We start from the raw sequence: 72,089 nt of genomic DNA, 5'->3' as shown, positions 1-72,089 counted from the left end.
TCTGTGCAGAGACTTTCTTCCCTAACTTTTAAAGTGCACTTTACAGAGTTTCACTCTGGGCCCTTGCTGGTGATCAGCATGGTGCAGTATTATCTCCGCTCTTATCAAACCACTCCCCAGGTGTCATCGGCCCCTCTGGGATTTGTGACGGCGAGCCTTGCGAGAGCAATATTTAGAACACCTGCAGACCGAGCGTGGTGGGATGAGAAGCGCATTGCTCTCTTTTCTCCTACTGTTGTTGTTCAAACATCACAGCTCTGAATGCAATCAATTCAAAGACGGGACAGATGGGCACAATGCGAATATAAATTTGTTATGGATCTGAAAATAACAGACTGGAGGTTACAGTATATGTGAAATGCTTTATTGGAAAAATACTGGCACTACAAAATCATATTCAGGCAAACAGAGGAAACACTTTTGTGGCCCTTTTTTCGAATGTATGATTCAAATGTAGAAGCTATTAAATACAAAAGACAAACTCAACAACAATGTTGTTCATGTACAAACATGCAAGCCATTTTAGAAAGCCATTGTATCATATGAATAGTCTGTGCACTTTAAAGGAGTTTGGTTTGGTTTCAAACTGCTATTTTATCGCAGAACATAAGTACTCCTTTAGGACAAAAAATCCCAATAATCCTATCGCAAAACATTTTCAATTCTCTGGACAATGCAACCCCAATGAACTCACAGTCATGGTCATTGAAGTGATTCATAAAAACATTAGAGGAGGGGATAGACTTAAAAAAATGGCTCAGAGGGAAACCTACTGGATTGATACGCAACAAGCTTTGAAATATCCTGGACTTAATGATGATCTTGATTTTTCTGTGTTTTTGTGATTGTCTTGTTGTCATAGGTCTACTATACTTTATGATACATAGTGTCAAACTGAACTTTACTGGTGTGTTTGTATATATGCATGGTTGACCTCTTAGGAGTAAATGTGAGTGGTTATTGCCTGTTCCTAAATCCTACATGCTACTATTGTATGTTATTGTATGTAACTGTTATATGTTGATAGTCATGTGATCATGTCACATGACTGAGCTCTACCTTTTTAAGTGCACTTGTGTCATTAATTGTAATTAAGCCCTGAAGAAGATAGGAAGCGACCTATTTTATAGTAGCAATGGCTGATCAATGATAAACAATCTGTTTTGCAGAAGTTATCGCAGGACTTAATAGTGTTCACATCTGTTTTAGCCACCAAACAATGGGAGAGGATTGTATAGGATCCACGTACCCCGAGTTCCTCTAAATCAATGCAAAGATCTGGTTTTAGTTTGTGATCTTTAATGATGAACCTAACGTTATTTCAGTATGTGTAGACACTTAACATATTTGGCCTAATAAATGTGCGTTCACTTGTTTTTCCAGTGCCTGTGAAATTCGTTTATGCTACTTCAAGGACTCTTTTTAATCGGGTAAGGTAGCGACTGGCTGGGAAATGTGATTATCACTCTCGTCTCCAGCCTTCCAGACTCTCAAGTCACAACTTTAAGTGTTAAACTGCAGGCAGACTCTCATAGAGAAAGGACACGGGGAAATGAAGGCCGCACAATGACATCACTTGCCACAGTGATGGGTTTGGAACCCAGAGGGCACTTTGAAGCAATCATTTCATTTCTGAGTCGATGGGCAGTGTTTGTTTCAAAATGCAGAGGCATTTACCTGCATTAGTTGCCTGGATGCACAGAGAGAGAGAGAGGGGAAGGGGGGCACACATTAAAAGACATCAGTGCACTACAAGCAATGCATGCAGGGCAGAATTAAGTGAAAGTTAGTATCCTCCTCTAATTAATCAGGTTCTGGAAACACCTACAAATGCTGTGACTTCTTACCTTACTACTACAGCACAAGTACTACTGGTAACTGATTTACAATACGGATTTATGTGACTCACTGGTCCTGTGTCAGTTCTGATTCTGCCCTGCCCTCTTGCTCTGTATGTAACACCTGTCCTGGCAATAAAGCACTTTTGAACCTGAATTCAATTGGAGACAGCGGGAGAGCTACTGTACAATGACGTTTTCAAACTCTTTGTCACTGCATAGCTACACCACTCTGGTGTTATGGACTCCCATGTGTTTTCCTGCACAGGAGTGTGATCACTTTAATAACGTGTGTAGGGACCAAAATAACACAGGAGCACACTATAATGGCAGATTGGGGAATTAAATATTGAGTTAAACATTGAGGGGGTGTTTTTTACCTCGTTAATGGGGGATTGGAAGTCCACTTAATAAAAGCTACAGCTCTCATTCCAGAATATCAATTAGTCTGTGTGAGTCTTGCAGGTCAGATTTGAAGACTAGAGCATGAAAATTGTTTTTGGCCCCTCAGGATTGCTCTGTAAAATATTTCAAAGTTTTCCATAAGTCTTCAACTTAAATGCATATGTATAACCGAACCCAATGAGACATGACATGGCCCAGGTCATCTTTTATGTTGCCGGGGATTTTCTAAAAAGATATCTGCACTCATCTCTTCGGTTTGTGTGATAGAGGAAGGCGCGGGGAGCTCTTATTTAGTATACAGAGCGCCTGGAGGAACAGGTTTTTGCACAGAAGTCTCCTTCATGCTGTTCAATGGGAGTGCTTCTGAGGCTGTATGATATAAATGACTGGCTTAAAACATAACATCTTCTGTGCCAGCTTCAATGATTCTGAGTGGGCAAAGGAGCTTGTCTTGGGGTTTGGACTCCACTCTCACTAGTTTGTTGTTGTTGTTTTTGTCGCTGATTACTCTGATGTTGTTATCCTTCAGGATTATGGTGTACACTGGCATTGGGGAATCACACTCTTTGATTTCAATGTCATGCACAGATAGTAACCAAAAGTTTCAGTTGTCCTGTGACTTTGGTGGCAGTGTTGATCAAATCTCCACTCTCAACGTCTATTTCTGGTTTATAGGGAAAGAAAAAAACTAAACAAGATGACTATAATAATCTTTTGTTAACACTGGTAATCCTGGTATGTTCCTGATCTTACATCTATATTGAATGTGGTTCGCTAAAAGGAGAACCCTGTGTCATTCTAGAACATGTTTATGTTCTCCAATGCTGTGATCAAAACATGTTTTGTTTCTTGGACGATATGGAGGCACCAACAGAATTATTTACACCATCTTAGGGAATTGGTGAGCGCATAGTAGCAGGTCTCCAGCAGTAGGGGGTGGCGCAGGCATCTGAAGGCAGATAGGCCACAGCAGCACACTCATTATGAATTCATTGGCTCCGAATGGGTTACATGGTTAGAGCTAGACTCGCTTTTATGCAAAACATGCACACTGCATGAAAAACATAGGCCTGTTAATATAATATAAAAAAACATAATTAGACGCATGAACTGACACAGACTTTTCTGCAGAAGGGGCTATTTTCAGAGTGCAGACACCCAGGTAGCAGTGAGAGCCAAGGGGAAGAATGCATCATTATGGGATATAAGAGGAAACAAACAAGCCCAGCAGACTAGCTATTGACATTCCCTCATTATGGCACACATCCTAGGATATAAAATAACATGAAAGCGTGTTCTCAGGGCTCAGTGACTCAGGGTGATTAGACTCCAAGATTGTGCTGGAAGTCTCCTGAGATGTTCCCAAATGCCATCACACATTAGTGTGTGTGTGTGTGTGTGTGTGTGTGTGTGAGGGGGTCTTCTGTCAAGACATGTACAAGAATGACAACATTTCTCCAATAAGGCGGTCCTTGGATTGCATGTGCGCCAACTTAACAATATTGCAAAGTGTTTATTGAATTTCATCAGGCATTCTTCACTCCAGCATCTTCAGAAGCCAAACTTAAAGTGACAGATGACAACAACAACAATAACGACAACAACAACACACACACACACACTTCAGCGGTAAACAATAAAGCTTCATCATTAGGGCTTTAGCGTGTTGATGAAGTTGCTTCATTTGTTTGCCTAACAGCCATCAACTCAGGGATTAAAAACCCTCACAAATTGAGTGTGATGCTAGATTTATAATCCATGCAAAAACGCGCTTGGTGCCACACCATCATGCTCTGCATGCCTCAGCTCGGCGGCGGCATATGTGTGGCTCTGACAAGGGCCGGCGCGCCACTCCATCACACACTGCATTAGTGACAGACAGGGGCATGCTAAGCAATAAAGCTAGTCGAGCCCAGCCAAGTTAATTGCTTCATTAATACGTGATGCAAATCCAATAGAGGGGCGTCATTCAAGGCTGTGATTTAGCCCCAATAATCACAAATCAGTTTGACACAGTGGGTGTTCTCAAGTTGCAGGAGAGGAGTTGCATATATATTTATATATGTATTTATTTATTTACATATATCAATAAATCCCCTGTCCATTTTTTGACAACACTCATGTCACTCATACGTTCACGACGTTTGCGTTTGTGGCATGGATGGACATCACCCTAATCGATGTTATGTAAGAGTTAGTGTACTGCACTGAACTGTGTATCACCTCTGTGATGAGGACCCATGATACACCCACACACACACACACACAAACAAACAGTCTAGTGATTGACCTCCACCAGGAGCAGGTTCAGCTCTCTGAGTAAAGGTCAAGTATTCACAACTCTGCTTGCACACTTAAGGGATTCAACTCAAGGCCAACTGAGTTGTTTTTCTTTTGTGTGTCAGTATGTATTTGTGTGTGTGTGTGTGTGTGTGTGAGAGAGAGAGGGCGAGTGAGAGAGACTGAGTGAGAGAGAGAGAGCATGCTCTGTGTGCCTGTTTTTTCCTATCTTCTTATATCTCTCTCTTTTTTCCTCTTTGCTAATATCTCATTTCATCTTTTTTATGCTGTTAATCCTTTCCCATCCTCTTTCTCACATTCTCTTCTCTCACTTTCTACTCAGTGTTCTCTCATTTCTCTCTGTCTTTGACCCCACATCCTTTCTCTCTCCCTCATTTCGCCTCTTCTCTCTCTCTCTCTCTCTCTCCAGTGTTATAAATTAAGTCAGGCCCCCTGTGATGGTTTGTGGTGGGTGACTGGCTCTAAATCTCTTAGTCTGCTGAGATCCATGCATGAGGGCATTTAGTGCTTCTCTCATGAGGGGTGTGGGACAAATGCTTTCCACCTCTCTCTCTCTCTCTCTCTAAATTACAGGGCTGGGGATGGGCTGCTAGATGCAGTGAAAACTAACCAGCTTGCCCTGGATCATGGATCAATTCTTTGCAGTCAGCTGCCCCCAGTCCTGATCCAAGATATTATCTGGGCACTGTAGGCTGACCTCTACCTCACCTTTGGGAAACAGGGATGTAGCCCCAGAGCATGTGATATATGTGGACTGCCTTCCATGGACAAGAAGAAGAAGAAGAAAAAGAGAAAGAAGAAGAAGAAGAAGAAGAAGAAGAAAAAGAGAAGAAGAAGAAGAAGAAGAAGAAGAAGAAGAAGAAGAAGACGAAGAAGAAGAAGGAGGGATTTGGGATTGTGATAGTTTTCAATGCATATACAGTATGTTGTACACATCCTATGAAATATGAATAACATTGTATCATCAAGAGCATCGGTGGTATGAGGTTGATGCATTTTATTTAATAAATGAATAATGCACACCTTTTTTATCCCTTTTAACACTTTTTTCACTGTTTTTGTAACAATCAGCCACAGTGATGAAGCCACACAATAAACAGGAGTATAAACAGTGCAGCACAGTGTAGAGAGTTGTAATATGTTCTTGTGTTATGACCTTGTGTGAAAGTAAATAGTTTATTTGACATAGTAGTCTTGTAAGGGGGCAAACTGAGATATCTTGTGTAAGATAGACATGTCCAGCTATCCTGAATAATTACTGATGTTTGGTGAGTATACAACAACACTTCCCTGTCAACCTATTTAAAAACTACACACAAAATGAATTATGTGAGGGGACTCAAGACAAACTCCCTGAAAAATTAAAATAACTAGTTTACATAATAGATTGCTTCCGGTAAAGTATGACGGGAAAGATGAGGCAAGCAGATGTTCAAGCACTTGTCATAATCTTTCTCCTCTAGGGTGTCTATGGATTTTTCCTGGAAACTCAAAACCTGCATTCTTTTTAATCCATAAAATATCAGCAGATGCAAAAGCTACGCTGTCCTTGAAATTTGAACTTAACCTTCATTCAAGGTATGAATTATAACTGAAAAAATATAGGTTTTAATCTGGCATTTTCTGTTTGCAACTTTTCTTATAAATAATTGTATGTCTTAAAATGCTAATGGATTTGTGTGAGATTTTATAAGGAAACATTGTTTAAAATAATGTAAAAAGCATAACATTGAAAATGTTGCAGGCATGAGTACTGACAGGGGAAATCTTAGAGCAGTCTTTTAAAATAATACAAAATTCATAAAGAATCTCATAAATTCTAAGTTCTCCAAACAGCAAAGAAAGAAAAAAAATCTAAAAAGATCCAAGGGTGATTCACCTGAAAAAGTTAATACAATCCCAGCATGGTGCCACCATAGCAACTATTTCTTCACTTTTCTTTTTCTTTTTTTCACCTCTGCTCTGGCTCTGGATCACATCAGGGTGGGTATCCACGGCAACCTTGATGCATCATGCCTTCGTCATAGCTCCGGCACAGGAAGAGACGTTGTGCGCTGGCATGACTGTGCCTGGGTGGCAGGCTGTGTTTACATGAGCTGCACAGGAGGTGGATGCTTGCTAATGTCCTAATCGTGCCCCAGTTCCACACTGGGTATTCCGTATTAAGGTATCCATAGCAACGTGCGATTACCTAACAGTCCTGGAGAGAGTGAGTATGGAATAACATGTTGTAAAGCATGTCTGAACCCAGCACACACTCTCACACACACATGCACATACACATGCACAACGCACACAAACATACACACACACACACATACACACACACACACACACACACACACACACACACACTATTATATACACACTATTTCCTTCATACATCTGTGTCCTTTCCACCAAAAATATACACCGAAAGCACCTTCATCTCCATCCTCTTTTTAAAATTCATGTTATTGTTTTCCCTCTCCTTATGAAGTGCACGAGCCTGCCTGCACGTGCATGAGTAAATATAGCTCTCACTGTGCCAACTGTTCCAGGCTCTGATTTCCTGAAATTAGACGAGGACCTGATTCACATCTGCCTTTCCTCCTCATGTCACGTCCCGATACGTCATATGCTGTTCCATTATCTGCTCACTCAGGCGGCACCGTCCTAAAATGGCTCGCCGCCAACTACAATAAGCCTCCACATTTAGTTTACTCTTAATGTGCCTTCCTCCTTTGTTGAAGTATGGTACCGACTGTGGCTTCTTAGCCAGAATTAGTTTCCACCAGCTGTACTCATTTGTTTAGTGGAATACAATTACCACAAACCCCAACAACAAACACAACAGAGAGATCTGGAATAAATCACTATCACTCAAACAAACAAAAAAGCACATGTGAGTTGTAGCCAGTGAGTTACATTTGTTTACATGAATGCACAGTGTATGTGAGCTACCATAAATGACCATGAACATTTTGCACTGTATGTCTTACCATACAAATCATTGTGCAGATTAGTATTTACCTCTAGTCTGTAAGGTAGTTTGGTCTCACTCGTGACACAGCATGGCAATACAATTCACTGCGGAAACTACAAATGGAGCATCACAGATTGCATTTTAGCCGTCCCAGGACTTCAAGCTTGACATTTGAGCTGCACGCCAGCTTCACTGGTAGCAGTGGCGGCACATGTGAGTGGGCTCTGTTCTCATTGGTGGTGGAGCATGTGTAATGGGGGTAATGTTTCTCACCACTTCCCTTTCACTGACTTGTAATGGTTATTCCCTTCACCGTGGGAGAAGACAGAATGCACATAGAGGTTTTTTTTCTTCTTTCTTTTCTATCACGCAAGACTAAAGGGTAAGGCATGTTGCTGGGATCTGAAGCTTTTAGCAGATCTCATGAGGTCGGGCAACATCCCCAATTATTACAATCCGTGTATCTGTTGTAAGCATTTAATAAATGATGGACAGGAAGCGCTAAAAGCAGCCCACTCAGTTACAGTAGGAATATTCCATAAAAGAAAATGTTAGATAGAGTGTGACTGCCAATGTCTTGGCTGGCATGCTTAGCTGTAGCCCAGTCTCAACAGTTATGAAGAAATAATTCAAACTTTCCTGCTTTTTGCAAACTTTCTGAGTGAAATTATGTGGGAGCATATGAGTCATCTTTGGGGATAACAGCAATTTGGGACACAACTCCATAAATATGCTGACGTCTAACTTGTGCCTAGCTCAAATTTGGTATTGACTTTTATCACTGCCCTTGCAGTCACCCACAAAAGACATGGAGCAGGCAAGCATGAGTGTGTCTCCGAATCTAACACAGAAACAGTGTCGTGTTTGAGTTTGCGTTTGCCTGTCTTGCATAAGTGAATCAGGAAGCCCAACAGAATTCACCATGTTGTGTACCTATGACAGCCTTAACCATCCTGAATCTCTCTATGTGTGAACATTTGTGTCTTGGTGTATGCTTGAGTGGTAGCATGAGAAAGAGAGACAGAGAGAGAGAGAGAGAGAGAGAGAGAGAGAGAGAGGGAGAGCATGTAGATGTATGTATGCATGCATCTCTAAATATATGCATTTGCATGTCTGCAACCTACACATTACATCCTCCTACAGTATGCCAAGGGGTCTTTGACTGTCAGCTTGCAGGCCCACCATCAACGCTCCATCTGCACGTGTGGGGCATTTGCATAATTCACAGCTATGCTCCATTTCGCCAATGTCCATTCCTTTCTCCCATCAGAAAGTAATTGAAAGGTTTATTGAGATGAAGAGCAATAATGGTTGTAAATGTGATAACCAACGTCCATGTGACATGCGATGCAAATCTACTGGGAGATATAAAGCCAAATTGACACTCATCCCTGTGCATCGTTGATGCAGTAGCTGATGACATTCTGGAAGAGATGATATCAATATTGTGATATTGAGGCCTTGCTAACAGTGCATTAACTTGTAATGCAAGACAAAGCATTAATGTTTTACAAGGAGCAAGTTTATGAAATTATGATGTATGCAAGAGTGCATTTCCGAAACTGCATGTCATGATGAGTGTCTGATTATGCACATAGAAATCATCGGTTGGAGTATAGTGGAAGGTGGAAGTCTAAGGTAGCTCATGGGGGGACTCTGTGGGGCGGATTTCTGCCCAGTTTCATTGGCTTATATTTTGTGTTTCTGACATACAGTATGTGTCCTCTAACCTGACTCTCGCCAGATGAATTTCATTCCGCCTAGCTCCATCCATCTGGGATCGATCCATTGGAGTGGTGCTTCTGAAGGCTGGGCCTTATTAAAAAATCCTTGCATAAGATTGGATAAGCCACTTGTCCGTCATCTATTGACATGCTACTTCAACCACTCACATCGAAGCCAACCCGTGACGCTGATAACAGTCACACAGTCACATCTATGAAACTCCCGCCCTGCTTCCTGATTGGCTCTATCATACAATCTCGTGCTGAAATCACTCTCAACTACGGTGTTCATTTTAGGACATCCTCAGACTCAGGTGTCAGACTCAGAAAAACATCTGTCATCTTCAGACAAAACTGCCTCAGCGTCAGAAAAACCTCTGTCATCTTCAGACAAAACTGCCTCAGCGTCAGAAAAACCAGACTTAGGTGTCAGACTCAGAAAAACATCTGTCATCTTCAGACAAAAAACCTCCGTCATCCTCAGATAAAACTGCTTCAAACCAAACGGCCTCAGAAAAAAATCTCTAAGGAGTCAGGTCTCAGAAAAAGTGGAGTCAGGTCTCAGAAAAAACACTATCAGAAAAAGTGGAGTCAGGTCTCAGAAAAAATGCTGTCAGAAAAAGTGGAGTCAGGTCTCAGAAAAAACGCTGTCAGAAAAAGTGGAGTCAAGTCAGATGTAGAAATTATAAGTAAAGGTAGAAGGTGATCCAATGGTATACACATTGTAGGAAATCGATGTATGTAAATTAGCTAACCTCACTTCGCTAGTAACATTAGCAGCTGCTGTAAGGCACATACCGGAGTATGCTACGTACTACATACAGCAAAATAATTTGTTTTTCGTAGGACTACGGTACGTTCAATGAGCTAGGGAAAAGTGGGTTAAACGTTTTTCCACCACAAAAGTCCAGAACGACACCTGGACCATTATTTCTTACTTTTGCTAACCATTTCCCAGTTGTAGCCTATACTACCTGTAAGAAACTCCACTTTTTCTGACAGCGTTTTTTCTGAGATCTGACTCCACTTTTTCTGATAGCATTTTTTCTGAGACCTGACTCCACTTTTTCTGACAGCGTTTTTTTCTGAGACCTGACTCCTTAGAGATGTTTTTCTGAGGCTGTTTGGTTTGAAGCAGTTTTATCTGAGGATGACAGAGGTTTTTCTTACCCTGAGGCAGTTTTGTCTGAAGATGACAGAGGTTTTTCTGAAGCTAAGGCAGTTTTGTCTGAAGATGACAGATGTTTTTCTGACGCTGAGGCAGTTTTGTCTGAAGATGACAGAGGTTTTTCTGAGTCTGACACCTGAGTCTGAGGATGTACTAAAATGAACACCGTACTCAACGGAACCGATCCCAGATGGATGTGAGTGGAGCTAGGCGGAATGAAATTCATCTGGCGAGAGTCAGGTTATGTGTCCTCTGCCCCCAAAATAAATAAATAAACAACTCTATAAAAAGGTTATGTTGTGCATCCCCAGGGGCCAGTGTCTTGTAAAGGAAGTGACCACTCTATGAGTTAAATGTGCAGTCCTGCGTGGAATAGACTCCAGTTGTGTGCCCGTGCCCTTGCTGGGAAGGTAGATGGATGAATTGCAAGGAACCCTTTGCCCCACACCCCCGCACCCCACATAAGCTCTAATATAATTCTAGGCCTTCTGTGATTCCTTCTGTGACCCTGTGCAAGTAACAATCAGCCCGTCTCAGCGAGAATCGGTGCCAGGACAGGGGCATCCTGGAGGAACAAACACAACAGCCTCAACAGCAGGAAGAAAGAAAGAACGACAGAAAGGGGTGACCTCGACTCATGCTCCAAATTAGAATTTGCCTCTGAAAATGTGATGATTTTTCAAATAAAAACTGCAAGAAAATCAAACCGGGAAGGCAAATTCTGCCTTAATTAAGTTACTTGTCAAAACAATAACTACTGCAAAATATATGCATAAAAAAAAAAATCAAGGTGTTATTTGCAGGATGCAAGTTCTCTTGAGTGCACTAATATGTCAGTGACGGCATGCTTGCTTTGCCCTGCTGATTTCAATGAAGTGACTCACTAGTGTCTCTTGAGGTACAAAGTAGTATTATCAGAGAATACAGGTTGGGGCTAGCTGGTTAGCATGCTGAGTTGATATCTTGATTGAACATTAGCAAAGGTGTTATATTCCGTCAAAATAGTTTTTCTTCACGTTCTATTTTATTCATTGCTATTTGTAAGTTATTTTTCAACTATATATTTTATATATAACACTTTTAATAATGTGCAAAGACAAGATGAATTGTGTGTACATTCTGAAAGACTTGAGTGCCTTTGTAGTTATCAAAATTAGTGAGATATTCAATCAACAGAAACAGAGCAGGCTGGGACACTCTGATGTAGAAGAAGGAGAGGTGAGCATTATCAATTCACTCTTCATGTGACATATTCATTCATGTGTATTTACTACGGAAGGGATAATGTATGAAACGCCGGTCATTATCGGGAAAATAAGTCCCGACAGGGTCAACCGGTCTTGCTTTGCCCTGAAAGTATTTATTTTCCTGATAATGACCGGCGTTATATACATTATCCTGCTTATTATATGACTACAGCCAAAGCGAAAAATAATAAACTCCACATGATATGTCTCTTTCAGAAGTGGAAAGTGGGGCAGCTGTGGCCCACTGGTTAGCACTCTGGACTTGTAACTGGAGGGTTGCCGGTTCGAGCCTCGACCAGTGGGCCGTGGCTGAAGTGCCCTTGAGCAAGGCACCTAACCCCTCATTGCTCCCCGAGCACTGCCGTTGAAGCAGACAGCTCACTGCGCCGGGATTAGTGTGTGCTTCACCTCACTGTGTGTTCACTGTGTGCTGTTAGTGTTTCTCTAATTCACAGATTGGGTTAAATGCAGAGACCAAATTTCCCTCACGGGATCAAAAAAGTATATATACTTATACTTAAGTAACGAATTACATTTACTCACGTTACTGTATTGAGTAGCTTTTTTGTGTATTTTGTATTTTTTAAGTAGTTTCTAAAATCTGTAATTTTATTTTTACTTGATTACGTTTTGAGTGAAGTATTGTACTTCGCTACATCACAAATCCAATCCGTTACTGAGTAAAAAAAAAAAAGTTAAGACAAACGAAAACCTAAAGGAAGGGGAAAAATTGAGCCCGGAACTACAGTGACAATGATCAGCATGTAGCCAGAGACTTTCTAATGAGGAGACACAGCACTCAAAAAAATCCTCCATAGAAATGCATGGGGTTTAGCCTAGAAATCTAGACGCACCCTAGGGGCAGCAAATTACATTTGCTGCCAAGGCTAGTCTAGCAACTCTCCGTTTGCTTGTGAGCTCGAAAAATTAAACTTCTATCAAGCCAATCAAATCGTGTATAGAGTCGTTAGGCGGGGTTAACATAATGATTGATGGCAGAGTTGCAACGGTTTGACTTGAATTCCCTGCTACTTGAAAACAAATAAGATGGATGTTGCTGTTGGCGAACAGTGTGGCACGAGTTAAGCTTTTATTAAGTTGGCAAAAGTTTGAACTAGCCAATTAGCTCTGCTGGTGGGAAACGCATGGGACTCACAGGAATGGGAATTTGAAAGACAACCGATTATCCCGCCCCTCGGACTGAGCGCTGCGAACGGTGAGTGCCCAGTCCCTACATTTAATGTGGGTCTGGCTTGTCAGGCTACATGGGGTTAGTTTGTAACGCCAATATGGCCATTGTCTACTGTAGTAATGCGTCCAAGCGGATGGTGAGACTCCGGCAATGAAATTCAAGTTGATGTAATCTCCTTTTTTTTATTAGTATTAATATTAAGCTACCGGCAGGTTTATGCAACAGACAAAACAGGAAACAAAAAAAACACTGATACAAAAGGAAAACAAACACCGGGACAATGCCCACTAGGGTCTATGCCTACCTCAGAGGCCTTTCAACAGGACCTCTCACTCCTGAGAAGGAATCCTTTTGACTGCGCTCTGCGAACACCATTTAAAACACTGGACTAAACCATGCATAGCAACAAATCAATTAATTCAAATTCACCACCCTTTGGTTAACACATGGCATAGGCAATACACATTACTAACAATGCGTTCATGATATTTCCATACAATGTCATAATAAACCTCACTAAGCACCAAATAATATTACCACTCTAAACCCACCTGCGCCAATAAGCACTCCCGTCTGGTAGCGAAGATGCGCTTAAAAGTGTCCCTTGCCCAATACTCCAGTTTGCGGAAAGCAACTGAAGCACCGAGAACAGGCAAGTTACATACACACAATCATACATACACCCGGACAAAGCACTTCCATCTCCCAGCTAGTAAGCATTGGTGTTATAATCGCTTTTAGAGAGCGCTTACATTACTGATAAATAGATGCACGCTTCAACCTCTATACATGTCGGCTTTGATTCCTGTATGTTTCCTTTAAACCAATTTCTAGTTTAACTTAACCCCGTCCTGACCGCCTCAGGTCTGTGGCATTCACAACATGTTATCAAACAAATCAACATCGCAACATGATTTAATAAGCTGTCTTTGTGCAAATGTTTGTAAAGTCATTGTTCCCGTTCTTGGCGGGAAAGCCGCTTTTGCCAGTGACAGGCGCACTGCGGCTCTGTCACATTACCCCCCCTCAAGAGTCTTCGTCCCGAAGACCCTCGACAGGAAATCCGCAGTCACATTTTCTGTGCCAGCCCTGTACTGCACAACAAACCTGTACGGCTGCAGGGACAGATACCACCTAGTTACCCGCGAATTTGTGTCCTTCATGCGATCCCGAGCCACTGGAGGGGCCGATGGTCTGTCTCAGTGTAAAGTCCTTTCCAACCAAATAGTACCTTAATGAGTCCAGTGCCCACTTAATCGCCAGACACTCCTTTTCAAAAGTTGAGTACCTTTGTTCTCTGGGAAATAACTTCCTGCTGAGGGAAGACCACCGTTTTTGTTCACGGGCTCTCCTGCAACAGGGCTGCCCCCTAGCCCCACCCGATGCATCAGTCTGCACCGTGAAGGGCTGTGAAAAGTCTGGACTCTGCAGTATTGGGCTCTTAGTTAGACAACTCCGCCAGCTCAACAAAGGCCTTAGCACATTGCTCTGACCACTGCACCTGATTGGGGCTAGACTTCCGGGTAAGGTCAATCAGTGCTGCCGCCCTGCTGGAAAAACTGTGGTATGAAACGCCTATACCACCCCACCATGCCCAGAAAGGCCGGACTTGGCGCGGTGGTGGTTGGCACAGGTGTCTCCAGGATAGCACTGATCTTCCCCACTTGTGGCTTGATTGTCCCCCTCCGATGATATAGCCCAAGATAGTGCACCTCTGACTGGGCTAAGGTACACTTTCGGTGATTGACCGTCAGGCCAGCCCTTTTCAGCCGCCCCATCACATCTCGCACATGAACCAGGTGCTGGTCCCAGGACTGGCTGTGGATCACCACATCATCAATGTATGCTGATCGTGAGTCCCTGGCACCCTCCAGCACCTGGTCCATGAGACGTTGAAACGTGTCGCTGCTGCCCCCTGTAGGCCAAAGGGCATGTAAGCGAACTGGTAAAATCCAAAGGTGTCGGAAGGCTGTGAACTGCTTTGAACCCTCCGCCAATGGCACCTGCCAGTACCCCTTGCTCAAATCCAGGGTTGACAGGAACTTCGCATTGCCCAGGCGGTCGATCAAGTCATCCACCCTAGGCATTGGATCTGCGGGTCAAAGGAAGAGATGCGTTCAATTTCCTAAAATCCATACAGAACCTCAGTGTTCCATCCTTCTTGGGGACAAGGACAATAGGACTGGACCATTCGCTAGTGGACGGTTCTATGACACCCATCTCCCCATAGCCTCAATCTCCTGCTTGATCTTAGGCGGTAGTTGAGCTGGCATCTTGATAACATGGGAGTCTCACTGGCCCTGCTGATTTCACATGAATCTGATGCTCCACCAGGCTAGTCTGGCCTGGGCTCTCACTGAACACTCCTGCGGAATACAGGCCCCTCAGCTCCCTCTGCTGGGCCTTGGAGAGTGTGACAGCTCAACCCTTGTCTCCTTGGGCTGCGCCACGGAAAATACTGTTCTTCCCATTCCTCTTCTTCTGCAACTGCCCTAGCAAACAGCTGCTGCCCCACAGGATGCTCCCCTGGCCTGCCATTCCCTGAGCATGTTGATGTGGAAAGTCTGGTTCTTTTCTTTTTGCTGGGGTGGCGATCATGTAAGTGACCTTACCCGGCGGCTGAGGGACCTCATAAGGCCCCTGCCACTTGGCTAACAGGCTGCTCTCGAGGTTGGCAGCAACAGTAACACCTTTGCCCTGGTTTAAAAGCCCTGTCTGTCGCTACCGTGTCGTACCACCTCCTCTGCTTGGCCTGCGCTGCCTGCATATTTTCTTTCACCAACTCTGTCAGTTGTTGCATCGGTCTCGCATTTTTTAAGACATAGGACAAAATGTTCATTCTCTGCTCTGGCTGTTCACCCTCCCAAGCTTCCTTTGAGAACATCTAGCGGCCCCCTCACCTTTCTCCCATACAGCAGTTCAAAAGGTGAGAAGCCTGTGGAAGCCTGAGGAACCTCCCTATATGAAAAAGGAGGTAGGGTAGCCAGTCATCCCAATGGCCAGTCTCTGCGACAAATTTCCTGAGCATACTTTTAAGAGTCTTATTAAAGCGGCTCCACTAAGCCGTCCGTTTGAGGGGTGGTAAGGTGTTGTTTTCAGGCCTTTTATACCCAGGTAGTTATACACCTGCTTCATCAGCTGTGATGTAAAATTTGTCCCCTGGTCTGTAAGAACCTCCTTGGGTATGCCCACCCTCGACACTAACTGAAGGAATGCATTGGCCACTTGTCTAGCCCGCACATTTCTCAGTGGGAGCGCCTCTGGGTATCTTGTTCGTAGTCCATAATCACTAAGATGTACCTGTTGCCCTTATGACTACGGCTCTAATGGCCCAGACGATATCCATAGCCACCCTGCTAAATGGGACATCTATGACTGGCATTGATACTAATGGGGCTCGATCCCTCTTCTTATTGGGTGCGGTCATCTGACATTCTTGGACAGGTTTTGCAGAAGTTCACTATGTCGGTATACATGTTGGGCCAGTGAAACCTATCCACAATCCTCTCCCAGGTCTTGTTCTGCCCTAGGTGCCCACCCCACCCACTTGAGTGACCCAGCTCCATGACCATCTGACGTGACCTTTGGGGAAGTACCAACTGCTCTCCCTCTTCCCCATGCCGATAAAGAATGCCTGCGCTCTAGTTTGTACTTGGGCCTAGTGCATCACCCTTCTGATCCTCAACCAAGTCTTTAAACAAAGACTTGATTGAAGCGTCTTCTCTTGTAACTGTCTGATGTCGGTTGGCATTGCCAGATCGAAATCAGCTCCTATCTTGGGCTGTGGATCCCTCTCATCTAGTCGAGTACCCTGGAACTTCTCTTTCCTCCTAAGGTTCTTAGATTTTGGGCGTGAGCCCACTGGAAAAGGTAAGGACTCCCATGACCTAGCCGTCACCCCTGCCTTACTTTGTGCCCGTGTAATTGCCATGTTACAACTCTTCTCTGGCTCAACTAGGGAGGCTAACCCAGGAATATCCTTTCCCAACACCACCTGATAAGGTAAGTTGTCAGCTACTCCGACTGTGACTAGGTAAGACCTCCCTCGACTTCCAGATAAACATCTGCTGTGGGGTAAGCTACCTCATCCCCATGGATACAACGAATGACCAAATTCTTCTGGAGTGGACCTTCTCCTTTGCTAGCCACTTAGCACTAATCAAACTCTGGCTGCTGCCCGTGTCAATCAGTGCTTCTAGCTGCTTTACCATTCACCTTCACCATGGTCATGGATTCCCACCCCACCGAGTCCCCATCTTCCCTCTGCTGAAGTGCGTAACAAATATGGGTTTGCTTAGGCTTTCTACTGGGGCAGTTAGGCTTAATGTGTCCTATCTGGCCACAAAAGTAACATTTAACATCATCAGCATTTTGTCTTGAACTCTTTGTTCCCGATTTAATCTCCTGCCCACCCTCCTTTCTGACAGAATGTGGAACATTGGATTCTCTTACCCACCCCAGTTGGTATGCTCTCTGTCCCCTTGGCGCTGTAATGAAGTCCTCTGCTAAAAGCACAGCTTCTCTGGCGATCTGGGGTTATGTTCTCTGATCAGAGGGGGCGTGGCTGTTGACCATCCTGAGGAACTGCTCTAGCGAGCATGTCTCAATCTCCTCTTTAGAGTGTGACTGAGGGCACACCCACTTGTTGAACAGCTCCCTCAGCCCTAGTGAACAGCTCCTTAGGCGATTCACCCGGCAGTACTGGGGAGTTCACGAACTGGTGCCTGTGCGTTTCGGGTGTATTTTGAACTTTTCCAAGATGGCTTGTTTGACTTTGTCGTAATCCCATGATTCTGATATATCCATTGCCAGGTATGCTGCTCTTGCTTTTCGAGAGCAGCGGTACCAGATTCAATGCCCATTGACCCCTTGGACACTGACTGATAAGCTGCCATACGTTCAGTAGCCAAAAAGTGCTTTCGATATCCTCGTCCTCTGCAAGGCGTTGCATTTTTGGACCCTTCCACCCGGTGAATTATCGACCCTGCTCCATTGCCGCTGGATCCCCTGGCGCTGCTGATGATTGGACCCTGCCATTGCGGCTGGAGTTGCTGCCGCTGTTGCCCGACCCGCTGCTGGGACCCTTGCGTTGCCGCTAGAGTGGCTGCCGCTGTTGCCGCTGCTTCGCTTGGACCCCTGCCGTTGCCGCTGGAGTGGCTGCGCTGTTGCGCCATTGCTGCTGCTGGGGTAGGTGCTGCCTTCCACCCTGCTGCTGCGGCTGGCGTAGATGTTACCGTCCGATCTGCTGCTGCGGCTGTTGGATTAAGCGCTGCCATCAGATCTACTGGTGCTGCTGTTGCTGGCGTGGGCCCTGCCGTCAGACCTGATGCTGCTGCTGCTGCTGTTGTTCTTGTTGGGACTGCTGCTTGGCCCCTGTCGCTGGCCCTCCATCCCAACTCAGTATACCTCGTGCTGGACTTGGGGCTCTGGGCGCTGGCGCGGCGAGGAGAGTCCTCTCCTCTCTCTTGCCTTTCTCGCTGGACTTCACCTTGCAGAAGGGCAAATTGCTGGAGTCATATTCTTCCATCTTTGTTCTTGTGCGTGCTTGCTCTCGAACATACCTTTCTTCTTGTTGCTTCTGCTTTGATGCATGAATTGCATGAACATTGTTTGTAGATTGTGGAGAGCTTCCCCTCTTCCCCTTGTGTCTGGTCGTCAACACTTTTTAAGCCTCCGTCCCAACTTCTTTTTTCTTGTGAGCCTTTGGAGCCATCTTTACCTTGACATTTCAGCCTGGTCTTAGGACACTTGTAGTTTCCACTGCCACCAAATGTAGTAATCGTCCAAGCGGATGGTGAGACTCGGCAATGAAATTCAAGTTGATGTAATCTCCTTTTTTATTAGTATTAATATTAAGCTACCGGCAGGTTTATGCAACAGACAAAACAGGAAACAAAAAACACTGATACAAAAAGGAAAACAAACACCCGGGACCAATGCCCACTAGGGTCTATGCCTACCTCAGAGGCCTTTCAACAGGACCTCTCACTCCTGAGAAGGAATCCTTTTTTTGACTGCGCTCTGCGAGACACCATTTAAAACACTGGACTAAACCATGCATAGCAACAAATCAATTAATTCAAATTCACCACCCTTTGGTTAACACATGGCATAGGCAATACACATTACTAACAATGGGTTCATGATATTTCCATACAATGTCATAATAAACCTCACTAAGCACCAAATAATATTACCACTCTAAACCCACCTGCGCCAATAAGCACTCCCGTCTGGGCGCGAAGATCATGAAAAGTGTCCCTTGCCCAATACTCCAGTTTGCGGGAAAGCAACTGAAGCACCGAGAACAGGCAAGTACATACACACAATCATACATACACCCGGACAAAGCACTTCCATCTCCCAGCTAGTAAGCATTGGTGTTATAATGCGGCGCTTTTAGAAGCAGCTTATTACTGATAAATAGATGCGCTTCAACCTCTATACCGCGCCATGTTTTGATTCCTGTATGTTTCCCTTAAACCAATTTCTAGTTTAACTTAACCCCGTCCTGACCGCCTCAGGTCTGTGGCATTCACAACATGTTATCAAACAAATCAACATCGCCAACATGATTTAATGGCTGTCTTTGTGCAAATGTTTGTAAAGTCATTGTTCCGTTCTTGTGGAAAGCCGCCTTTGCCAGTGACAGACGCACTGCGCTCTGTCACATCTACACATATCCCACCCCTTCCTCAGCAAAACGTCGACATGTGAATACATTGAGCCAATCATGTGGTGTGATGTGAATACACTGAGCCAATCATATGGTGTGTTGTGAAGACATCGTGCCAATCATGTGTTGTGAACTCGCCGCTGGAGCAAGATTGGTGTCATGAAGCCTTGCGCACGAGCATTTCTGCCGAAATGGATGCCCGACGAGTGCCCAAAAAGTGTTGCCATATGGCCGCCGAGTGGAGGGACTTCCCTAAAAGGACTTTGATGTAGCCTACCATAGGACATGAATCAAGCTGGCGCCAAGTCTTTCTACAAGAGATGGAGATGGAGGCAGATCACGAGATAGGGTAGGCTACCTCAGATGACATGTGTAACCCAGGAAGGTGTATGTTCCGCTCCTTCAATGGGTTGTCTCGGTTCGTTTTTAGCACTAAAGATTGCGAGATATTCAAGCAGTTTAACACCATGGGATTCGTGTTTTAACGTTTGTGCTCACCTTTAGAAAGAAGTTTATTAGCAGTTGTTTTCCCTCATTTTGATCACTTTCTTTTTCCTGTTCTTGCCTTTGTTTTTTGTAACCCAACTTGGTATTCTTGGAGAAAGACATTGCCAGTAGCACAACAATTAGCGGCCCACTAGCGATGCTCAACTACATAAACGAAATGAGATACCTTATGAATCGTGCAGGCGGACTAAACCATTTTGCATTTTGCTTCCTTTAGCAAGGGAGAGTGTGAGTGACCTTAGACCAGGGGTATCAAACACATATTAAGTAGGCCTAGTGGGCCGGATTTGTTGGAATGAGACCTTGTGAGGCGGGGCGTCATTGTCATGATCATTATTATTTTTCTACATGGGTGTCAGAGTGTTTGATGATATCACAAACAAGTACAAATAATGTTCTGCTGTCATATAGCCTACTGCTCTTACTCTCTTGAAATGCCCTACTTCCATGTTAGTTTTTCTGCTTCTTCCTTCCTGAGGATGGTTTGTAGTGCTAGGTTTATTTAATCAATTTATTATATTATAGAGATATTGCTTATTACACATTGTTGAGGACAACTGGATGTGAATATCTTTTTTCTAATTTTCCCTTCCTACCTTAAACATCTGGGGGGCCGTATAAAACCTGCTGGCGGGCCTGATCTGATCCCGGGCCTTACATATGTTTGACAGCCCTGCTTAGACAGTCTTTTTCACTATTTTTTGTATACAGAAGTCAGTCAGTCAGACTTTACATTTCGTCTGACATTCATTTTGACATTTAATTTGTAAATGAAAATATTCAGGTAAAATAAAATATATTCCTTTTAAAGGGCCCTATCCTCCATTGGGGCCCTAGTAATCAGTCCCAATTTCCCCCCAGTCCGACGCCCTTGGATCTGCTGAACTCCTTTCCAACAGTTTCAGTTTCTCTCTGAAACTCAACATGGGCCTGCCTGCCTCAGCTGCCTGTGAGCAGCTTTTCAGTTGTGCTGGATTACTGTTCACTGCAAAGCGAGCTAGGATGAGCGTGATTTTTCACATAGATCTCCATTTCCCGAGGTCACCGACATCTAGTAGGCTGCTGTGGTACAAAAAACCCCCTGACAACAATCGGTTTTACCTAGCTCGAGTAGCTGCAGCCAGCAGTTAAGGCAGCCAGGCAGCTACAGCGCTACACTCTGGGGCCATGAACATGGGGGCTCACGAACATGCCCCTGAGTGTAGGCTGTAGCTGCCTGGCTGCTGGCTCCTGGCTGCAGCAATGAGCTTAAACCGCATTGTTTTGAGAGATTTTAAATATCCCCAAAAAAAAAGTAACTAAGTAACTTATACTTAAAGTACATTTTAAATGAATTACTTTTTACTTTTACTTACTCTTACATTTTCAGATGGGTAATTTAACTTGTACTTGAGTGATATTTCATCAAAGTATTGGTACTTTTACTTAAGTACAATATTTTAGTACTTTTTCCACCTCTGGTCTCTTTACATTTATTTTTCTTACCGTTTCGTTGTGGCCTTTGCTGCAGAAACAAATAGTTCACAGCACACGCTGATTCTTTAGAACACAGCTCATCAACCATCTGCTTTCACATTTGAATGAAGAAGTGACCGGACTACTTGCGAGTGATATGAAAGACGTAAATAAGAAGCACAAAACCCATTTTCCTTGACAGCGGTCTGTTATACATAGCAACGGTTTGTTATACAAAATGATCTGACCTCCGAACGTTGGGAAGGCCCATTCAAGTGAATGGAGCATTCTACTGCATTATGAAGAGCTGTGTAATAAGGTTTACAGTATATATTTACCATTCAAACAAGCATAATATGAAACAGATATTAGTAAGTGCTCTACTCTGCATAACATTTTTTGTCACATCAAGACACATATTTATACGCAACCAATGATGTACATGTTTACAAAACGGTAATAAAGAGTTTATAAGAAAAGTACAAGAAATGTACTCTCACACACAAACTTCTCAGGTTGTGAGACCTTTGAAAACAACCATTTGTGTCATTTGCAAATTAAGCAGTGAAGGATGGTGATGAAAATGTGGTGTGCTATTGAATGCAGCTCCTGGGAAAGAGGATAAAAGCCCTCCTCCTCCTTCTCCTCCTCATCCACCTCTTCCTCCTCCTCCTTCTCCTCAGCTTCCAAATACTGGCAGCCGCTGTATCTTTAAGGCTGTTATTATTTGGGGATGAATCAAGGCTACACTGTGGTCCAGCCGGACAGATAATCACATGGCCAGTGCTACTGTTTCTCCCCCCGCCGAGGACGGATCTGAGGAGATAATCTCAAAACCTTTGAAGTCCTCCCTCCGCACTCTCCCCTCATCCCCTCCTGCCCCCTCCAACCACCCACCCCAGTTCCCAGCCTCTGCAAATTCTATTGCCTCCAATGCAATTCTCTAAAGAGAACATGTAGTACTCAGTGCCAAACAGACAACTGTGATGTACCCAAGGCATTGGCATAGTGACGCCAACCAGCCGCTGAATGGAATGTGCTTACCCCGCCTCCTGACTCAAGGCACGCCCGCTGAGAGGACAAACTCGCGGTGATGATGTCACACCAGTGCGTTGTTATTCTAATTACCCTCTAACCACCTCTGGGGCGGCGAAGGAGCGGGTGGCATAGAACGCGCTCAGTGGGGTGCACAGAGATTACGAGCATCAGAGCATCCCGTCCTATCCCAACCTGCCCTCCTCTCTCTCTCTCTCTTGCTCTTCCTCTCTCTCTCTCTCTCTCTCTCTCTCTCCGTTATTTGCCCCCCTGTAATTGCTTGAACAGAATGTATCCTCCTCCACTCTGGTCAAATATAATTACAGCACTGAGGAGATATTAGCGGCATTGGCTTTGGCTGTCCTTTGAACTGGTCCCCTCCTTGAAGGCGGGAAAATTGACATGCTCACTGATAATTACCCTAATCTGGAAGCTCATCAAAGGGAATGCGTTATGTTAAGGCATTATGTTACTCGGCAAGGGTCTGCCTTTGTGACGGTTGTTCACTTGACCTCATCAAAGTAACAGAAAAACTTGATCAGATGAGACGCATTAGTGCAGAGTCCAGGTTCATTTAGCAATACTACACTGTGATTGCATTTGGAGTCGAGAGTAGAAGCACCACAACCAATCAGAACACACTGAAGGTGTAGCCTAGGAGGCCTGGCACTGTGTTGGAACTTTTCAACTGACAGAGAACTCTGTTCTGGTTCATGCTCCAGGTGTTGCACAGTTTGAAGCATTTTAGCCCAAATTAAATTGTGTAAGTAACAGAAAAGTTGGTTCAAAGTAGGGTTTTTAAAAAAGTAGTTTTTTTCCCCCTGTGAAACAGAGTTGGCGTATCATTCTTATCAACTGTAAACAAAAAAGTTAACTGGCATTACACACTTTTATATACAGTCTATGGCATTACACAGCTAATGTTACGTAATGGCCATTACGCAGCAAATAAAGTCTTGTCTCCACCATTTTGATGGGACTACTGTCATATCATTATTTCCTGTGTGCGCATGCAACACCCTCTGTTGATGAAGCATTCTTTGTTCCACTTAAAACTGTTGGAAATGTTGAGTTGTTCCCTAGATAGCACCAAGGTACAACGAATTCTGAACTGAACCAGTTGGAGAATCTATTCTATTAGTCAAAAAACGCTCTGTGTAAGGGCTCAGCATGGCAGCTCACAGCAGAGATGGATGATTAATTCCCCTCTTATAGATTCTTCAATTCTCTGTCGTAACACAATCATTTGCATCACAATCACCCATGGAATAAGCATTCATCTGACTCCAACCACAAGACGTGTGGTTTGGGATAAGCGCAGATCTTGTCCTATGAAAACAGCATTTGATTGCACAAGTCAATGAGAGGCACAGCGGGTGTGGCAAAGAAAGCATTTCGCTCAATAATATGGATGATTGTGAGGAAATGGTGTGGATCCATACCAGCTTATACACTATAAGGATGTTGGGCTGTCTGTCTGATAAATGACTCGTTTGTCAGTGCCCCTTTTAGAAGTAATAACAACCAAACTTATGAATGGAGAATAAGAAAAGACCTTACATTTTTTATTTTTGAGTTGGCACGCATTACTACACCCAGTAACTCAACATAGCCACTGAAGCTACAGAAGCTAATTGATATTCACAGTCAGTAACCATACATGGACTTGTTAAGCATCATTAATTGCAGTCTTCTCCAGTGTGGAGATTTACTTGATGAGAATTCTGCTCCAAAAACAATTATAATTTATTTCAATTTATCACCCCAATAACCATCAGTTAACCATCTTCATGACATCAGTTTGCAGCAACTAACAACAGGCTACAGGGGTATTCATCAGGTTATTTCATGCCTCCCTGCTGCTTAAATCAATGAAATAGTGTCAAAGAAAAAAAAGCCTGTTTTACAAGAAACAACTTAGCAACATTTCAAAACATCACCTCTGAAGAAATACAAATGAAATCAATCACACAAATAAATAATAAAAAACACAATGATGACCTAACAATCATACAAAATGAAGTAAATAATTAAACAAAGGTGTAATACAATGTAAATAAGTAATTATGTTAATAAATAAGTACAACATAAGTGAATATATAAATAAATAAATAAATATAGACACATATATAAATAACAATTTGAAAATCATTTGCCCTCTTTGTTGAGGCTCCATCATCCAAGCCCAACAGGTCATTTGATCTTTAAAGGTCAGTCTTATTAGGTGTGGAGCATGGCTGCTCTTCCATCTCCTCCTGTGGTATTTCTCTATACCTCTCACCACAGACCACATGGGTCCCCAGAGACTCAGCCCTCTATGGGCTTCTCTTCATCCTGCCGTAGGGCTGCAAGACCATCCAAGGCCTTCCCCCACCATTGCAACCTCCCACCCCACCCTCTAACCTGACCAGCCTCTACATCCACCTCCTCCAGAACCACCTCCGCCGCTTGTCAATATTGATTGCCCAGACGGGGTGTCCATTCCATTCCATTCTCCTCCCTCCCCGTCTCCCCAGATAACCTTTTCATTACCCTCCTGTATGTGTGTGTGGTGTTAAAAGCCCTGGCGTCTCATTTTCAAATAGATTTCCCATGACACCCTTGGCTCCCCTACCATACGCACTCCCACCAGGCACCGGACCCCATAACTGTCTTTAAAGTGATTATGCATTTAATCTGAGCTCGCCATTGATTCATCTCCTCGCTCTGTTTGCACTTCCTTCTAGGCAACTTATTAAATGTATTGGCTCGAGATTCCTGCGGTTGGCTCCATTGACTGTGAGGTGTTCTTCCAAATGTTCTCACAGAGAGATGAATCAATTAGAGTTTGATTGGCCTCGCTTTTAAAACTTGGGCTGATGGAGACATAGCTTGTGGAGACGTGAACTATACAATTGGTAAACTCGAGGCGCTGGCATTTATATCACACTGGGACACTGAGTGCTCTGTAGGCACCTCCTAGGAAGAACATGAGCGATTATGGTTTTATGTCTGAACCGATTATTGTCATTAGTTCGGTTAGAGTTTTTGCAATATACTGTACGCCTATTTTGATCAAAACATACATGCTGTGTAAAATGAAAGTAAACATAGCCCTAAATGTAGCCCTAAACTTAGCCGTGGCCATAAAGGAACTCCATTTTTATCACAATGAAATACAAAAAAAACTGCTGTTATGTAGTATGAGTTTCATAAAACCTCCTGACCCAAATAAAATTCACAGTTCTATTTTCTAAAATTCTGGACGTCCTAGTTTCTGACATGTTGTCGGGTCTGTATGAAATGCTATGGTCGCAAAACAATAAAAAGAACCTGTTCTGACCTATACCTTTATGCATTCAAAGCAGTCAAAGTTATTACATAAACACTGATAACAGTTTCAAACTGTATTCTCCCACAAATGCACATATGCACAATTAAGGGTAACACTTTAATTAAATTAAGGGTAACACTTTACTTGAAGGTATCTACATAAGAGTGATAGATAGATAGATAGATAGATAGATAGATAGATAGATATATATATATAGATACTTTATTGATCCCCAGGGGATACTCCCTTAGAGGAGTAAACACTGTCAATTGTCAATCGCACTGGACATTTTTCATCCACGTTCCTTCATCCTCTTACTCCCCAAATTGACTTGTCTCCCCCTGTCATAACCCTAATACTAACCCTAACCCTAACTTTTCATGACAAAAACTGAATGATATGTCATAAACTGAATATGTATATTCATATATTCAATAATACTGAATATGTCATAAACGTTTGTTTGCGTATGACTTGTTTATAATATTTATGACACGTTCATGACAGTTCATGTCCATGTACTGTAGATACCTTCAAGTAAAGTGTAACCCAATTTACCCCATTTTCATGAAACCATTTGATGTTCTCCATTTACAATAGAGAATATATAATCATGAATTGAATGTAAATGAAAACATGCTTTTTACAAAGTGACAGAGCGTATATCTGATATTTTGTTTACCAGATCTGGCCAGTGTTCTCCCAAACTGGAAATGATTTGATTAGCCAAGGAACAGCTGCCTCACTCACTCTTCACTCTCTCCATTTTCTGGTGTCCCCTCATGTCCCAAGAGGCAGCAGGTTGTCTCCGAGTGCCTAGCTTGGACACAAACACATCTGCTCACACACACACACACACACAAACACACACACTCTCTCTCTCACACACACACACACACACACACACACACACACAAGCACAAAATTGTCTCTGCCCACAAACATCCGGAACCTCCACTGTGATACTCCCTTAGGGGAGTGAACACTGTCAATTGTCAATCGCACTGGACATTTTTCATCCACGTTCCTTCATAATCTTACTCCCCCCCCCCCCCCCCTAATTGACTTGTCTCCTCATGTGTGTCCCTCATCGCTCCCACGTGAGGCACCACTCAGGCCATTAAACTCATTGTAAACGATAAAACGGGGGCTCCCATCGCTGGGTGGGTGGTGACAACAGCAGACAACAAACAAAGCCTCCGCTCCGCCGGCAGCGTGCAGTGCCAGCCACAATCTCTCCAGCCGTTTGCATCTCTCCATCTCTCTTCTCTCTCCAGCAACTGAACAAACAGGGCGCCATAATGGCTCACATGGAAAGTGGAGGAGATGTCATACCTGTGTGTGTGTGTGTGTGTGTGTGTGTATGTGTGTGTGTGTGTGTGTGTGAGGCCTTTTTTCCCAGTAGGGAAAAGTGTCTCCCCTTTGTGTTATCAATGCCCTACCGCTACCGCCATTTCCCACAATGCCTCCCACATAACTTTCCCACTGACAATAGCTGCATGTACCTGCCATGTAGCGGACAGAAAACCTGGGGAAAATTCCCTCTCTCTTGCCTGGCCGTGTGCTACCTCCGCACTCCCTAATTTTCTTTTCAACAACCTGGCAAAGACTCGTTCACTGCAACTTCTCCGGCCAATAGAGATAACTGTTTGGTGGATCAAGGAAAAAAAAAAGATGACATTTCAGTGATGTGAAAATGATTGCACAGATAAAAAAAGAAAAGAAATGTTTCTAATGCCTGAACAATTGAAACGTATCATGCACTTTAGCAAAAAAACTTTGACACAAAATGGAAGAGACATCCCATCATTTTCTTTTTAAATTCTACAGCATTGTCAGGCATACTTGTACTGCATATGCCATGCTGTTGCTGTCCATGAGAAATGTCAGAAGGAAATGCATTTGTCTCAAAATCGATGAGTCATTTGACAAAGGTTTACTTTTTTGGGAGCTGTATGGAAAGTCTCCTGAAATTATGTCGGGAGAATTTCAGGTCAATCTGCCCTCCCGAATATATGCAGTAGCCAGATTGAAGTCAGGGTGACTTTGGAGGACACAGTGATCTAACTAATTGGGGATCAGGTGAATCTAATAATATCTCTGCAACTGTGTAGAGAAAGGACACAGTAAATCATATTTATATACATATCATATATAATAATTAATATAGATGTAGGATATATATATGCTATTCAGTCACATGGTGGTGTTGCATGGTTCTCTGTAGGGGTGTGAATCTCTCATGTAAAAGACGATACGATTTGCATCTAGATACATGGGCACGATTCGATACAAGAAAAGATACATGTTTATAAAAAACGATTCAGTACGATTCGATGCAATGCGATTCGATGCAATTCGATGCAGTTCAAGAATGGAAAGCATTCTGAAAGATTTTTTAGCATTTGCTCATGGTGCACATTAATTTTATATTATCAATTATCATGGTCATGGTTGTCGATTAGGCAAAAAAAAAATGTGAATATGATTATCGAAACTGAGGTTTGTTTCATATATTGTATTGAAATGAAAAAATAATAGTCTACATTTCAGTCAAACACAGCAGCCAAATACAACATAAAAATACATTTTTATAGACTTTACAGATTTTATAGAGTTATATCTGATTGTTTTCATGGAGCTGTAGCCTTGCTGAGGATACAAGGATACAAGGATACAAGGAAGTTTATTGTCACATGCATATAGTTACTGGAAGTAAGAAATGCAGTGAAATTATGTCTGGTGTCAGCCTATTTGTGCATTAATGGGGGGGGGGGGGGGGGGGAAAAAGTGCAGTAGAAGAGGGGTTTAGTAGATTAAGTGGCAAGGGCTGCATAAAAAAGGTGGGGGGAGGATTGGGATTGGGTGGGGGCACCAACAAGGAGCACCCAAGAGCAACAGGGGCAAGGAAAAACTCCCTTACCAAGGAAGAAACCTTGGGCAGATCCACGGCTCAAGGGGCTAACCCAACTGCCAGGGGTCTTGGTGTGTGTGTTGGGGGGATGACAGGGGAGATGGGATAGTGTGCTGTGTATGTGGGGAGAGGGCAGTGTGCAATATGTGTGTTGGAGAAGCTTCCTCATGAGACAATGTGCTGTGTATTGGGGGCAGTGTGCTGTAAGTATGTTGGGGATGTGTGTTGGAGAAGCTTCCTGATGAAATAATGTGCTGTGTATGTAGGGGCAGGGACTTACTATTGCAAGCAGGAGTACTGTATGTAATGTATGTGAGTGATGACAGTGAAGATGTGTGTGTGGTAGGGAGTGGAGCAGTGACTGTGTGTGTGTGTGTGTGTGTGTGTGTGTGGAGGGTGGAGGTGGGTAGGTGGGGGCAGTGTGCTGTAAGTATGTAGAGGATGTGTGTTGGAGAAGATCCTGAAGACAATGTGCTGTGTATGTGGGGGCAGTGTGCAACAAGTATGTAGAGGAGTGCTGTATGTATGTGAAGTGATGACAGTGATGATGTAAGTGTGTGTGTTAGGGGATGGGGGTGGGGTGGGGTGGGGGGGGGCAGAAAGGCTAGGCAATCAAGGACATGGGTAGATGGAGGAGAAATCAAAATAAAAATAAAAAGTGTGCAAAAAAGTTGGAGAAAGTCAGATATGTGTGTGTGTGTGTGTGTGTGTGTGTGTGTGTGTGTGTGTGTGTGTGTGTGTGTGTTTTGTGTGTTTTGGCGTGTGATGAAATAAGAAAAATAAATAAAAGGTCTGTAGCATAGGAGAGGGATGTAAAAGTGCTAAAAGTCTTGTAGGTGTGTGTGGGTGTGTGTGGGGGTCATGGAGTGCTGAGGAGTGAATGAGTGCAAAGTCAGTATAGTGTGAGTTCAGAGTTGGGAAATGTTTGAGAGTGCTGAGGAGTGAATGTGTGCAAAGTCAGTATAGTGTGAGTTCAGAGTTAGGATGGCCTGGGGATAAAAAACTTCTCCTGAGTCTCTCAGTTCTGGCTTTGTGACTACATAAGCGTCTTCTTGATTTCAGCGGTAGGAATAATCCATTGTTAGGATGAGAAGAGTCCTTCAGAATCTTTTGGGCTCTTAGGAGTACTCTTCTGGAATAGATATCTTGTAGAACAGGGAGTTGAGTTCTTATAGTACGTTCAGCTGAGCGCACTACTCTCTGCAGAGTACTACAATCTCTAACTGTGGAGTTACTGTGGAGGTAAGACAATACCGAAATAAAAGTGCTTAAGAAACTCTTGGCCTTTTCTCATATAGCCTACCCTACAAGAATAAAATAGGCCTACAAATCAATGAACTCTCTGGGCTTATTTTGTTCCAACAGTAGACCTAATGCAGAAACCTATAATGCCACAAGTCTGAGTGAATATGAACAAAATCATTGGCTAATAATTTGTGCATCGTTTTAGCAGCAAGGGCCAAATTATTATTTAACATTAAGGAAATCCCTTCATCAAAGGTAAGGCTACTCTACAGACTATCATTGCTGTTTAGGAATACTATAAGTGTTTAATTTCGCGCTGGATTTCGAAAAACAAAAGCCGACCGAGTTGTCACATGCTTAAGTTGCTACATGCTTAAGTTGCAGTAGATGTATGGGTAATGAGGTCATTTGACAACTTTGGGCAGTGAATGTAACCAAAAACGAACTGCAGTACCCACAATTCCGTACCACGTATAGTTTTAAAACCGTAAGTGGGATGAACGCGCTGCTTGGAACGTAATTGACAGTCTGAGCAAGCAGAAAAGGTTGTTAACCGATTCATAACAAGTAAATCGATATAACGACCGGTTCATTTCGGTTTTTTTCCGATACGGGGCATCACGTATCGATGTAGCCGTATCTTACACGTTAAAAACGGATACCGATACGTATCGGTTAATCTTTACACCCCTAGTTCTCTGCATTACTGAGGAATTAACTGAAAATTAAAATGAATAGGGAAAAAACATGCACACATGCCTACACAGATGCATACACACCCATGTAACCTGACTCTCTCTCTCTCTCTCTCTCTTACACACACACCCACACACAGAGAGAGAGACAGGCATAAAAATACAGACACACTGAAATATATACACACATACACATGCACACACACACACACACACTGTAAAACACACATGCCAGCCTCCCTCTCCAGATTAAAGAGGCATTATATTGTCACTGCTGGCATTAATAAAATATATGAAATTGGAAATGACATTTCATGTAATAACACGCCACTGAATGCCACTCTTGCATACGTTCATGCATTAGGCATGATGTCACTGGCAGGGCAGGGCTGCAAAGAGCTGAGGAAGTTTAGCCAAGAGCAGACAAGACACTGGTTCTTTCAACTTCACACTCGCTACTTTAGATTCCGCCCGCTGTGAGACGGCTGCATTAAAATGGCTGAATTGGTGCCAAGGGAGCTTGTTTAATCCAGGTGGCATGACTTGACTGTAGCTACAGTATTGTTAGAAGCTCTTGCTCTCTCTCTCTCTCTTCCTCCCCCTCTCTCTCTCACTTTCTCTCTTGCTCTTCCTTCCTCCCATCCTTGTTCTCATTCCATCTTCTCATGGCAAGAGTAATCTAGGGGTGCTTTTAGCACTTCTCAAGGTGCCACTAACTATGGGGTGTACACATTCTAATTGCACTTGCCCTTCAGTATGCATTTCCTTGACACGGGATATTCTTAAAATAGGTGACAAGAGAGCTTCCACGGAAGACCGCTATAAATAAAAGCCCATGAGTGACTTGAGAGGTACACCATTAGCAATTTGTGTGAAATCTGCAGTGTTAAACCGTGCTATTATGCAGCACTTCAAATGCTGCAGAAAGTTCCAGTAACATTAACAGGCCTTCCCTACTGTAGGTTGATTCTGTATAATGACCGCTGCAAAAGAATGAATGACCGCTGTCAATGGCAAGTAACAGCATAATAAGTGGGATCCTGTTGGCCCTGTTGGGACTTATTTTCCGATAATGACCAATGGACAATACATCATCCCTTATGTATTCCAATGGACAATACATCATCCCTTATGTATTCACAGTATACTACTGACCAGCGGACAATACATCATCCCTTATGTATTCACAGTATACTACTGACCAGCGGACAATACATCATCCCTTATGTATTCACAGTATACCACTGAATAGGTCATATACAGTACATTACTGTAAATCACAACTTTGTGGGTAATTTGTTTGAACACATTGAACAGTACCTTAGCCTACTATAAAACCGTTCCCTGCATATTACTCTGATTCACAACTGCACTATGCATAAACACAACTACCTTCAAAGCATCACAGCATGGTGACCTAATGCAGAGGGACTTGTCACATTTATAGAGCATGATTTTAATCATGTAAATGTGGTAAAAATGTCTTTTCAGAACGTCCATAAAATCAATCTTTTTTTGGTACGGTGATACGGTGATGAATTGTTTATTATTACAAAAGAGCACTGCAATTGAAAATAATGAAACTTTTTTACACGTAATTTATGTACAATTTATACATATCAGTCATATAAGAGTCTTTAGACTGACTGAGTGGTTAGCTCATTGGCTATGAAGGTATTACACCATGAAGGTTCACCATGGGTTCAAATCCAGCTTTACTCTCAAGCCTAAGAAGTCAACTCCATGTTGAAAAAGTCTCTTCAATGGTAACTGGCTAACTTGATGATTCTATGTATGATTCTACATGAGCTAATTGTACAGTAAATATCCCATGAGATCAACGTAGGTCTTATGGTAATGTGGCACAGAATCCCCCTTAGTTACTCAACATTTGTATAGTTAAATGTTCTCACAGTACTCTGACGGCTGCTGGATTTGGTTTTCTAGTAAGGCACTGGCCAACAGCTGTCACTGCACATTTCATAGCAACTACATATACAGCAGTATGTTCTTTAAAGGATGAAAGCTAAATGTTTGGAAGTACACTGCTGTGCTGTATGTAATATGTCTTTTTTTTTATTATACTATTGTTTTACAGAAAGATCTCTGGTTACTGTGACCACAGAATCCAGTAAAATTGCTGTGAATGCATTACTACTGACTAATCGCTGCCAGTTGGGTGCTAAAGATTTCACAGGAAGGCTTTAGCAGTATAAGATTAAATCAGTTGATATTATTTTGAGAAATCCACCGAGGTTTCAGGTTGTGCAGGAATTAACTGCTTGAGTGAAGGCATTATTAATTAAAAGTGAGTGTGTGGTGTAAAAGTTTGATAATGCTTTTGGCATTTTCAATGACTGTAAAACTCCTTAAATTTGCTGATGTGATGTTTATGAAGCATAATTAGTGAGCGCATTGGTTTGTGTGGACAAAAGTTTCCTAGAACAGCTGGTTTCTTTAGAAGCATTTCTGCATTTTCCTCATCTTTGGATCATCTCCATACATAGCTATACTCCCCTGCCACCATACACACACACACACACACACACACACACACACACATATTTTCTGTGGCCCCATTTAAGAAACATCTCCCCACTTCATCAGGCGAAAAATCAACAGCTTGCGAGACCAATCGCCATCGCAAGCGCCGCACCATCATAAACCTGGCACCTATGGAGCACAACCCGTGACAGACGACAGGCCTTCTCCGCGCTTGACTGGAGGAAGATGAGTTTAAAGGGGAGAAGGAGGGGGAGTTGGTGGTGTCGTTGGGTCGGGTGGTGAGCTATGTGTGTTTGGTTTGTGTGTGTGTGGCCAGGGCTGTTGGCGCTTTGCACACTGCAGTCCCCCTCCAGCTGTCTGACTGGCTTGCACAGACGTAGAAGGTCAGGAGGGCTGTTGATTTAATCCGTGTCTGATGTTGTCTGTGCTTATTGGGGCTCAAATGACTACTCGGAGGCCATGCTATCACCTGTTTAAGGGACAATGGCTCTCTCTCCCAGCTTATCGCGCGCGCCCCCCTGCTCTCCCCAAAGTGCTCCATGCTCAAGCTGTGGACCGGCCTTGTGATGTGCTGGTGCTCAGTAGTGTGTGTGAGGGAATGTGTGTGTGTGTGTGTGTGTGTGTGTGTGTGTGTTTTGTGACTGGGAAAAGGCCTTCTGTTCCCAACTCAGTGATTGAAAAAGCATGAGTAAACATTAATGTGATAAACAACTATGAGAGATAGGGAGGCCTCTATGCCAGTAAGTTCAAACCCTCTTCAAAGTTTGTACCACTCTAAAGGTGTTCCTTTGGGAATGCACACATTAAATGATCAGCATAGTGCATATTACTTTTTAATGCTGTAATCTACTGCATTATGCATGTAAATACAAATGCCCTTTACCAAATGGATTTAGTACTCTATACCCGGACCAGTAGGCTAAGGAACAGTTTTTATCCACACGCAGTTGCACTGATGAACACACTCAACCTACACTCAATCTATCTATCTGTCTGTTACTTTGTTGTATCAATAAGTCTTCTTTTCTGTGCGCACAGTCAAGCAAAAAGTACGTCTTTACAGTAACTCCTGCACATGCATACATGTTAAACATAAAGGGAAACAAAGTGTTGTTCCTTAGGTACTAAAATACAAAACTGAGAAACACATTCTGGATGTAAACCTTTTTTTCATTCTGGTAGTAATGCATTATTTAGTAAAGTAACCAAGTGGTAGTAAAGTTGACTACAAACAAAATTACATGCTATTAATGTGTTTTTTTTTATCTGACAGCTTTACATTACATACATACATAGCTTGAGAAAAGAAAAACAGAGAGAGAAAGAGAGGGTGGGGGGTTGTACAGGGACAGTTTCATTTGTCAGGCATTACCACTTCCCATATGCGATCAGCGTTTCCAGATATGTGCCTGGATTCTTAGAAAAGCCTGAACCCCTCAGTAATTCTGCATTAGTGCCCATTTCACTCAGCGAGACGAACAGCCAGACTCTTGATTAACTTCTCTGGAGCCTGTGGCAATGCATTAAATTATACATATGTTCCCATTCCACTGCCTCTTAAATAGCAGGGATCTTGGCAATTTTATCCATTACCAAATTGAACACACACTCACATGACATGGCATACAATAAGAGGCATTTTTATTTTTACTGAAGCACTGAAATTGCATCAAGACATTAGTGTCTGGAACGGACTCTGAGCAATTGGAGCATATAGGGGTACACACTTGCTAGTGTCTCAACATTAATTTATGTTGAAAGAAGACACTCCAAAATCAAACAATATTTCAAAATTCACCCACTCATGAAAGCAGACATGTCTAGCAGGGCAGCAGTAATAGATGTGATTTCAGTACATTTAATTCAGTGTACACGAAAACATAAAATGTGGGATATTCACTTTCCTCACTCAATACATACAGTAAAGGACCATTAGTGCTTGCACTAATCCCTGGGGTATAACAGAGTGGTCAGAAAATAGGATCACAAAAAGACAGCAACCCCAATGGCATATTTTACCTGTTGAATCAATTTTGCGGGAAAAGCAAGCAACATCATAGAACTCTCAGGCCCAATACATCATATCGCTAATCTGATTGTGAAGTAGCCTGTTAGCTCGCTGCTTATGCTAATATGTTAGAAATGGAGGCAGGGTGGTGAATAACCCTGCTAATAGGATTTAACAGCCATTTTTTGAAGGGGGAGGGGGGGTGCTCTTAAAAAGCTTTCACAACCCCACTGACTACTTCTCCCCATGGCAGCGGCCATACAGTAGGTTTTCATCTGACATTTACACCAACAGAGAATCTCCAGCCTGTGTTCATTAAGTACTTCTGATCACAGAAAATCCCGCTGTCCCCTGGGCTTTTAAGAGTCATTGAAAGCACTCGGGTCATGATGCCTCGAATTTAGACGAGGGAGGGTTGCTCAGCTTAAGCTTCCATTTCACAAGGGCAATAAAGGAAATAAGTATAATCAGGATGAAGCGCAGAATTTGAGATGTGTGTTTTGTCCTGCACACACTTCAATCAATACAATGTCCACTTATAGGTCAGAACAGGATTGGTCATAGTGCGAAGGCCATCAGTCTTTCGAAGCTGGTGAGGTCAGAAGCTGCTATTGATCCCACCTTTTCAGCTGACCTGTCACAAGTGGAAGAGGCCGTTTCGGGTTTGGGAGCCCACAAGTGCGTCCAGCACGATAGGTGTAGTGGCCGGCTGTTTTGCTTTTATTTTACAGCTGTGGTGGCGACAATGCAATCATCTTGGTAGTTTAATAAAAGGTGAAATAGATTCATAAATGTCGCTGACTCTTTGCCATGTTTATGGAGTCATCAAAAGATGAAGCGGAGGAAAGAGAGAGAGAGCGGGAGAAAAAAAACGAGTATTATCTCCTCTGCTGTGTCGTTTTCCTTCCCCTCGTCTCTCCATCCACGCCAGTGACATCATCCACACTCTTATTAATCTCTCCCTCGCACTTTTTTTATGAAAGAGCTGATTGTAAAGGTGGCAGTGGCAAAAGATGGATCGACATGCTTTGTTTTCTGCTACACTTACAACACCCCCCCTTCCCCCCTCCCCCAACACCACCCACCCACCCACCCACACACACACAAACACACTTCCTTCTAGCACCACAGCCCCCCACTCCCTCCAAACGTCTTTTCCTTCCATTTGTTTTGCCTCCCCTCACCTCCGACACTCGTAATAAACTAAATGAGCTTGTGAGACGCTGGGAAGCAGAAGTGATATTTCACCTCCCCACTCCCAGGGACATGTGTGTGTGTGTGTGTGTGTGTGTGTGTGTGTGTGTGTGAACCGCTCGTGTCCCTAGGAGGCGCGGGGAGGGATGTGCTGCCGTGTGTCCCCGCCGTCGCCATGACACCGACGAAGAAATGATGTGTCTTTGTATGAGACTGGTGAAGAAAAACAAACTGTCTCTCTCTATCTATCTATCTCTCTCTCTCTCCAGCAGAGTGTGGCCATGTCTTTGACCATGTGGTATTTGTGTGAGGCAACTGTATCCGTCTATAGGGGAGTTACCCCTGTGAAAAGAAACATTTATGTCTTTGCTCGATACGTTCTAACAACGTTTCAGTCATTTCTTTCTCTGTTGCTAAGTTTCTCTTATTCTTGCTGTCTTTCTTTCCTTAAAGCACTCGGTAAACTGAGGCAATTTATTACACGGCTGACTTTTATTGTGCACCAACGCAAAGCCTGAGGGAATATGGAAGTGTTTTGTAAGTGAGCAGCATACTACAGAGATACATTCAGCCTTCATATTGCTTCTCTCCTTTCCTGTGTGTGTGTGTGTGAGCACTTAAACTTGCTTTGCCAGGACACTCAGGTGTGAATGTTGACCTGGGGACATGGCTGTCCACTGATTCAGCAAAGGCCTGAGATAAAACTTCTGACAAATAGGTGTCATTAAACTTACTGTAAACACACTGACATTGGATGACAACATACCATAGCAGAGTTCATAATTTGACTCTGTCTTGACATCTAATGTGGATTCTTCCACTGTTGATTTTGTTATACCATATACTGCTCCATGTTTGCTCTGGGTGTGTACTGTATGTGTGCTGCTAGTGTGTGTGCTCCTGGTAAGCTCACTGCTGCTGGTATGTATGTGTGTACACTACTACTGGATGGTGTAAATGCAGAGGGGAAAATCTTTCAGGACTATTAAAGTACCTTAACTTATGCTGTTCTGAACACCCCTATTCCAGAATGTTCTCTGCTAACTTGGATCCACAGTTGGAGACTTTTCTCTCAGATTTTTCATGAGTCCTTGTTCTTCCCGTGTGAAGAGTTTCATTGAGTTTGGATGAAAATCAAGTTACCCCTATCAGTCAGATTGACCTTTTTTAACCTGATTTACCTTGTTTAACCTCTACAGACGGGAAAAAAAGAGAATTGCTGTGAAGAATTTTATTTGGCAGGGAAGCCAGTCGAGGTCACTCATGCCGCTCCTCCAAGATATCTTAGTCACAACTTGTACACAAATCATTATTTGGCTTCAGCTGAAGGCCAGCATCTTAGAGCTTTCTCAATGCACTGCTTGCAAAAAGAAAAGAAAAAAACGAATGCCTCTAGTTTGCCAAGAGACTCCTTCTTAAATGTATAATCTTACACACGTTGAAGTCATTTTCATCTTTCTAAAGGAGGAGGCGTCTGTTGGTTTATATATCATCATTTGATATTAAAGAGAAAGAAGACAACTTTGCACACAATAGAGTAAGATCGATTGAACACCCCCCGCCATATGCATCTGTGAAAATAGTTTATCTAAATGAACATCTGCTAGTGAGAGGAGAAGGTGATTGCTATTGAGTTTATATCACCATTTTAGATTGTTCACAACAATCTTTATGGTGCCTGAAGGACAAAGAGATTGTATTGTTTTCTCCTGTATAAAAACCCTCTTTAGATGCAATGTTGATTTTTTACTCCTGATTTTTTTACCCTTTGTCAACATGAATCCCAGCATATCATTGTTTTGATGCCTTATAGCTGGGGGTTTGAAATGTATTGATGAAGATTTTACAGACTGAGTCCACCCAGTCTCACTGAAAAGAGTCATCTAAAGTCTGTCTGGTAAATCTTTTACTTTTACTTTACTCCAAACAGAGAGAACCTCTCCCTGATTTCCCTCAAGTGGCTAAATTAGACTTGATTGAACTCTCCCTTCTTTCTGCTTGAAACTCAATTGCATTTGAAGGCAACTTGGAAATGGAGGGATGATCACAAGCCTAATTAGTGGTGTCCAAAGTTCTCTGCCCAGTTGATAGGAGAGACAGCGAGGGCTAACAAGGTCCCTGTGAAACTGTAAATGTGCGTGCAGCGGTGACGCCCGAGGCCAGTTGCTCACGTCACGGTCACGGCAGCTCGGAGAGAAACTAAACACCTGATTCCACAGACTGACTGACACCTGACAGGAGCATAATGACATAAGGACGGCTATTACCTGAGCCATCAGCATCACCCTCTCCACGGCTCCAACATCTTTTCTTTTTTTTCTCTCTCTCCTTATTCTTTTTTTCAGTTCCCCACCTGTCTGTTTGTTTTTCTTTTCTTCTTGCTCATTCTTTTCTCCAGCATCTGTCTGTCTGTCATCGTGTCATCGCAGGCCTCATTTATCTTCTCCTTGAGTGACTGCCACTTTGAAGACAGGCAGGCTTTTGTTTATTGGCCCATTGTTGTGTCATCTGTTGATTTGCTTCTTTGAGGAGAGCTCATCAGACAACAACACCTTTAGAAAGTTCCACATGACTACAGCAATATTTACTATAAAGTATATATCATGTGTAAACACTATACGCTTGTTTTTCCGCATGATGTTTTAAAATAAAGGAAAATGTAGTAATCTTACATGATACACTCATCTTGATTGTAAGATGTTGAAAGTTGATTCTTCTTGACATGGCATGATACTCTGAAAGATGTCTCATCCCTAGATGACACCATTATAAAATCCATGATTCACTGTCTATGATTTTCAACAGCTATATCCCAAAAACAGTCTGCAACCTTGAACCTTTAATATATACTTGTTTGTCCATGAGGAGATATATCCAGACAGGAGGGCATCACAGATCCACGGTTGTCTCATTACATAGAAGAGGCAACGGCTTCCAGTGGCACAAAGCATCTGGATTAAGCATTACGAAACTTCAGCACTGAGCTTGACCTCTTGCAAGGTCTCACTCTCTGCTCAGTTACTACTCATTCTCTCTGCCTCTCTCTATCTCTCTCTCATTCTCGTTCTCTCTGTCTCTCTCCTTCTCTCCCTCTCTCTGTTTCCATAGCAGCAAGGGACATTTCCTTTTTTTACTGAACCTTTGGGAGAAGGGAATAGCTCTCTCCTCTGGCTCTTGTCCCGGAAATGCTGTTTGTCAAAATGTCAGCCTCATGCTTCGACCACCCCACTCCCCATATATATATATATATATATATATATATATATATATATATATATATATATATATATATATATATATATATATATATATAAATATATGGTGGGTTGGATTAATATATAAATAAATCCACCGTAGTTTGCATGAAGTTAAATATATATATATATATATATATATATATATATATATATATATATATATATATATATGCTAGAAATTATATGCCATGGCTACTTGCCTTACCTTGAATCACTGTGCTGTGTCACTGGGTGAATCATGCTATTTTCAAATGCATTCCAAGCCCATTGATCACACACACAGCGACACGCACACACATACTCTAGCCTCCTGTAAAATATTCTGTATCTTTTCAACATTATGTTTTACCCTGACACTCAAGAACACATCTTGCTGCTAGAATAAACAAATGATAATCATATTTTCCTGTGTGTGAGCCTTAGCACATAGAGAAACTCTTCCCACATTAGGTCTACCCACACTAAGGCTGAATCTCCATGGATGCCATCAGCAGTTGCTTTTTTTCTGTGTCTGTGTGTTTAGGATCATGGGATTGTCCCATGTATATTGTTTGATTTCGGTGTAAGGCCCAGTTTATTTGGTTTACACATGCTTGACTTCACTGCCACAGGCAATGGATTGGAGGGTTTTATAAACACCTCAGCGTGAATCGCACCTTCTGTTGTTTATACACATTAGATTTTTACAAATACAATTATATTCTGTTTAACTTTTAAACTGTCTCTCTGCGGCTTTAGTCTAACACTTATGAGAAAGGTTTTGAGTTCAATTTTAACTGATATTTTGTAATTTTTTTGGGCTTTTTATGCCTTTAATGATAGGACAGTGGAGAGTGACAGGAAGCAAATGGGAGAGAGAGCAGGGGTGGGATCCGGAAAGGACCATGGGGCGGGAATTGAACCCGGGTCGCCGGTGTACGGTGCAGGTGCCCCAGCCAGTTGCGCCACAGCTGGGGCCTTAATTTCACTTTTTCCAAAGAAATATCAGTCTGCCACTGTTGTTTCATTCACTTTAAAATTTACCACTCATTTAAATTAAAGTGTTGACAGGTATGGAGTGAAAGCCTCCTATAAATGATTATATTCCTTTAACTAGCTGAATGTCTTTGTCATGTCCTGTCACATGATAGTCAGTGCTTGTGATCCAACCAAATGTGATCTGATTTTCTTCTTATTAGATTCTGTGAGTGTGTGCAATATGAGTATTGTCCTTACAGTATCCATCTCCATCTTCATATATCTTCATGGAGATATTAGTGGATAAATACTAGATAATAGATTTTCATCCTAATGCATCGACAGTGTTTGAGATTGCGCCAACCACTGGTCTCAATGACATCCAGCAACTTTGTGACCGAAACCTTCACCAACACCAACAGAGCTTATACAAACTGTTATAACGACAGGCAACATCAACATGCACCCAGGGCAGCTTTCTGATGGTGGCATAATTACTCCGCACGAGCAATCCCTACCTACCATCTCAACTTCCAAAACAGCTTTCATTTCGGCCCAGTTCTGTGTCTTAATGTGAGCCTTTGACGTCCTCCAGCTAGACTATGCACAGGCATTCAGGCTTTTTGACCGTGATGGTTCTCATCCCATTGGCAGCAATGCTAAACAGCACCAGTACAAAAAGAAACGTTCCCAGCGCAATAAGAGTCCAGAATAATTGGTCCAGTGGGAGACTTTGTTTTTGTTGAAGTCAGGAGAACTCAATTGAAGTGGGGTGGGTTGGATAAATATATAAATAAATCCACCGTGGTTTTGCATGAAGTTAAATATATATATATATATATATATATATATATATATATATATATATATATATATATGCTAGAAATTATATGCCATGGCTACTTGCCTTACCTTGAATCACTGTGCTGTGTCACTGGGTGAATCATGCTATTTTCAAATGCATTCCAAGCCCATTGATCACACACACACAGCGACACGCTGCACACATACTCTAGCCTCCTGTAAAATATTCTGTATCTTTTTCAACATTATGTTTTTACCCTGACACTCAAGAACACATCTTGCTGCTAGAATAAACAAATGATAATCATATTTTCCTGTGTGTGAGCCTTAGCACATAGAAAACTCTTCCCACATTAGGTCTACCCACACTAAGGCTGAATCTCCATGGATGCCATCAGCAGTTGCTTTTTTCTGTGTCTGTGTGTTTGGGATCATGGGATTGTCCCATGTATATTGTTTGATTTGATTGTAGGCCCAGTTTATTTGGTTTACACATGCTTGACTTCACTGCCACAGGCAATGGATTGGAGGGTTTATAAACACCTCAGCGTGAATCGCACCTTCTGTTGTTTATACACATTAGATTTTTACAAATACAATTATATTCTGTTTAACTTTTAAACTGTCTCTCTTGACTTTAGTCTAACACTTATGAGAAGGTTTTGAGTTCAATTTTAACTGATATTTTGTAATTTTTTTGGGCTTTTATGCCTTTAATGATAGGACAGTGGAGAGTGACAGGAAGCAAACGGGAGAGAGAGCAGGGGTGGGATCCGGAAAAGGACCATGGGGGGGGGATTGAACCCGGGTCGCCCGATTAATGCGGTGCAGGTGCCCCCAACCAGTTCATACAGCTGGGGCCTTAATTTCACTTTTTCCAAAGAAATATCAGTCTGCCACTGTTGTTTCATTCACTTTAAAATTTACCACTCATTTAAATTAAAGTGTTGACAGGTATGGGTGAAAGCCTCCTATAAATGATTATATTCCTTTAACTAGCTGAATGTCTTTGTCATGTCCTGTCACATGATAGTCAGTGCTTGTGATCCAACCAAATGTGATCTGATTTTCTTCTTATTAGATTCTGTGAGTGTGTGCAATATGAGTATTGTCCTTACAGTATCCATCTCCATCTTCATATATCTTCATGGAGATATTAGTGGATAAATACTAGATAATAGATTTTCATCCTAATGCATCGACAGTGTTTGAGATTAAATAAACCACTGGTCTCAATGACATCCAGCAACTTTGTGACCGAAACCTTCACCAACACCAACAGAGCTTATACAAACTGTTATAACGACAGGCAACATCAACATGCACCCAGGGCAGCTTTCTGATGGTGGCATAATTACTCCGCACGAGCAATCCCTACCTACCATCTCAACTTCCAAAACAGCTTTCATTTTATTTGAGTTCTGTGTCTTAATGTGAGCCTTTGGCGTCCTCCAGCTAGACTATGCACAGGCATTCAGGCTTTTTGACCGTGATGGTTCTCATCCCATTGGCAGCAATGCTAAACAGCACCAATTAAAAAGCGTTCCCAAGCGCAATAAGAGTCCAGAATAATTGGTCCAGTGGGAGACTTTGTTTTTGTTGAAGTCAGGAGAACTCAATTGAAGTGGGGTGGGTTGGATAAATATATAAATAAATCCACCGTAGTTTGCATGAAGTGAAATGATGTGTGATTACGAACACAACAGTGTGAGGTTCTAGAAGTACGCGTTGGAACGATTACGGGGTGGATGCGTGACGATCTGACACGTCTGAGGACAGTGGTTTGCCGCTCTTTTGATCAAATGCATTGCAGAAGGAACACACAGCCTAGGCCCGCCTGAGACTTTTCCCGATATAGCCTCTTTTGCCTTTCGTGTTCCCTCCCTTTATTCTCTTCTTCTGTTCCTCCAGAGCCCAGATGTTCCTGTCTCATGTTTTTCCCCCTCTATGCCTCAAGCATACTGTGAGAATGATTGCTTGCCAAAGAAACCAAGCCATTACAAGATACAGGAGTTTATTGCCCCCAGTTCATAATCATAGTTTATACACAAAAAGGCAGTTTTGTTTTAGATTGTTTATTTTGGTACAAATAGATCGTCTCTGGGAAAGTTGAGCCAATTATAGTCCAAATGGGATTCAAAGGTATCCCAGATCATCTACTCATGTCTTTTTAATAGTATTGTTTACCCAATTAGGTCGAGTCCCAGCCCCAGAAGAAAGTTTCTTGTGACTGAGGTAACTTTGAAATGTGCCAATTAACAGCTAAACAAGTGGCTCACGTCTGCCGTAGGGTTAAAACACAAGCACAGCTGTCTGGTGTCTTCCAGCAGGCCGACATACCACGTCCTCAATTAATCAGGAGGGACATGGCTACCAACTACTAGCTTTTTTTTTTTAATGTCCAAGTTACATATCATGGTCTTTTATTATATATGTATTGTTGTTGGAGTTGTTTTCATATTTATGGTTGTTGTTGTTCTTATTGTATTAGTTTTGTTATTGGTACTCATGCAGATAAATAGATCAATTTGGAGCCTTGCTTCGGGGGAGATGTTAAAAGATGAGTTGGGGGACTTGGTGTTCTTCAGGAGACAATGCAGCACCTCTGAAGATTGAAGAAGCGTTTCCGAGTGGTTGGCTATACCTCATGTTCCTCTTATGGCAAAGAGAGTTTTTTTTTGAAGGAACTACACAAAGAATCATTAGATATGGGACCCCAGGGCAGTCACTTGATTGAGGATCTGGAAATGTGTGCATCGCACAAAGTGATGCATGTGTTGCTGGAGGACAAGAGGAAGCAGAAAACAGAAGAAAATGTGATATATTTAAAAAAGGTTGTGTTCCAATGATTAGAACACTTTAGATTTAGATGTTTTGCTATTGACGTGTATCTTCTAATGCCCTTTTGCGTCAGTGCTGATCTGTTTGAAGTCATTGTTGCAGGGCATTTAAATGTATGATATATATTGTAACATTTTAATTCTAAAGGCCTACAGTACATTGATCATTTCACTCAGATCATAAAAAGTCAAATGCTGGGAGGTGTTTTGCCAACTGCGATTCTGAAGGTGACATGAAAGGCAATTAATTGAATTCACCTTTTGCATTGTTCACGTAAATGACACCTTCTGTGCTTCATAAAATAGTTTATAACAACATCACACACGTGTTACACCACATAAAGGAAAAAACATTTCTGCAAAAATGTCAATTCAGTAACACATTCAATACTGTGGGTGGTTGCATGGGTTCACCGTAGTGTGACAGCTGCTAGTACCAGCATGCCTGGAGACAAGGAAGATGGACTCTGCACCAGTCAAAGGTGTTTAAATGGTATATCTAAATATCTCATCACAATACCCTTCATTTGATAAAGTGCAACACGCCAAAGCGATCAAATGATAAAGATGCAACATTCAAGTACCCTTTGCTGTCACTGCTCTCCCTCGCTCTAGGGATGAAACCATGTTAGCAATATGTTTTGTGTGGTCCTGGCATCCACATGTCTAATATCCTCCAAAACGCATTTGCAAAATCGTAAAAGACAGCACCTGTTCGGCCAGGTTAAGCAGACTGTTATGTAAATTACAACCAGGCAATGTGATTTTCCAAATGCTGTTATGTAGAGTCTAGGATGTCACGGGAACTAAACTCCCTGATGTATCAGGCTACAATGACTCAGCACTTTTTTTAAACCAAGCAAATATTTCCTGCCATTTGTGATAGCAAAAAAATGTATATAGGGCATTTGCTTATCTAAATAAATATGTATAACTATGGTTCACCATCCCTTGATGGACAAATCTTTAACAAAATATTTCAGCACATAAATATTTGTATGTGCACTTTGCTAACATGACAAAATATACCATGGCTAAAGACCTTATGCCCAGACTAGTATAAGGTCTGGAAGATTAACATGGTCTGCTACACGCTTCAGATCGATCTTTGTACACACAAATAGACTTACAACTAGGCTGCTTTCCCAAAGCTGTAGAACGGCTTAACAACCTTCCAGTCTGACCCTACTGTGAAATATTATTAACATGTGCCGTGTGCAGTAATTGTTCATTATTAGTCTCTATGCACCTTTCACCCTTGTTACCTCAACTATGTGTGTGCGTGTGTGTCTGTGTGAGAGAGAGAGAGAGAGACAGAGACAGAGTGTGTGTGTGTGTTATTTAAAGAATCCTATGTTATGCTTATTTGATACTTTTTATTATTATTATTGTATGATGTTTATTGTACAGTACTAGGGAATGAAACAGAATTTCTGGAATCTAGACGGAAGACTGGTAAATGGGAAAGATTCAGTATAGGGAAACTTTTTAGGTGGACATTTTGAGACTGCAGGTTTACACAATAGCTTGAGGTCTAAGTTGTGTGACAAAGCTCTTAAACCACAATCACAGCCTGTCAGCTCCACTGATGGTCCTTCCTCATGTTGTGAACTCGGAGTTGCTGCTAGCTGCTTGTTTGAGTTTCTTCTTAGTCATTGTCGGTTATCTCATTATCGCTAGCTGTGAAAATAGATTAATGTACTCCTTAAGCCCCTGGAAGTCATCTCATGGCCAATTAATTAATTAAGGTGAAATGACTCTCGTGGGGCTTAATTAAGTCTGGAATGGCACTTTCTCTGTATCATTCTTTTTTCAATGTCTTAATTCAGTGCCATTCAGTAGCAATAGTAATAGCAATGGTTTTAACACCTCAATAGATTTTAGTAGATTTTCTGTTTTGATTCTGTCAATTTTTCCCCACTTCAAAAAAAGAAATTAGAGGTGCATTGTACATGGAGCGTTATTTAATTAGCTTGCTTTTTACCAATAGTTTTCATTTCTAACATTTTTGATGTGTCACCTCCTTTACTGAAAGTGTCTCAGGTCTCTTTAAAGTGATTGAAGTGTTTAATTAGATGTCAACAAGAAAGTGGGTTTGTGGACCTACATGATAGATGCCAAAGTTAGATAGAAAATACCTTTGGGCACTGTTTATATTAAATACTGCTCATACTCCCTGGGTATCATGTGGATACAGGTATTTCCAGTCATCAATTACTGATTGATCACACTAGGCACAGGATACACTTTATGTCCTTGGATATGAATAAGTGCCCACTGAGATTTCACTAGATTATTTACCTGGCAGAGACAACCTCCACACTGCCAAATTAGAATAGTAGAATTAATGCTTAGAATACCAAATATCTAAAACCTAGCTAACTGGGCTCAGGGGGTAAATCAGGTCCGCAGCAGAATTTTAGCAATAATTTACAGCTTCAGACAGACCTGAAGTCTTGTGGTGCATTGATTGAGTCTGCAGAGAGAAAGTGGGTAGATTGTCTGTAAAATTACAGATAAAGACATGGCAACTCTTCACTCGGAGAGTAAATTAACTCTCTGGATGTTCCAAAGCACCCAGTGAGTGAAATTATCTCAAACACAAACAGTGTTATCCAACATCTTAACAGATCAACAATGCCTCGTCATAAAAAGAAAACAAAAGGAAACAAAATATCTGCACGGTGTTATACCAGGTGATCAAACCAACTGTTCTCCATCATTCATGGTGTTCCCAGGTGGTGTGTGTCATAGTTTTAGTACTGTTTTGTCATAGTTGTAGTGCTATTCTCTGGCTGACTTCCTACTCTACTGCTCATGTTTTCAGGTCCATAGACTAACCCCTAGGCCACTTTTCATACAGAAATCAGGTCGAATGGGCTGTCACTCAAACACAAGAAATCAACAGACAATCAAGCGTTGACTAGCCAAAGGGAAAGTGCCTTTAAAAACATATCGACTGAATCATCTGGAGGGAATTGGGATTTTGTGAATCGAAGGCCTTGTGAAAATCATTCCATGTTTAATTGCTTGGTAGTTTTTTTCATAGCACAAATTCAACATACAGAAGTTTATACGATTAGAACTAAGTAAATAGGCTACATTAGGGATAATACGGAGCCGGTCATCATCAGAACATAAGTCCCAACAGAGCAAACAGCACCCTGATACAAAGCAGAGGATAGTTGATCCTATGTGTCCAGTCCCCAGAGTCAGACCTTTCACACATCTCTCTCTCTCTCTCTCTCTCTCTCTCTCTCTCTCTCTCTCTCTCTTTTCTCTGTTTCTCTCTATCTCACTCTTTTTCTCACTTGCTCTGTTTTACAACTCACAATTCCTGTCAAGTCCTCAAGAAAACTCTAGATCCTACAAAAGAGGTGATAAAATATTAACTACCTGGGCAGAAGGAGCTGAGGCAATTCCTCCATCTTGCACAGTATTGATTGCTTCACCCAAGAGAGTACTACCATATAGTCACCAGGCCTTGATGCAGAATGCCTTAATTTATGAACAGATGATTTTTTGGCTGGATTACATAAATAAGACCTGATTAAAATGCATCTCTGCCACCTTGGCAAATAGTTGACACCTAAAAGAGCAGAGAGAAAATTGTGCCAACCAAATCATGTACTCAGTAATGGATTGGTTATCATGCAGTCAGGTCAGCGGTACCATGTGCCAATACGTAAAACTAACCGCTATGTCAACTCATTCATTCCCTCTGCTATTAGACTGTTAATAACATCATATCAGACTGTTAAAAGAATACACATAACTACTGCACAACAATACTGGTTCTTGCACCCCGCTGCTCTGTTCCGTCACTGGCAAATGAAGTGTGTGTGTGTGTGTGTGTGTGTGTGTGTGTGTGGCTGTATACAGGTGATGCATGACTGCTGCAGTGCTTACTTATTTATTTGTCTATTTATTATTCTTAACATTGCGTACATACATTGTATGCTAATGCACTTTTTAACTTTTAACCCCTTCATGGATGGGTTGGCTGTAAACAGAATTGCCCCTCGGGAACAAATAAAGTTATCTGAACTGATCTGAACTGAAAAAACTATCTTCAAAGGTGTATGAATATAACATGCCTTTTTTTTAGTGTTGATTCCTACAGTATGGGCTGCAGTCTGATTATAATGTAATCTACTTGCCAATTTCAATGATGTATGCATAGTCATATTTTTGCCTTTGGAATCACACTTCACTCTGGTGCTTATCAGTGTCATTGACACCTCTAGGTTTTGCTTCATTTGTTTAACCCCCCGCCCCCTTCCCCCAACCTAACCACCACCTCCCAACATTCTAAACCATTTTTATACATCAAATTGTTGTGTGGCATAGTCATATTATACATCATTTAAAAGCTTGCCCAGGTAAAAAAGTAGTATACTTTTTTTATAGTGTGTTAGAAATATGACTAAAGTATATGAAGTATAAACTGTACTTTTAGAAAGTATACTTCAAAGTAGAAGTTATTAAGTTCAACTTCAGTGTACTAAAATTAAATATACGTATTGTGCAATATTCAAAGTGTTTTTGTAATGTACTTTTTAAAAGTGTACTTTGTTGTTAGTGTATTTTAAATGGTAAAGAAATTTATTTAGTTTAAGTGTATTAAATTGCTAATACTTAGAGTTGTAATATAGTGTACTTATGGAAAGTATATTTTTTGGTAGGCCTAATACATTGTTTGTATAGTTTCATAGTCATCTCACCTTTAATACAATACTAATGTGTGTAGCCTTTAGGCCTGATATGTCAGCCGCATGGATGGCAATGTGCAATAACCTAGCCTAGACACACTGATCTATCAGTTTTGGTCATCAAATAATATTTTTTCTTTTGTTGATTTTGTGTAAGGTAGTAGCCTATACGTTTGTGATGTAGTAGAGGTTGTGAGAGGATGAATGTGGCATTTTGTTAAATTTATAGGTTAAATGTATGGGCAGTCCAGTTGACCAATAACATGGCTGTTTGAATTTGAAATGGAGTGGGCGGATCTGTGCACCTTTCGAGCAAAACGTGGTGTGAGCAAACATTAACGTTATTTTATACAGTCTATGCTTGTAACTTTATTTGCAAGACAGATGGACTGTAGAGACCAAAAAATGCATACGTTTACGGTCCGTATAAGGTTACAGGTTTGTCCAAATTAAAGATACCATAAATCAGTGGTCTCCAACAGGGTGCCCGCGGGCACCAGGTAGCCCGCGGGACGGCTAAGAGGCGCCCCCAGCGCACCTTCTAAAAATAGCCAACAGGTCGCCTGCAGAGCACGCTCTAAAAACACGTGAAGTTTTCAATCGATATTTAAGTCTAGACCAGAACCATTTTAAGAATGTATGTAGCCATACATCTGTAACATTTAATTGATATTGGTGATATCTTACAAATTGTAGCTGCGTTAAATTTTAGCCTTTGGCTCCAAATCCGTTTCCCATTCAGTCTACAACCACAGAAGCGGAGCGCATACACGCTGCTCGCACGCAGTAAAGGGGGAAAAACTAGCTCGTCTGGTGTAGCCAATGGAAGCATATCTTTGCAAAAGTTCTGTGGCATTCCATGTTTGTCAAATACGGTTCTTGCATGATTGTTCAAGAACTGAAAAAGAATTGCTTTAGCTCACAGGCCTTTCTCCTCCGCTACTGCCGTATAATAGCGCTGAAAATGTTGTGGCATGCATGACTGAGCAGGATTGTGCATTAACATTTTTGGTCAGATCATGGAGAGATTTCAGGTGTGCAATAACTTTAAAAGGAGTTTTCATATGTTAGGGTGGTGTGGGCAGTGTTGTGCCAGTTCACAGCTTTTCTGAACTAGTTCAAGTTCAGTTCATACATGCTCAAAGTGAACAGTTCACGTTCAAAGTTCACAATTTTAATTCTGAACTAGTTCAAAGTTCAGTTCATTTTACTTTTTTCGTGAGATATTCAAATAAATACTTTTTTTCACACTATGAGCTAGAAATCACTATACGTTCTTTGAAGCTGCTCATTGTAGACATTTGCTCATGACACTGCAATTGTGGGTTTCTTACCAGGTGATGAAACTTGCAGCAGTACAGACAAGGTAGACCAGTTCTATACTTAGTGCAATGAAATCCAGCCCTCCGCGCTCTCATCATTGCCTGCTACGCGGCGTTGCTATGCCTACCCCGCTCTGCTGCAATTCATCACGGGTAACGTTGTGCGGAAGCCAGTATGCTATTCAACTATTCTCAGCCGGACACTACGTTGCCCGCAATGCATTGCGCACACAATGTCAAAACCATTTCTGTCTGGTGATACCTATTTTTTACAGTATATGATTTAAGCGGCACCAGCAAGAATACAGGAGGGAGGAACTTTCTCTCGTTGCGTTTCAAAAGAGAAAACAGATGTCACTCAGTTTTCAATGGAAAACAAATTCCAACGTTCATTTACAGTGATGTCTGCCGTTCATGACACATAATGTGAACTAATTCACGTTCAAGTTCTTTATTAAAAAATGTGTTGCGTTCAGTTCAACGTTCACAAAAAAATGAGCGTGTTCAATGAACGCGTTCTTTTGAACTCATTCACGCACAACACTGGGTGTGGGCGATTACCATTGAAATGTTAAAATTGAATTGTCCACTGAAATCAGAACTTAAATAACCCCTGAATTCATAATGGTGGGTGGGTATAAATTGGGTACAAATTTTAACCCAAATTATTAATTGCACAAAACGATTGTTTTTTTTTTTTTTTTTTTTTGTTAAAAAAAATAGATTAGATTCCCCATGCAAACTTTGAAATAAACAAACTGAACAAACATGTTGGTAGTGTTGCATAGGCCTACACAATATTGATAATTTAAAAGTACAAATCTCATAGGCCTATTATTTAGGAGGACTACCCTCGCAAAAAAGGGGTGACGGTATGTTTGTTTCAAATGAGTAGCCCTCCATATGATTTTGTGTCTTCAGGTAGCCCTCATTCCCAAAAAGGTTGGAGACCCCTGCCATAAATTCTAGTCATGCCAGAGACGTTGGTCCTACAGAGCCAGAAGGACTCGTCATATGAGATAACAAGGGCTGAAGCCAGTTGGATCTAAAGTGCCAAGTTATTCGTTATCAGGTGAGTCCCAAAGCATATTGTTAAATGATTCTGATGTAGCTTTTTTTATGACCTTCGGTAGTCTTTGGAGAAGTTAAATTGATGGCTTAGCAATCTTTCAAGAGTTTGTTTTTATCCTTGCTAGTACAAGCTAGCAATGCCAGATCACGTTAGCTAATTTAGCTAACGTTAACGTCATAACGTCGAGCCAGATCCCTATTCACCCCTTGCAGACACGTGACTTAAGTCACGTGGCGGCTCCATGCTGGACAGCAAAAAGATGGGAGATGGATGGCAAATTACATTATGTCATAAAGATTATGATGAACTGAACACCATTACTATAACATCTTTGTAGTTCAATGTATAGCTGTTTGGGGTCTGATAGTCAAAGAAGATGCCAGTGGTGTTGTTAGATGAAATGGGTCATGATCGCAAATGTAAAGTTATTAAAACTGGTGGTAACAGCAAGGGGAGATAACGTTACGTTAGGCTACTGTAATTAACATTATGGTAAATGAACACCCATAAGTATTTCTGGACTAAAATATTGCAAAGCGATTTGGTTACTTTATTTGTCTTGCTTTTATCAGTTGTAACATAGTCAAAACGTTAAGAATGTCATATCAGAACATGAAATAATAACTAGCTGCCACACTTAGAAGCTAACTATTCTAGCTAACGTTTATCGTAGCTTATAGTGCTAGGGCTAATGTAACTCATCAGTTTGTACGTTGTTCAGCTTAATAAACTTACTTCTTACATGTCTTAAGTTAAAGAATTGAAAGAAATAGGAAATAAAAAAAAACTTGAACGGTATCTGTTTACATTCAGATCTTGCCAAAGACTTTGCCTAAGTGCTATCTGCCGTCCTGTTCAGAGTCTATGGTTGCTATAGCAACCGCTGCTGTGCTTCATACACTGAGGAGATAAGCATGCAATTGTGGTTGAAATACTCCCGAAACACAAAGAAAACAAACCAAAATATATCTATGCAAGAACATGGGATGTTGTTGTATTCCAAACAATAAGCCAACAGTCGTGGAAGGGCATTACTACGGTTAAATCTCACTATAATCTCCTAGCTGTGCGATGTGTCCCATTACAACCCATTGATTTGATTCATGTTCTTGCCGTCCACTAGGCTATTTTGCTGTGGCGCGAACAAAACGTGACGTCACTTGCAAGGGGTGAATAAAGAAGAAAACTACATTAGCCTGCTTTGTGTTTGTGGGATTATTGACAAGCGTTGGCTAGCACTAACGTTAGACAAACTATGATGGAAGAAAGTGTGTTCTTTATTAAGCAACGTTTGCCTATGTTCAATGTTCACCAATGTTCTTTAATATTATGTGTGGTGTAGGCTACCTCACAGAAAGGAGGATGGTGCTAGGCTAGTCACACTTCACACTTATTAGGCATGCTAATGACATTGTAGCTGTTTTTTTCTTTAATCGTGGAGACATCTTTTAAAATGAGTCTACAGGACTGCATTTTATGAAGTAGAACGTTTTTTTCCACCATTGATATTAGAGGGGGAATTAAACCTGGTGTTCTACTAAGTTAGTGCTATGAAGCTTAGGCTACATGATTGATATGCCTTGGTTTATGCGATAGATTTAGATCTTTTTAATTATTCGTGTTTGACAGAGCATTCAAGTTCATTTCATGGTAGTGTTTGTAATTTACCTAGTTTTAATCTGTAGCTCTATGTTTTTACATAACTCAAGCCAAAATGCAACCTAGGGTCTTTTTGTGAATGTACCTGAGTCAAACTTTCGTTTGAAAGCATAATTAAGTCAGAAGCGCCACCATTAAGCTTGACTGTATTGCCGTTTCTGGGTCAAATGGCATTTTGAATGGGAGTCGTAGGGGCAGAACTATTTTGATACATGATGATTTTGATTCATGCATCAAAATAGTAGGCTAGTGCCCCTACGACTCCCATTTAAAATGCCATTTGACCCGAAAACGATAATACGGTTGTATTGGAAACAAAGGAATCTAAGGTAATCAAATACAGAAAACAGGGTGGTTGCACTCATATCGGTGCCAAGGTGCACAACGCTTTAAGGAAAGACTACCAGGTCTACCCATACCAGGATGGCAAACAGATGGTGTCAATACCAATTTGACCCATAAAAAGTAAATGTCAAATAGGTACAGATAATCTGTATTAATCTCATCATTGCCAATGGATTTCTGTGTAAAATATTGTTTATCTTGTAAAATGTTGTCCATCTTCTTTCTGTTCACAGACAACAGAGACAAATTCTCTAATACCAAGGTCAATGCATTTGACTGCTGTCCAGCCCCGGGTTGCCACCGAAAACTTTGGACTGGAAGATGGTGTGCTAGTAAGGAAGCTAGCTACCACAGATTTTGCCACCACATCTCAGTGTTGGGAGGGAAGTTCACTCAATGCACAACTCTACCAGCTGTACCTTTCCTCCTCAGCCATGATCCGTAACCACCATGGTTTTCTTTCTGGGCCAGAAGACTTTGCAAACAAATAAGCAATAAAATGATCATGCATTACAAATGTAGCCATGTTAGACTGTTAAGATGTTTTTAGGCTGGGTGTCCATAAACAAAAGCTTAGTGTAATTTGTCATGTAACAGAATTGATGGTCTAGATGAGAGTACTAATAGTGGCAAAAAGTACAAAAAAATGCATTTTATAAATTTCACACTAATATTATACTTAAATTGCATGCCTTTATAATGCTGACCAGCTAAAGTATCTGTAAATAATATACTTTTTGAAAAGATATTAACCATAACTTTCAGCAAAATGTTTTACTTTTGTTATGGATGAATATTATGTTTTATGTGTTTTGTTTTCATTCATGTCAATAAAATGTTTTTTCACAAAGTTAATTTGTAGTCAGAATAGGTAAGTACATTTTTTAAAATCAACTATTATTATTTTTCATTCATGTCAATAATTTAAAATATTACAATAGAAATTTTAAATCACACTAATATTATACAAATTGCATGCCTTTATAATGAATATCTTAAGAAATTTTATTAACATAACTGAAACTTTCAAGACACTTATTGTAGTCAGGAAGATAATTTAAAATATTACAGAAGTGTATTCAAAATATTCAAAATACACTACTACACTATTAGTAGTTATACTGTAATGCCTTTTAAGTACATTTCCAATAAAAAAATTGTACTGTGACTGTGTTCCGAATGCTTATAAAATCTCTTTTTGTATAATGTACTTCAGAACACTTAAAGTTTGAAAAAAGTTGTTCCATTTTAGCACACTAATTACACTCAAAGTATAGTCAAGTTGGTATTAAGTTGACCTTAATACATAATTCAATACACTTAATTACACTTGGATTTGACGAAAAAAGTACAAACTTAGTACTTAGTATACTTTTAATAGTTTTTTAGTCAAAATGGCCCTCCTCCCCCTCCTCCAGCTTTGGTGCTTCCCTACCTTCTAGCTGCAGTGTATATCCTTAGCAATAAGTAGATACAGCATATTGGGTCTTGAATTATTCACAGGAATACATAGAAATTGAATTATCATGTTATTTTATACAATATTAGTTGTGCAGATGTATAGTGCATCTTATACACACAATTGAAATGCAAATAGAAATTGTAAAGATTTATATTTTTGTGTAATTATTCTATATTAAGTGCAGTCATTCCATATCAGAATCCCTGAAGTATAATCCAAATGCAAGCATGAAACTTCAGAGTGTTACCTTTCATTTGAGACCAAGATTATGCTTCTACACAAAGGGGTTCATATGCAGTAAACATTTGATTGTCAGTATGCATTTTGGATAGCCAAAAGTCTTATGGTGAGTTTCCATAGGGAATTTTACAAAACGCATGAGCATACCTTGGCTTGTATTTATAATAGTCTAAAGTACTCATATTTTCATTCTGTATTGATCTACTTTTGCACACAGCTTCACAAGTGCTAGGGCTCAGTTGTGTTTCAAGTTAGAGGGCTGAAATGTGGTCAGTTCAGAGATGCTTGTTATCCGGCAGAAAGGAAAATCAATATTCTAGCCTATATAACTCTGTGTCAGTACATCACACAGTTCCTCTGACTGTTAGAAGAAGCTAGAGTGTCTAAGCTTTCCAAAGAGGTCAACCATTTGATTAGAGGCCAAAATAGGTGGGAACAGTGGCCTCTGAAGCAGGCGCTGTGCAATTTCAGGCAAAACTTGAAATTGGTATTGAGAACCAATGAGCTAATTGACTATTGACTTATTTACATATCCATCTGGTTTTTACCTTAAAGGAAAACAGGGATTTTTCTCATTTATCTCAGATTCTCGAGGTCACCGAGTACTGTCGGTAAAAAAAAAGGTGCTACTTAGCTCGAGTTGCTGCAGCCAACAGCTTGAGAATTTTAAAGCTGCCTTTTCTTTTTTTTTTAGTACCGACAGTACAGGTACTTGGTGACCTCGAGAAACAGAGATCTTTGTGTGTGAGTGTGAAAAAGATTCAAAAAAGTCACAGATACTTTTGTTAAAGTATTAAAAGTGTGACTGACTGAGTAACCAGGTGCCCCATTTATCACTTTTATAGTAATGCATGTTCAATTACTGTTGAATATATTTGAATGGAATAAATGAAAAGACTAAGACTAATCTGATCGTATTTTTACTATATATTACGCCATAGGCCCTGAAAACATTCGTCCTCATAAAGAAATCTTTAAAACTTCAAATGTCTCTCTGAAAATCAAATTAATTTGTGCAGTGTATACTGTGTGGGGGAAAAAAGAAAACTCAGTTTCTTAGCTTGCAAATATAATACCCATTTTAAAATAAAGAAATAAAATACATAAATCACCCAAGCTGTCTCCTGTACTCACTAATGAAATTCTGTCTTATGTCGTGTGATGCACAAACCCTGAGCATAAGGTTTCCGACAGTCTGTTAGGTTTTCATAAAATATCACACATCCCCTAGAGGGACGGCATGTTTATGATGACATGGACTCCCATCTGTCCCCTTTCAAAAAATATTAATTTAAGAATCTCCCAAGCCCCTCCACTCCACTAGACCACCTACTGTACGAGAACCCAGTTGGACACACAGAACTGTGCCTTTTTGTTGTCTCTTCTTATGACGTATTTATGTCAGCCACTAAGACATATAATTAGGTCAAATTCAGTTTGCATCTGGCTTCAAACATGCAAGCAAATGCATGCACAGTGAAGTGTATTTATAAGTGTGCAGTACAGTCACTGTGCATGCACACACACACACACACCATTCATACCACATATATTAACCAGTTTTATGATTATTTGACTTCCTTGATCGTTTTTTACTTGTAGGTAAAAAGCAGAGATAGCAAACTAGTATTAAATTTGCACTCTAACAGTCAGTTCAATGTCAAAAGTTGTAGCAAACTCTGCTACGAAAGCAAAAATGTTAGGAAATGTGATCTGCCCGTTATGGTATAAGTGAATATAAGTGAAACTAGATGTACCGCAGAGCGGTACAAAATATGACTGCCGCCCAGTCCAGCACATGTTTTCCACAAAAATAAGTCACACTGAAAGGCATATATGATTCTAACTGTCTCACTGAATTGCATTATGCACACTCAATTCTCACTGGTATCTGCTAGACAACAAGTACCAAAACATGATTAGTTCATAGATTTCACATGTAAAATACATTTTATACAACCCCACCCCCATCTTGCCTGTTCATAATTCTGATAAATTCTTGAATTGTGTGCATGTGTGCATGTAAATATTTATGTTTATGTATGTGTGGGTGGGTGTGTGTGACATAATGATCCTACACTTTCAATTTCGTGCAGTTTTGACCATGTCAGATATTGTGATGAAAACACCTAATGTTTTGCTTTTTAATTTTTAATTAGGTGGTGCTATACATGAAATAAGTGGTAATGGGATAGGTTGACATGCCCCCTTAAGACCAACATACAAAAAAAGGTGGACCTCCTAGGCCCTACGGTTCTCGAGATATTCACAGAAAACTGTCTCCGGCCACCTACAGGCCAGTTGGTGTATAGTAACATAAATTAATTTATAGTGTGGCCCCCCATGAACGGAATTCCACGAAATGTGGCGTGCATTCAGAGGGTGTCATAATGATCCTACACTTCCAATTTCATGCAGTTATGACTATGTTAGGTCACAGATACCTGTGATTACAACACCTCATTTTTACTTTTTTGTGTTTAACTAGGTGGCACTATACATGAAATGAGTGGTTATGGAATGGGTTGACATGGCCCTTTGAGATCAACATACAAAAAAAAGGTGGACCTCCTAGGCCCTACGGTTCTTAAGATATTCACAGAAAACTGTGTCTGCCCTACCCTCCTTTCGGGGGGTCCACTACAGCGGGGGCTACAGATCAAAACGGAAAACGATGGTTCCATGCTATCCATGTGGGGTTACATGCCCACCAAGTTTCGTGTACCCCGGTCTTACAGTATCCCGGGAATCCTTGACGGAAATTTGGACATGCGAAAAAGAAAAGAAAAAAAATCTGACTAAACCTATATGAATGCCGCTTTGCTGTGAGGCGGTCATAATAAAAATATGTGAAAAGTAAAACATGGGGTGCCAACAGTTTAACAGACTTTATTCCATGTACAAAAGACATTCAGGGCCAGATGTACTAACGCTTTTGCGCCCACTTCAGGCGTATTTGTTTCGCAATGTGCGTGTAAAATCATTGCGAGGTATGTACAAACAGGCCGCAATGATGTAAAAGCGCAAACTGCCCGACGCGGGAGCTGAAAGAGGCAGATTGCGTTTGTCATGTCATGCATATGCATTCATGGGAGGATCCAGGGGAAAGTGGGAGTTTAGCGTAAAAAGATTGGCGGGGAAGAGTAAAGAGCGTCTAATTATGTATTCCGCGGTATGTACAAAGACTGCTCCTGAAAGCGCACGTCTATTCTGTGCCTAAATACTTCCGCCTTGTAAAAGCAGGTGTTAATCCAAATTGGAGTTCAATGCATCAATAAGAGAACCTTTCAAAGCCAACAGAATCGCTATTTAGAGCACCAGTTTTTGTGGTGAAAGTATTTGTACTACCAAAAGCAACCTTAACTTTCGTTGGCCTTTCGAATGTCTTACTTTCACTTTCACGTCATTCACTTAAACTTTCCTACTTGCTAGATTTGACCAATCTTCCATAGCCTACGTGCACAAGTAGTTTGAGTAAAACTACTGATATTCATTATCTCCCTGCTTGTTTACATCTTATCATGTATGGTATTATTTCATTATCGCTAAACGTTTGATTCTTTTTAATGTTGTCATCAGTTAACTTCATTCAACTGCGCTTGTATGTAGGTGCTGCCATTCAGTTGTGGACGTTTGTAAATTACGCTTATGGGCGGAGAAAGGCAGAGAAACGATTGATAAATATGACGGAAACTTGGCTCTGACAGCGTTCGCAATCTGCGGTGTGTCCATAACGCTGATAACGATACGTTCGCAAATGTACATACAGCTGGCCCTCAGTGTGATAAAAACTATTGGATAGTTACAAAACCATGTGGCCCTGGAATGTAAAATATGTGTTAGCATTATGCCCACAGATCATTAAATAATTCACATTATTTTGTGCACCGAAAGAAAACGATGATGTATGCCATGCACTGAATTAACTGTTGCACAAGTCCTTTTGTAGACAACAGTCTAAATGCACTTCTCACTTCATGAACTAAATAATAAACTCTTATAGATTATAAGTAATTCTGTCCACATAATAAATAGCTGGGACCATGGAATAATAATTTAGCTCAATAGTAACTATATTACAGTATATGACTTTTAATGTGCAAATGAAGTCTTATGTGTATAATGTAATAAGGTCTGTTACTTGTGGACCCATAGTGACCAGAGTATCAGATGAGAGCCTAACAGCTGTGGTCAGACAGCTTCATAATAGACACGGTGCATGCAGGTGCAGGTCCAGTAAAGAGTAAGCCGCAGCATCTGTGGCACCAATATAAAAATAGATGACTGTGTCAACTGGTGTGTGTGTGTGTGAAGGTGAAAGAGTGGGTGCTTCTCCATGATTGTGCATGATTTATCAGCCATAACGTTTGTGCCCATGCATATATCCACTCTAGCCAACGGGTTGACCGTTCCCACTTGGTGGCTGTAGCTACAAAGTATAGTTTAGTTATACACACACACACACACACACAGGGATATTTACAAAATAGCATAATTAGCTAAATAGTATGTGCAGAATTATATAAAAACGAGAAGTGAGTCATCATTAATGCATTAGTACTCAGAATCTCACTCAAAAACTCACATCGCAAGAGAAAATACAAAATACAGACAACTAACAACTGCTCACCTTTCTCTGTCCCTTTGCTGTGTGTGTGTGTGTGTGTGTGTGTAAGTCTGTGTGTACAGTATGCGCATGTGTATGTGAGTGTGTATTGTGTGGGGGTAAAATAGCAGCGGTCAAATGGGTAAGGTCCCCTTTGACAGGTTCTCTATTTAGCAAAAGGCCACGGACACAGGCTGTTTCTTTGCTCTCACTAATACTAGGGCATAATGGACACTTCCCACCATAAATGAGCTCGCCATTCACTTTAGGCTGTTGGTGTGAGACCCAATCTTCCCTTTGAATTGCTTTTTAGATATGTTTTGACAAATTTCCTTGAATAGCACCGCGGCCACATCTGGGAAGCTTACTGAGAGTCATTATGGAGGGAACTCATTACTACAACAGAATGAGTAGACAAAATGGATATCTTGTATAAGGAGGCCTCAAAATCAGCCTGCATAAAGAATATGGATATGAATATGAATATAAAACATGAGAGGAATTAATGATGAAGAAATGACTAATAGAGGTAAGATTATATTGCCACCATGAAGAAATGGATCAAGGGAGAGAAAATAACAGCAGTTTAAAAATGATAAATGCTATATGTAATTACATTCATAAACATGGATAACATAATAGCTTAGCATGTCATTGACATTCTATGGGCTTGTCTTGAACAGGCAAACCAGTTACATTTAGCTAGGCCAAAATAGTTCATTATTAATGATCCTGAATTATTTACAATAATAGGCACATGAATTTTGCATCAAATAAATTATTGAATCCTATCAAATTTAAATGTTTGGCTTGTGCCCATTGTTACAAAGTGTCATGCTATCACGGGTGATTATACATTGACAAGGTTTGTCCTTGTCCATTACAAACTCAAAGGTGGAGTGTTTTAAGTGTTGCTAAATACTGGTCACTCTGCTGGGAGCAAATAGCAATGCAGGCAAACATTTATTGATTTTTCTCATTCAGTAAATGGAGATATATTTTTTTTTCTACTCACACTATCCCCATTGCATAACAATGTTTAATGCATTGCTCACTCCACAGTCAGATTCAGTAAACATCTTGGCTGGATGAGAAACATCAATGATAGGCCTTCTGTCTCATGGGGACTAGAGTGATTTGGGTGCGATGAGAACTGGCCCTCCTGGGATCGTAACCAGCAGGCCTCCCATTACACCATGCTGAGAAACCCACATCAATCATCAAGTGAAATGATTAAACAAATGAGGGGGAAAAAATGCTTGTAATTTCCACACCATCCCTTGACCTCGTTGACCTTTGACCTTTGATCTGTAGCAGGGTCAAACGGTTGAACTCCTCATTGTTGAGGTTTGATGTCGTTATCAAGAATTCGCATGGTGGTAGGATCAAACCCTGCACTCCTAAGAGAACTTGTCTATGCACAGTAGGAGCCGTCAGTGTACATAATCCTCACATCCAGAGGTAATATGGAGGAAGGGCAGCATGAACACTAATCAGTCACATTATAAAACCACCACGCCGATTCCACTGAACGGCCGCGCAGTGGCTAAGCACACATTAAAGGTAGATTATGCTAATGATTTCACATTAAGAACAAGTGGCCAAATTCACATTTTGTACCATTCAGTAGTTTGGCACCTGCTGCCGCTCACATTGACGATTTTTGATGGCTAAGTGAATGTATCTATATTAGGTTTTGGTAGGTGGGGGTATTTCAGTGCATATTTCAGCATAGTGTTTAAGTATATTACATGGCTTACTGTATGTATGAATGTTGCCGTTTACATGTCCAGGAATCACAGTTTCCAAAAAGAAAGAATCTATTCCATCTATTAATCACCATGCTTAATGAATGCTGTCCATTTAAAGGAGAATTCCGGTGTGATATTGACCTAAAGTGTGTTGAAACATGATACCGAGTGTGAACGTTTGTCTCATAGCCCATCTCGGCTTGTCCCCTGCACTCCAAAATCTGGCGCTAGTTAGCAGATGCTACCAACAGCTTTTTCAATGGTGGTGCTTCGGCATCGGGCTAGCCATGCAAATAAATCACTGTTTTACACCATTTACGAGGCTCAATGTATCTCCACACTTCATTGGTAGACTTCCGAGGGCCCTGACATTTAAAACGAGACATTGAGAACTTTGAAAAAGCACTTGTAATTTACTTACAAGACGATTTAATGTATACAGACAGTATCTTCATGAAGTTTAGCGATTGCAGCCATCTTGAATTTAGTCAGGATAAGTCGAGCGACGAGTAAGAATGAACAGGTATGATAAGGAATCAGATTCCAAAAATAATTCCGTGGAAATGCATGGATTCCAGTTGCTGCTACTGGAAGAAACTGGAATCCATGCATTTCCACTGAATTATTTTTGGAATCTGATCCCTTATCATACCTGTTCATTCTTACTCGTCGCTTGACTTATCGCTTATACTTATTTTCTTCTTTGTTTAACCCATACAAAAGTGATTAACTTGCAGACTTAGACTTAGACTAGAAGGATGTAGAACTGAAGAGAGGGAGAGGTTGGCTACAGGCCTAGGCTACATCATAGACCATTTTTTTTGTACCCTCTCTGCTTGTAACAGAATAAACCTGATTCCTGAGTGTTACTGAAGTTTGCCAGTCTAAGATTAATATTATTCACAACAATTACTTTCACCCCTCAACAAAGAATAAAAAGACATGACCCTCCCCTATTTTCCTCCGGTGACCCCGTTTATAAATAACGAACAGTCCCTAAATAGTTAAAAAGCCTTTATTTTTGAGGCTTGGTCATATTAAACCTTTAAAACACTCCGATGTGTTTTAGCATCAAGCTTTCATCAGGGAGTCAAAACGTTTTAAGTGTTGTAAAGGTTTAATATGACCAAGCCCTTTTAACTATTTGAAACCGAGAGTGCCTTGGAACTTCTTTTAGGGAATAGTATTACTCAAAATGAATCAAAAAAATATCCAGAAAAAAAAACATCCAAAAAATAAGCAATGAATGGACAATATTTACCCTGTGTGAGAATAGGGACTTCATATCAGTTCACTAGAACTTTTGTGATACTGAAAGAATAGTGTATGTTGTTTCTTGGATCTAGTGCATGTTTATAACCTTCTTTATATTTTAAGACTCATCACAGTTGTTGCAGTATGCCTGATAATGTTGCAGACTGAGAGCCTGCAAACTGAGACAGCCATTGGTCGCTCACTACGTCATGACAACTGTACTGTTTACCTCTCTGTTCTGACCTAGCTGGACTGCAAGTGACAGGAGGTCTTAGCACCTCATGTGTAGTTGTAATGTCCGACTGATTGTATTCTCATGCACCATGTTACCATAGAGATGAGGAACTACCATTCGACCAGCACCTTTGGAGCAGTTCACAGAACAATTTCATGAAATAGGACTGAACTTCTTCAGTGATCTTTAATACATTAGAAGAACTTGGTACTTCTTTGAAATATAAAAAAAAAATCACCTACATCAGTGTGCCAAGCCTCAGCATGGAAGTGTGAGCGCACACACACACACACACACACACACACACACACACACACACAGGGACTGAGAAAGGTGAGAAGTTGTTATTTCGAAACACCATGAACTTTGTAGCTACAGCCACCGAGTGGGAAAGACTGGCTTGAGTCCGATGCATACATGCAGGGGCACACCCGTTCTGAATGATAAATCGTGCATGAATGCATTATTCACAAGGTGTGGGGGGGTGAGGGTGTCCAGATGCACTGTGGCTCAGTGTTCTTCAGATCATTCTTCACGGCCCATTTACTAAGGTAGCCGGCCAGTACAAGCCTTTATAAAAAAAAATATATTTTTTAATAGCAACAGTAACCACGCTCAGTTTCACATTTACTTTTATTTGGACCTTTACAGACTCGCGGCTCAGCGTAAAAAAGGGCTGAATCATGATGATTATTATCTATCTAACTAATATCCTCCAAGCTGATGAGCTGTGCACTTCGGGAGGGGTGGGGGTGGCGGGGAGTGAGATGCACGCGTGCACCTGAGCGCGCAGCCATGTGCGTGCAAACAGCGCTGCTGAGCTTTGCTGACTCAAATGCCCATCGCTAAGCCTGTGGTAAACAGTCATACTCTCCTTGTTTGGCTTCAACAGCCCCCAAAAAAAAAAAAAAAAAAACAACAACACCCCAGCACTTCACCCCACGCAATCCTGGCTCAGCTTTTATGGGCTGGGGGGTAGACTGTAGGATAGAGGGACTGTGTGTAATGTCTGCTGGGCATATTATCCGGAAAAGTCAATCTCTTTACACAGGACCGTTTCTGAAGTGGTGTGGCCAGCTCAGCATAAAAATTCAAGGGGGTGGGCAGCTGCTGTCCTGCCTCTTGTCTCAACCTAACTCTGCACATTTCACAGCTTTATGATCTCAGAGGGAGGAATGACACCAGACCAGCCACGAAAACCAAAAGAAGCGTGTTTGTATCTGAGAGGACGGCTGCCCATGAATCATTTATGGAGTGTCCTCCGAGACAAATAACTTAATGGTAACACCCGCCACTTTCAGATTTTTACTTGGTTACTTTAGTGTGTGAGAAGAGGGTGGTAATATCCATTGAGCAGTGTTAGCATCAGAGTCAGAGGATTTTAATGCCCAACACTATGAGAGAGAGAGAGAGAGAGAGAGAGGGAAGAATATCTCATACATGCTGATCTGGGCATCAGCCTAAAAGACGAAAAGAAAAGGCTTTTTCATGCATAATTCACAACCAGTGCATTTACAAAACATATTTATGTAAATCCAAACTGAGATAATAGACCAGGGGTAAAAATGCTAAATTGCCTTCCAACAATATATATGAAAATGATTACCTGTACAGTGTTTCCCCTGTAAAAAGGTCACACGTTATGCATAAATGCATTAATAAACCCTTATGTCATGTACACAAATTCTGCATCCAGAACCTTGTGATTGAAGACCTGGCTCCCAGGAATCAATATGGGGGACCAATGAGAAGCCCAGATTTGCAGTGACATCAGCAACACTCTAGCCTATGAGAGATACGGTGTCACCATGTGCTCTTCTCCCTCTCCTGCTTGACATTTAGAGTGGTAAAAGGAGGCATTCACCTCAGGGTGAATGGGTTTTATGAAACCAGGTGAACTTCACACAGGCGCCATCAATTTCCCCCTCAGCCGGGGCATATAACATGTCATCTGTTGAAATGTTAGTGCGCTTGATAGACTATAAAGGCCTAAGCATCTCTGAGCTCGCCCAATGCTGTCGGATTTGCATGCTCGTCAGTCCCAGTGCCAGACAGCGGGGCGGGGAGGTGGCGGCACACGTGTGGCCCTGAGCTGGCGCAGAGCTGGCATCTGAGCAGCACATCTGGCATCTGGGTCGTCTCACGTTTGTCCAAGGCTATCTGCCATCTAATAAAGCTTCTGCAGATTAAGTTTTAAAGTTGAGGGCAGGGCATCACTCATAAACACATCAACACCACCAGGTGCTTGAGACACACACCAGCGAAGGTGTTAGCATTTTCACTCTGGGCACATCTCAGTCCCTTATCATGAGGAGTGGATTCATCTCATTGTTACCCTTAAAGTTTGGTGGAGGGAGGGGGGACACTAAACATCGGGATACAAGAGCAATCGTAATGATGCTTCGTGCCCATGAAAGCGAGTATTTGCATCGAACATGGAATGAAATTTACGAGGGTATGAGCAAAGGGGGACAGACACACACACACACAGCACTGCCATCAAAATAATGTCACAGCCTCAGGGCCTCTCAGATCAGGCAACTCAGAGCATTCGGTCAGGGACTGAGAGTGCTGCAGCAAGGAGAATTCCCTTCATCAGATCATCAGATTCTATGTGTGTGTGTGCATGTGTGTGTGAATATTTGTGTCTGTATTTCTGTCTTGGTATGGAAGTGTTTGTGTGGTGTCGGTGTGTGAGTGATGTGTGTATATGTAAGAAAGAGAGAGACAGAGAAAGAGAGTTGTAGAAGTTTTAACTTCTAGAATCCTGGTTGAATTCTAACCCTTTAACAAGGATGGATGAATGCATACAGAGTCAGAGAGAGCAGTTCATTTGGCTGTGTATTGCGGATAAAATATCTATCTCTGTGGAATCTCCCAACACTTGTCCTTGGAATGTGCACAAAAGACTCACAGAGAATCTATTCTCCCTATAACGTGCAGAACTCTACAGTACTCAGATAGCAGGCCCACAGTGCAAATGGTAATAATTTTATACTCATCCTACTCCCTCAGATTAAATGAAAGGATTGTTATCTAGCCCCACCGCAAACGACAAAAATGAATACACACAACAGCAGGGTTAATAGCCAGGAGGTATAGTATTGTTATCAAGGTAAAATCAGCCATTAAAAGTAATGCAACAATATGTAAATTAATGATCTATTATACCACCTATTTACTCCTTAAGTGTACTGTTCCTCAGCTCGAAAAAAATAACAAATGCATTTAATTATTACATAATGCATGGTTAGCTGCCATTTAGTATGCTGTAATGCAATTAGCATGATTTAAGATTTAAGCCATGCAATTTTCAAAACAACACATATAGCAAGTGCTAATGTGTTATATATAAACTATGATACTATAATAACATCATGGTAGGCCTTATTGTCAAGCTTCTGAAGTGTTTCTCATAACAATATAATTATGACCGCCGCGCAGCGAAGCTGACTAAAGGTTTAGTCAGATTTTTTTTTTTTTTTTTTTTTCATGTCCAAATTTCCGTCAATGATTCCCGGACACTGAAAGACCGGGTAGACAAAACTTGGTGGGCATGTAACCCCATATGGATAGCATGGAACCATCGTTTTTCGTTTTGATCTGTAGCCCCCACGCTGGACTGCACCCCGAAAGGAGGGTAGGGCAGACACAGTTTTCTGTGAATATCTCGAGAACCGTAAGGTTTAGGAGGACCATTATTTTTGTGTATGTTGATCTCAAGGGGCCATGTCAACGCATTCCATAACCACTCATTTCATGTATAGCGCCACCTAGTTAAACACAAAAAGTAAAAAATGAGGTGGTGTAATTGAAGGTATCTGTGACCTAACATAGTCAAAACTGCACGAAATTGGAAGTGTAGGATCATTATGACACCCTCTGTATGCACGCCAAGTTTTGTGGAATTCCGTTCATGGGGGCCACACAATAAATTAATTTATGTTACTATACACCAACTGGCCTGTAGGTGGCCGGAGACAGTTTTCTGTGAATATCTCGAGAACCGTAGGGCCTAGGAGGTCCACCTTTTTTTATGTTGGTCTTAAGGGGCATGTCAACCCATCCCATTACCACTTATTTCATGTATAGCGCCACCTAGTTAAAAATTAAAAAGCATAAAATTAGGTGTTTTCATCTCAATATCTCTGGCTGACAAGGTCAAAACTGCACAAAATTAAAAGTGTAGGATCATTATGACACCCTCTGAATGCATGCCAAGATTTGTGTACTTTCGTTCATGGGGGGCCTTACAATAAAATAATTTATGTGTACATTTAGTGACGTACACCAACAAGGATTCCCGGGACACTGAAAGACCGGGGTACACAAAACTTGGTGAGCATGTACCCCCATATGGATAGCATGGAACCGTCATTTTTCGTTTTCATCTGCAGCCCCCCCGCTGGACTGGACCCCGAAAAGGAGGGTAGGGCAGACACAGTTCTCTGTGAATCTTTTATGGTATGTTGGTCTCAAGGGCCCACATAAACCTGGCTCATAATCACTCATTTGTGATTTGCCCCCCGTAAAAAAATGAAAATCAGTAGGATTAAAAGAAAGCCAAAATAAATATTCATCATCATCATCATGGCTGCATTTTCAGTATTGGCGAGAAGTAGTCGTTTGTCCACTAGATGGCGCATCGTTGCAGTGAGACGTAATTTTGTTGGAAGTTAAAAGGGGTTGGAAAAAACAATGGAAGATTGAGCTTGGTCTGATGAAAGCCAGACTAGCCATGGACCTCAGTTAAACAATGCAAGGGAACATGAATCAGCCTATATTTGCACTAACAATAACGGACAAAAGCTCTTCAACTTTGGCCCGTTAAAATGTGTATGAACAGTCTAGCGACGCATTTCATCAAGGCCCATTTGGACATGTCAGTTATTTGCACCACTGGTTAGATGTAAAACAGCACTTCGTTTCAGACTAGGCTACTGTTACTTAATTTGTGCATTAACAATAACGTTTCAGACTACTGTTACTTAATTTGTGCATTGACAATGAACTAAAGATGACTAAAATCTTATGTAGAAGAAGAAACATTCACAAAAAATCCATCCATCCAAAAATGACCTTTGTTTTTGATAGCTGTTGAAAACGGCATGGAACTGACAGAGATGTTTTTGTTTATAAATACATAAAAAATAAATAAATAAATAACATTATGCTGATACCTTTTGCTTTTCCCAAATACAATGTAGCCTACAGGTGTAAGTGACCTTTCATCAATCCAGTTGCAATGGATGAACTGTGATGAACTGCCCTACTTGTGATTGTTTAGAGATTTTAAAGGTTTTATAACAATTCTACATCTTCTTTGGCTATTCTACAATCTATTCACCTTTTCAGCACCAGTAGGGTACTTTCTGTGCAGCCGCACACACACACTCAGGCATGCCAAACAAGCATACACAAAAGTTTCAAGAGTGGGGGATGGAGTAAAATATGGAGACAAATTGAAGTGTGATTTATTTTCGCGGAACGGATGGACTGAGCGGCGGTCATATTTTGTACCGCTATGCGGTACATCTAGTTCCCATGAATAACAATGCTTATCTAAAGCTTGGCCAGTTGAGACTATACCCAAGGACTCTTGCCATACATCTACCACAATGTCATACAACATTCTACAGGATATGCACATGATTATGACTTTCCGGTCAATAAATCCAAATGAACCCCTGCTCTGTGTGAACTGTCATTTTAAGTCAATGACTTCAGTAACTTTGAAGGCTTATTCTTTCAAAGGACAAAGTGCCAAATAATAGCTTAAAGCCTTTCCATTGAGGTGAGGTGAGGAGAGAAATAAATTTACATTGAGTTATGCAGATATTCCCTTAAGCAAGACGCCATGTCCATGTCCTTGGTGTTATTAAGCGCCAGCAGTTATGGGCGGATAAATAGAAAAAAATCCTTATGCAAGACAGGAGACTTGGGACAGGAGACTTAAATTAGTAGAACTTCTTTCATTTCATCCTACCCCATAGACATACCTGACACAAGGCTTTGGGCTTTCGGACTTTGTAGTTATTAATGGAGAGAGGCAGCATTCTACTGCTAGCGGGACAGGTGCAGCTAAGCGAAATGTTAAAGGAAAAGTTTGGTGTGATATTTACCTAAAGTGTGTTGAAACATGATACCGAGTGTGAACTTTTGTCTCATAGCTCATCTCGGCTTGTCCCCTGCACTCCGAAATCTGGCGCTAGTTAGCCGATGCTACCAACAGGTTTTCAAAGGGGGTACCTCGGGCATCGGCCTAGCCATGCAAATACATGTAAATCACTGTTTTACACCATTTACGAGGCTCAAAGTAGCTCCACACTTCATTGGTAGACTTCCGAGGGCCCTGCCATTTAAAATGAGACATTGTGAACTTTGAAAAAGCACTGCCCAGATAGCTGGCGGGCGGACCACTGTCGGTCCATTGGGGGCATAGCTGGCGGTATTTACATTTGTTCAGTTATACTCCATATATAATTTTATTCACTTTTCTTAATATATTAATGACAAGTTAAATTTCAAGAGATGTTGGTCCAACCGGTGGCATGCCATCAGCGGTCCACTATCTGCCAATCTGATTTTGCTATCTGGGTGGTAGTTTATTTACAAGACGATTTATACAGACAGTACTGTATCTTCAGGAAGTTTACCGTTCGCCGCCATCTTGAATTTAGTCACGATAAGTCGAGCGACGAGTGAATGAACAGGTATGATAAGGGATCAGATTACAAAAATAATTCCGTGGAAATGCATGGAAACCCTTTGAAAACCTGTTGGTAGCATTGGCTAACTAGCGCCAAATATTGGAGTGCAGGGAAAAGCTATGAGCTATGAGACAAAAGTTCACACTCGGTATCATGTTTCAACACACTTTAGGTCAATATCACACCGAACTTCTCGGAACTTCTCCTTGAACAAAGCAGTGCTAACATTAGCTTACCAAATTCACACTATTGTTGCTATTCAAAAACAATCCCTAATCTATTAATAATACATAAAATGTTTAAAGTAGTTAATAATAGGTTGGAAATGACCCTTTTATTATCAGTCCAATGGATTGTATCTCCTTATGGTAATATCTGTTAATTGCACTGTGTTTCTAAGCAACGGTAGAGTTAACCCAGATAACAAGCACACTTTGGACCAACGCACAGCAGCCATTGGCATGCCATTGGTTACTGACTTTGGGCCAACGTCATTTTGTCCGGTGGGGCAACGTTGTTGTGACGTTGGCATTCCAACCGAAAATCATTACACAATCTGCTTAGCACCAGCGTAGGCTACATATTAGAAGCATAGCTGAGAGCTACCTGTAGATTACCTTTATCATTGAAACATGGCACTACATTTGACATAACCTACATTTGACATACATCAAATCAACAACGCATATCGCACAGCTTCATACTCACTAGAATGCAAGGTTCGCTGTAACATGGTTGCATGGGCTGATTCACGATGAGCATCAATATCCGTTCTCGCCGGGAGTAATAACACCTACCTCATGTATTAAAAGCTGAATGACTTTATAGCCCTTTTTTCCGCGTACATAACGTTCATGGTGACTCTATCATGGCAATGATCATGGATGCAGCCAGTCGGTGGACTGCCGTTGGTGTGACAGTATTTCAACGTTGTAAATCGTCATTTCATAAGAGGCTGTGTGGGGAATCCGTCTTACAAACTTAATGTATGTGTAAGGTAGGCCTATCACTTAATAAAAGTCAAATTGTTGCGTTATTGACAATCTCTGCAGTTGCAAACAATCGGTGGACTGATGTGGACGTGACAGTGTTTCAACATTGTAAATCCTCTTGTCATGAGACGCAATACAAATTAGGCCTATTCCACTTTGAAAGTGTATTCATTCAGACATTGCTTTAATGTTATTTGAAATGCTGTTGCATGTACTTTGTGTAATAATTGCATTTACAGTATGTTGACTTTAGTGCCAAACATGACTAACCTATAAACCAACATTCGATATTCGAGTAGCAATCATGCTACTGGAAGAAACTGGAATCCATGAATTTCCACGGAATTATTTTTGGAATCTGATCCCTTATCATACCTGTTCATTCTTACTTATCGTGACTAAATTCAAGATGGCTGCAAACGCTAAACTTCGTGAAGATACTGTCTGTATAAGGCGTTCTACATACTCGACGCACCCGACCGGTAGCGCGACACCGTGACGTCAAAATGACGTAGATCTTGCTGGCGCGCCAGGATTTTAGCCAGGTAGCGCGAGGTAGCGCCACCACTCATTTTTTTTTTTTTTTTTTTTTTTCAGACGAAAGCGACAAGGCGGAAACAGGAAGATGGACTAGTTCAAGGGCAAGCGAGAGTTGCAGTGTTTTGTTACAGTCATGAATTTGTAATAGTTTGCTGGATAAGTTAATAAAGTTACCAGCGAGAGTTGCAACACATGGAATTACGTAAGAGGAAAGAATAGAAATGATTTATTTTCAAACAAAGGATATCTATTAAGGCCTGAACAAAATCTCTTTCCACTTCAGGAAATTACACAAACTCAGCCAGCTGCTAGCTAGCTAGCCAGCTAACTAAACTGTTTAAATTATAAAAATTTCCCTCGGGATGACTAAAGTATCTATCTATCCATCTATCTATCTATCTATCTACCTGTGCGCACACCTTGGAAACTAGATGATAGTGATGGTGGTAGTTGTGAATAGTAGCAACCAAAGTCTGAAGTACCATCACAGAGGCTAGCTAAGAGCAGAGCCCGTTTACATTCTCTGCTACTAGTGTTTCTTAATGCAGCTTCTTCTGCTGTGTAACGTAGTTAGCGTTAATCTTTTCACAACAGCGACACCTCTGTTCAGGAGAATATTGCAACTAGTGTCGTGACCACGACGCGCGAGTATTTGGTTACGGCGCTTCTGTGACGTCACATTGTCGCGCTACAGGTCGGGTGCGTCGAGTATGTGGCGCACTTAAATCATCTTGTAAGTAAACTACCAGTGCTTTTTCAAAGTTCTCAATGTCTCGTTTTAAATGTCAAGGCCCTCGGAAGTCTACCAATGAAGTGTGGAGATACACTGAGCCTCGTAAATGGTGTAAAACTGATTTATTTGCATGGCTAGCCCGATGCCGAAGCACCACCATTGAAAAAGCTGTTGGTAGCATCGGCTAACTAACGCCAGATTTTGGAGTGCA

This window comes from Alosa alosa, chromosome 23, assembly GCF_017589495.1.
Source record: "Alosa alosa isolate M-15738 ecotype Scorff River chromosome 23, AALO_Geno_1.1, whole genome shotgun sequence".
In the NCBI taxonomy this organism is placed as follows: domain Eukaryota; kingdom Metazoa; phylum Chordata; class Actinopteri; order Clupeiformes; family Clupeidae; genus Alosa; species Alosa alosa.
The sequence above is the reverse complement of the archived record's forward strand: the minus strand, read 5'-3'. Positions refer to the sequence as shown.